Source organism: Nicotiana tabacum, chromosome 3 (assembly GCF_000715075.1).
Source record: "Nicotiana tabacum cultivar K326 chromosome 3, ASM71507v2, whole genome shotgun sequence".
Lineage (NCBI taxonomy): Eukaryota > Viridiplantae > Streptophyta > Magnoliopsida > Solanales > Solanaceae > Nicotiana > Nicotiana tabacum.
In genome coordinates this window covers 50678323-50750411 of record NC_134082.1, presented here as the reverse complement: position 1 = coordinate 50750411, position 72089 = coordinate 50678323, and the positions used below count along the sequence as shown (strand labels likewise).

General features: G+C 37.0%; 3 protein-coding genes across 3 annotated transcripts; 1 reads left to right on the top strand and 2 right to left on the bottom strand.

Moving 5' to 3' along the window:
- Positions 1-14965: 14965 nt before the first annotated feature.
- On the bottom strand, positions 14966-15746 carry LOC107810938 (uncharacterized). The gene has a single exon (XM_016635773.2). It carries the CDS (start codon positions 15595-15597, stop codon positions 15178-15180), a length of 420 nt encoding a protein of 139 aa, XP_016491259.1. The 5' UTR covers positions 15598-15746; the 3' UTR covers positions 14966-15177.
- Positions 15747-35349: 19603 nt separating this feature from the next.
- LOC142176283 (uncharacterized) lies at positions 35350-39089 on the top strand. Its single transcript, XM_075243416.1, has 7 exons — positions 35350-35716; positions 35812-36006; positions 36265-36424; positions 36971-37154; positions 37807-37930; positions 38299-38713; positions 38807-39089. Exons 1-7 carry the CDS (start codon positions 35350-35352, stop codon positions 39087-39089), a joined length of 1728 nt encoding a protein of 575 aa, XP_075099517.1.
- Positions 39090-46836: 7747 nt separating this feature from the next.
- Positions 46837-50578, bottom strand: LOC107767673 (uncharacterized). Its single transcript, XM_016586750.2, has 3 exons — positions 49580-50578; positions 47509-49497; positions 46837-47364 (listed from the first exon to the last, which is right to left on the bottom strand). The coding sequence occupies exons 1-3, from the start codon at positions 50547-50549 to the stop codon at positions 47015-47017; spliced, it is 3309 nt and encodes a 1102-aa protein (XP_016442236.2). The 5' UTR covers positions 50550-50578; the 3' UTR covers positions 46837-47014.
- Between the last annotated feature and the right edge of the window lie 21511 nt (positions 50579-72089).

Here is a 72089-nt window from a genome sequence, read left to right as displayed (position 1 = left end):
GTTGCCTACGTATCTCACATCCGGTGAGAATCAAACCCGCGTAGTTCGGGCAAATGAACTATTTTTGAGAAGACCCTTTTCCATTTTCTATTTTTTTTCCACAACAAACAAACAAACTATTATTTTTTATTCATAACAAACAAACAAACTAACGTAAAACATAAAACATTCCTTCTTTTCTTTTCTTTTTTTTTTCAAAATTTTCGGCAGAATTTCGACACTACTCGGACAGTGTTTTTTATTTTTTTTTATTTTTAACAATAAGTAGTTATATCTCTACACTGTTATTTTCTCATCTTTTTCACGATTTTCTAATTTGTGGAAAATGATGACAACATACAAAATCTTTTTGAATTTTCAAGGCTCCCTTTTTTATTTATTATTATTTTTCGTTATTATTTTTAAAAATGTGGCATGGGGGGACATAGGGAATTCCAAGACTTCTTGGATTCCACAAATGTTCCCCATGTGCTTTTCCCAAAATGAAGCGTAGGGGACATAGGGAATCCAAGACTTCTTGGGCTCCACAATTGTTCCCCATGCTTTTGATTAAAATAACACCATGCTTAAAAAAAATGTGCGGCCTTTTTATTTAACGTGATCAGCATGACCAGGTGTGTCATTTGTCTGCAACTATCATTGGTCCGCCAAATGACCCATTCACCCTTGAATAAATACAACATGTAGTACATAGGATGCCAAAAATGGTCTATTATTTTCAGGTTGCTTGTCCTAGACGGACCCAACCCCTGTGTTGAGTCCCCTAAGTCAAATGCACATGATGCAAATAAGCGTTCCTACTAGGGATCCGGCATGATGTCACGTTATTCTATGTTCATAACCTGGGTATTTGTTCTAGACCTGGTTTACCCGAGCGGACAACTCGAGCCGAGGATGGGAGCTGTGTACCGGTAACCAAAGGGCCATCCGGTTTTGCAACTCCTCCGAATCCTCGTTCTATTTTGGTAAATGACACTAACAGAAAGAAGTCACGACCAGCGTGCACTCCTCAAGAGAGAGAAGAGAGGGGTTTCAGCACAGTTTATATATACAGTCCAAGTAATATCAAAGCGGTAAGAGCAACATTTTGCACATTTAGGCTAAAACATATAATAAAATCAGATAATAAATAAAGCCAAATAATAACAATTATTCTAAGCTCGAATTCTTAACCCTGAACCAGTGGTTCTGGGAAGTTATCCCCAGCAGAGTCGCCAGAGCTGTCACACCTCCTTTTTCCGCCCCCGCGAGGGTACAAGGAGTTTTTTCCAATTAAAGGACAATCGAAAGGGGATTTATTTGTTTATTTCAGAGTCGCCACTTGGGAGATTTAGGGTGTCCCAAGTCACCAATTTATTTGGAAAGTTGATGGCCTATTTTGAAGTCATTTCTCACTTGTTTTGACCCAACAGACTCTACTGGGGAATTCTCTATGCAATGAGAAAGATAAAAATGAACAGAATAAAAGACAAAGGAAAAAGATGACTCTAACTATAAATAAAAACCTATCAAACGCAGATACCGACTCTAATAGTCATGACATGCACATGTGGCCTATCCTCTACCGTCAATCATCTTTCAAGATCTTCAATTGGCGATTCCCCATCTGATTCTCAATCTTATTCGACTTGTAGTGCCCAAAGGGTTTTCACTATCAAGTCTCTCTCATTTTGGTTTGTCTCTCAGCTTTCATCGCCTTATGGTGCTTGTGAAGGTTTTCACCGATAAGACTCTCTCATTTGTATCACTTTCCAGCTGGGGATTTGGAGTGTTGCCGGTATGACTCTTTCTGTTGGAGATTAGAGTCCTTTCTGCTGTGGAACAGAATGTTAGGTTCGCCGGTAAGACTCTTCATTTGTCTGACTTGGCATCTTTTGAAGACTGATCAGAAGGTCTTTCTTTGGACCGTAATGTGGGTTTTGGATAGGGCTAGAAAGAAAGGGTATTAAAGGCTCAAAAATGCATCGATTTTGGGTTATTAATTACAACCTTCGGAACTAGATTTATTTACAACAAACGCAACCTTTGCCCCAGTTTCTTGCTTGGGGATATTTTAATTGATTGATTTTTTTTCATTTTTCAAAACTATGACCGAGCTGTGAAGCACCTACGTATCCTCTTTGAGGAATCCGGTCAAACGTAGTTCCCAATTTCTCTATTTCTTCTGACTTTTTTTTGTTATCATTTTTCTTTTCTCTTTTTTTTTTCTCATTTCTCCTTTCATTTTGTCGTTTTTTTTCTTTTTTCTTCTTCTTTTTCTTTACCTGTCATGCTTGTGTTTTCTAGTCGTTGCTAATGATTCTGAATGAGGGGTATGAAAGAAAATAAATAAGGCTCAAAAGGGGTTAACGAAGGATAAAGTGTTTAGGTAGCAGAACAAAATGCCTTCGTCATTCCAGTTTTCAAAACATGTCAAATGCAAACAACACAACAAAGATTTGTAGCCTCTTCTGATGGTGCTGGACTTGACAATTATTTTCAACATCTGCTTGTTCATTTGTCACTTCTAAAGCATCGTTGGGCGACACTCTAACTCTCATTATCATGAAAGGTGAATCTTGCTTTTAACGGTTTTCTTTATGTTTTACTTGCCCCAGTTCCATATGACTCGAGCTCTGAATAATCTCAAACCGTCCATATTTTCTTTAAATGTTCTGATCACCTCTCCAAGGTTTTATGATTAACTTTTAAGATTAGGCCCAAACTGTGTGCGCATGTCATGTCACTAGAATCGGCATTGAACAAAAATGATAAAAGGACTAAACAAAAAGATGACTGGAAATAATAAAAGACCGGATTTTGCATTAGACTACCGGTGAAATGGTTTGAATAACAAAACAAACGAAACAAACTAGAATAAAATCCTAAAATAGCCTGGACAAAACTTAAACAAACTGCTATGACAAAAATGGAAAGATAAGAAGGTTTGACACAGGACAAAATCCGAATTACAATCCTAATAATCCGAACAACAGAAATGACAACAAAATAAGCCACCACAAGCTTCTCTCTTGCTAACCAAGGAACGGAGCGTCCTCCCACTTTATCAAAACTGGCATCTTAGCCACTGAGCTTCGCATCAATACTGCCAAGACCATTGCCAGCTTCAATATCATCAACCTCCGTCAACGAGTTCCCAATAAGATTCGAGTGCTTCTATTATCAGGCCTGATCCCCGCAGAGTGTGTATCATGAGATGCAAGTAAAGGATTTTGGGTGTCATTGTCCGGCTTACCACAAACCAACCACCTTAACTTTCTTTGCGAAACAAACAGGTTAGAATGGACTCAGTCGGTCCTCATTATTAACAACATCTTTTTTTCTTTTTCTTTCTTTTTCTTTCTTTTTTTTCCGATTTTTTTCGATTTATTTTCGATTTTTTTTTTTTCATTTTTCTTTTTCTTTTTCATTCTCTCTTTTTTTTTGCTTTTTTGTCGTGGTCGAATCTTATGGAGATTGCCTACGTATCATGACCCCGCATGAATCAGACCTTGCGTAGTTCGGGCCAATAGACTGGCTAAGAACAATGAAACATTTTTTTTCTTTGGAATTATCAATTTTCATAATAAAAACAACTGGATTTCAAAGGTTTAAAGATGACCTACAAACTTGAAAATCAAACGACCCACATATCCTTTCCCCGTTTTGACAAATGCAGCCAAACGACTATTTTTGCAAATGTGGTCCCTTCCAAATCTCACATGAGTTTTGAGGCCGGGGAGGATTATTTTATGACACTTTACAAACTTGCCCATTCTTTTACGAAAATAGCCTTTCGACAACTGAAAGATACTCTAAGGCTATTTCGGCAATAACGGTTTAAGACACGGCCGAAACTGGCTCGGCTTATTTTTGGACTAAAAATCCAAACGGTATTCACCTTACCGCTGACTCTTTGTTTTTTCCAAATTATAATAAAAACCTGGTGTTGCAAACACGGCCCTTCAACGTCTCGGGGACGAAGATTTTTAAGGCTGTGTGGGTCAATTGGACCAAATCTAAAACAATGACCCAAAGGTGGCTGTTTATACAAAGTCAGCCTTCCGGCGCCCATTTCGGGAACATTCAGCTATTTATGACAAAACAACATCATCTGACTTATTCATGACTCTTTTTATCGTTTTTCAAATTAGCAAACTCAATATTGCAAACACGGCCTTTCAACGTCTCGGGGACGAAGATTTTTAAGGATGTGTGGGTCAACTGGACCAAATCTTAAAAAATGACCCAAAGGTGGCTGTTTATGCAAAGTCAGCCTTCCGGCGTCCCTTTCGGGAACATTCGGCTATGTCTTGATAAAACAGCGTCACCCGATTTCTTTATGACAAAATTAAAATTGACATATTTTTTTTATTTTTTTTATTTGTTTTTGGCTATTTTAGCAAAAGGTGGGGTTGGACCCGATGAAGGTTGCCTACGTATCTCACATCCGGTGAGAATCAAACCCGCGTAGTTCGGGCAAATGAACTATTTTTGAGAAGACCCTTTTCCATTTTCTATTTTTTTTCCACAACAAACAAACAAACTATTATTTTTTATTCATAATAAACAAACAAACTAACGTAAACCATAAAACATTCCTTCTTTTCTTTTCTTTTTTTTTTCAAAATTTTCGGCAGAATTTCGACACTACTCGGACAGTGTTTTTTATTTTTTTTTATTTTTAACAATAAGTAGTTATATCTCTACACTGTTATTTTCTCATCTTTTTCACGATTTTCTAATTTGTGGAAAATGATGACAACATACAAAATCTTTTTGAATTTTCAAGGCTCCCTTTTTTATTTATTATTATTTTTCGTTATTATTTTCAAAAATGTGGCATGGGGGGTGGGGGACATAGGGAATTCCAAGACTTCTTGGATTCCACTAATGTTCCCCATGTGCTTTTCCCAAAATGAAGTGTAGGGGGCATAAGGAATTCAAGACTTCTTGGGCTCCACAATTGTTCCCCATGCTTTTGATTAAAATAACACCATGCTTAAAAAAAACGTGCGGCCTTTTTATTTAACGTGATCAGCATGACCAGGTGTGTCATTTGTCCGCAACTATCATTGGTCCGCCAAATGACCCATTCACCCTTGAATAAATACAATATGTAGTACATAAGATGCCAAAAATGGTCTATTATTTTCAGGTTGCTTGTCCTAGACGGACCCAACCCCTGTGTTGAGTCCCCTAAGTCAAATGCACATGATGCAAATAAGCGTTCCTACTAGGGATCCATCATGATGTCACGTTATTCTATGTTCATAACCTGGGTATTTGTTCTAGACCTGGTTTACCCGAGCGGACAACTCGAGCCGAGGATGGGAGCTGTGTACCGGTAACCAAAGGGCCATCCGGTTTTGCAACTCCTCCGAATCCTCGTTCTATTTTGGTAAATGACACTAACAGAAAGAAGTCACGACCAGCGTGCACTCCTCAAGAGAGAGAAGAGAGGGGTTTCGACACAGTTTATATATACAGTCCAAGTAATATCAAAGCGGTAAGAGCAACATTTTGCACATTTAGGCTAAAACATATAATAAAATCAGATAATAAATAAAGCCAAATAATAACAATTATTCTAAGCTCGAATTCTTAACCCTGAACCAGTGGTTCTGGGAAGTTATCCCCAGCAGAGTCGCCAGAGCTGTCACACCTCCTTTTTCCGCCCCCGCGAGGGTACAAGGAGTTTTTTCCAATTAAAGGACAATCGAAAGGGGATTTATTTGTTTATTTCAGAGTCGCCACTTGGGAGATTTAGGGTGTCCCAAGTCACCAATTTAATCCCGAATCGAGGAAAAGAATGACTCCATATTACAGTCTGCGCACCAGAAATCCGGATAAGGAATTCTGTTAACCCGGGAGAAGGTGTTAGGCATTCCCGAGTTCCGTGGTTCTAGCACGGTCGCTCAACTGTCATATTTGGCTTGATTATCTTATTTAATACATGTTGAACCTATGTGCAAAATTTAACTTTTAACCGCTTTTATCATTATGTTTTACGAGAATTGCAACGTCGTGGAAACATATCTCGAACCACGTTACATCAATGCGCCCGTGGTTTTTGACATATCTCGACTCGGTTGAGATTTGGATTTGGGTCACATAAATGTGCACCCGAGTTAAGGAAAATAAATTATTAAAGGCGCGCCTAAAGCAACTAGCGTATTGTTATTTTGGGGAAGGCCGTAAAATTCGCTAAACGGCACGTCCCGAATTCTAAGTATTTTAATATATACATTTAGAGGGCCCCGCAGCTTGTTCATTTTTTGTTTGTCGAGGCTCGTCTCATTCATTATTAAAAGGAATTTGCAACGTCATGGAAATGCATCTCAGACCACGCCACAATCAATGTACCCGTGATTAGAGACACATTTCGATTCCGTTGAGATTTGGATTCGGGTCACATAAATGTGCACCCGAGTTTAAGGAGATAACATTATTAAATACGCGCCTAAAGCGAATAGCGTATCATTATTTTGGGTAGGGCCGTGAAATTTGCTAAACGGCCCGTCCCGGAATCTAAGTATTTAATACATATATTTTGTGAGGGCTCCGCAATCTGTGTGTTTTATTTGGCGAGGCTCGTCTCATTTTATTTTATTTTTTTAAAAAAGGATAAGGCTAAAATAACTACATTTTTGCTACTTTGCGAGGTCATGGGTTGTAGATTGAACTTATTTGATGAAACGAGTATTTTTCCGCGGAATTAAAATTACTACTATAATTTTAACATTACTACTACATGTATAAACAACTATTAAGACAAACTAAAATAATTAACACCTTTCAGAATGTGTACAAACCCCTATTATGACAAATATTTGGATAACAACAATATAAACGTGAAGAAACAAAATGCCAAATAACTACTTAAAGTAACGAAACAAAGGAAAAGACGTTCACGGCCAAATTTCAATACCATACGGAGTTAATTAACAAACATAGCAATTCACAAACATCATGTATATATGTCTCGCTCAATTCGCGCACTATCCGCATGAACTAGGATTGTATTTCAAATATCACATATACATGTTACCAACAACAAATATGAAGGACATGGGCAGAGGTGACCTACTTGTGATTAACGTCTGATGCGTTGGAACCGCGACGAAACCTCGGACAACAACCTCGACGTACCGGACCTCGACAAACCAAAGACGACCTCGATGGAAATAGAAAGCTCGGACCAAACTGTCAACGCCCGAGATGTTGGCTGCTGCTGGATTTTTTCGACGCAGCAGGTTGGTTCGAGAAGATGCAGCAGAAGGGGTCATTTGGATGTGAGGAAGGAGCAGTTATGGAGGGTCGTTTGGGTAGTGGTCGATGGCTGGAGGCGTCGCTAGACTGGGGACGCAGCAGCAGTAGCTGCTGCTTGACGGGAATAAAGGGTTGTTGGCGACGAAGGAGAAGAAATGTAGCGACAGCTGCTCGACAACGCAGCAACACAACAACAGCTGCTGCCCGAACGACGAAGCAACAGTAGAGTCGACGGGGCTGAACGACGAAGAAGGTGATGTCGATGATTATGGCGTTTGGACGTGGGGTCGACGGGCAGTGACGACGAGCAGGAGCTGGACGAGATGGGACGATGAGGCTAGACGACGAAGAAGGTGATGGGGAGGCTGGTAGCTTGGCGTCGGTTATGGCGTTTGGACGTGAGAGAGTGGGTGGCGTTTGGACGTAGGGTCGTTAGGGTTTTCTTTGTTCTTATTTGAGGAAGAAGAAGATCCAGTCCAAAAAATCCAGTCCAACTGTCCCAAATTTTTCCAAGTCCGTTTCCTCTCCCCTTGTCCGTGTGTTTTGTAGCTTTTGCCAAGAAAATGGACCCCACGTGTGTAGGGGTCCAAGACTTGTGTCCCCCATCCGTGGTGGGGTTCCCCGCGTGTGGGGTTCCGTCCGTGTTCCCCACGCGTGTCCCCCATGTGTGGTGGGCTCGGATTATTATGGGCTAGGTCCGAAAATTAGGCCTAAAAACGGGTAGTTTGAATCCGAATATTATTCTTTTGCCCGGACCCGAGAATAAGAACACGACGTTGCTCAACTAATCCTATGTAAGCAAAATAACTACCAAACTAAGACTAATATTTAAAACAAAACTATATCTTTTTTAATATTTTTTAAGATTAAAATAGCTACAAAATATTAATAAAACTATTTTTTGTAATTTTCGTTTTTATATAAAGATAAAATATAAAGTAATATTTTTGTGTTTTTTCAAAATTAAAATGACTACAAAACATTAATAGAACTATAGTTTTTGGTAATTTTCGAAATTATATAAAGTACAAAAGTAAGGTACAATTTTTTGTATTTTTTTCAAGTTTATGAGAAATACATAAACTAAAATTTATATATATATTTTTGTATTTTTTTTCTTTTGCGACGAAATAAAGTAAAATAGTCAAAATAGCTATATTAGACCTAAATTAAATATTTACGCTAAAAATGTGGAAATTCTCGGGGAGGGTCAAAAATCACGCGTCTACACCGAGGACCTCAGGATGATTTCGGATGGCTAACGGGAACTTTTGAAGTTGGAAATTTCATAATAGACGAAAGTTGTAAATGAATTCGCACAAGGCCTCACTTTGAACGATAATATATCTTGTTATATAAGGAGTTGTGTGAGATAGAATCTATCAAATTAAAGCCCTTTGAGTCTAGTTTCCAACGCAACAAACCGTTCGTCATTTGGAAGTGTATACAGGAAGTTATGACCATTTCACTGGTCAGGTGTCAGAGCACGCGAAGTATCACGCGAAGTCGCGCGTTTCGCGCATCTGAGGCAGAATGCTCAGCAAAAACGCGCGAACAACGCGCGAACAGCACGCGAACTCGCGCGACTGGAGGGTTTTAAGTACTCTAAAGACCGGAAATGAGAGGAATTGAGTCATTTCGCAAGCTTAGGGCTTCCTCTACATCCCAATTCGACCAAGGCACCCAATTGCACTCCTAAGGTAAGATTTTTGGAGTATTTTTAGTTGATTACTACTCCCAAACACTTATATTAACATGGATTGATCTTAAAAATCCTTATATTTTCAAGAAATTCCTTCAAGAACTCAAAGAAGGGTTTTGCAAGATTTCTTCCAAAAGGTAAATCCTACACCTTAGACTCACATATATGGATATATTATGGAAATATGAGTATGAATCAAGTATTACAACTTATTGTATGGTGGTTGGAAGCCATAAATTCCCAATTTAAATACATGAACATGGTAGGGATTTAAAGGTGTTTATTTGATGGAATTTTTGTTGGTTTGGGTGTGAATGGTTGATCACACATGTGATGTTAGGAGTATAAATTGTTAAAGAATAATAGTGTGATGAATTGTTGGTTAATGGTGATAGTTGGAGGAACCAATGCTATAGTTAAGAGGTGTAAATATTTATGCCTACAAGATGTTTGATAATATGCCTAAATGGCATAATTTATGAGATCTAGTACTAATATTGGCCCTATTGAGTGTTGTATTGTAGATTGAAGTTACATAACTGTATGGGATCAATTATAGTATCATTAAGGGGCGAATTTCAGATATGTATGGTTAAAACCCCGTCTTTTAGAAATCGAACTTCATCGAGGTTTGTGTGATTTTTGGCAGATTCGTCACACGAGGAGGCCAATTAGAGAGGCAAGGGCATAGCGAGCTAGAGGTGAGTAATGATTTTAAATGATGCACTGAGGGTTTGAAACCCCGGATTGCACAACATACTGCTATGTTGAGATGAGACATGCGTTGTATGACGAGCGCGGGGTCATTTACTATTGGGGATTGTGACTTGGTCCATCCCAGTTGATATTTTTACCGCGTAATTGATAAAGATTTATTATTTTTCACTATGATTGGGGCTTATTGCCATATTTGGGCTTCGTGCCAATTATCTGAAATCTTTTGTGAATTTACATCACTATTTTCCTCACGAATTGAAATATTATTTGAACTCAGTCCAATGGAATTATATTATTTTGTGAACTCAGCTACATTTATACTCAACTCGATATTTAATATTATTTATAATGTTGTTGAGCTGAGCACTATTGTTTTACTGATGCCCAAGAGGCTTATGATTATTTTCTGGACTGATTGAGGCCGAGGGCCATACGTGAGGATATGTTGAGTGATGTGAGGAGGCTTTCAGGCCTCGAGTGTTATATGAGGAGGCTTTCAGGCCTCGAGTGTTATATGAGGAGGCTTTCAGGCTTCGAGTGTTATATGAGGAGGCTTTCAGGCCTCGAGTGTTATATGAGGAGGCTTTCAGGCCTCGAGTGTAATATGAGGAGGCTTTCAGGCCTCGTGTGTGATGTGTGAAGGCTTTTAGGCCTATTGATATTGCGCTTGGGCTGTAGGAGCCCCTCCAGAGTCTGTACACACCCCCAGTGAGCGCAGGGTACCCAGGTGAGTTGGGAGTGGGCTCGAGAGGCCGTTGCTTGTGTGTGGTGAGTTGGGAGTGAGCCCAAGAGGCTGATGTTGTGTGCTGGTGAGTTGGGAGTGAGCCCGAGGGGCTGATGTTATATGCTGGTGAGTTGGGAGTGAGCCCGAGGGGCTGATACTATACTGAGATTTACATATTGAGCCCGAGGGGCAAGCCTTTGATTTATCCTTACTGTGGAAATTAATTGGCTTCACTGTTTTAAAAGAAGAATTATCTGATACTCACCGTTTTACTGTATAACTGATTTTACTGCTTGGGATAACGCTATATTGTGCCGTTATGAGATTTCATGTTTTCAGTCGTTATTTATTTTTATTACTCACTGGGTCGGAGTACTCACATTACTCCCTGCACCATGTGTGCAGATACAGGCAGAGCTGAGTTCGCTCCTGAGCGCTGATTCTTTCCAGACCAGGCGGTGACTAGGAGTAACGAGGTAGCTGTTGACGTCCGCAACCCCGTTTTCTCCCTTATCTTTGTTATTTATGATAATTCCAGACTTTGTAAAATATTAGTAAACTCTGTAGTAGCTCATGACTCGTGACACCCCGATTTCGGGATGAGTTGGGATGGTTTTCCTTGTTCTATCACGTTTATTTCGCATTTAAGATTATATTGCCCATGATTTAGACTTATTCCTGCTAAGTAATTATAAAGAGATGTACTGTTTTGTTGATTGGCTGGCCTTGTCCTCACGAGAGGCGCCATCACGACCGGGTTGGGATTTTGGGTCGTGACACTTCAGCATGCGTGGGCAGCAAAATCTCTCTTCGGCTCGTAACACTTGTTAAGTTTGAACACGGCTAAAAGCCTTGTTGCTGGAACTATATTTCCAATCAACTTTGCTTTCTCCAAAACTCTCCATTGTATGATGTTGGCTAAACTTCCTGAATCAACCAACACACGTTCAATTTTGAAATCTAAGACATTAAGAGAAATTACCAGAGCATCGTTATGCAGTGGAAGAATTCCATCAGCATCCTCTTTTGTAAAGGTGATGTCATCTTCTAAAACTTCTCGAATCTTCTTGCCATGAGTTATGGATATCTTCGTCTTCTTTGCTACCAAAAATGTCACCCCATTTACTTTGTCTCCACCAAATATCATGTTTATCGTCATACGAGGTGATCGTACAGCTGGTTGATGGTTCTACAACATCTCAATTTTCCCATCGTTATTCTTGGACCAATCACTTAGAAATTTTCTAAGGTGACCATTCTTCAATGATGTTGCCACCTCTTCATGAAAGTGACGATAGTTCCCAGTTCTGTGACCATGTGTTCCATGGATCTCACATCATAAATTAGGATCCCTTTGGCTACGATCCGATCGAATTAGTTTCGGGAACCTAGCCTCCTTTATGTTCCTCATAACCGACACCGATTCTACCAGGCTGATGTTAAAGTTGTAGTCAGATAATCGGGGTGCTAAATATCAGGACCACAATGGCTCCTTTTCCTATAAAGACCTATTACTCCAACGACAATCCATTCTATCGGCAGCAAACCTGTTCGATGACTAAAACCAGCCCTTTCGTAAGGCTGAAAGCGGCCTCTGGAAGATCTCCGATCTGCATCAACATCAACTTTAAACCTTTCCTGATTCTGATCACGATTAAGTCCTTTGGAAGATACTGAGAAACTGAGTTGATCATCTTTAATTCTGATCTTTGATTCATATCGATTATGAACATCTGCCCGTGTAGTTACATGAAATTCCAACAGACTTTCTTTAAATTTTATTGAGGCATCAAAACTCAATGGATTAAGACCCTTCGTGAATGCTTCAGCTGCCCACTCATCTGGTACTGCCAGAAATAATATTCTTTCCTTCTTAAATGTGATCACGAACTCTCACAATAGTTCGGATTCTCCTTGGGTGATTCTTAATATATCTGCCTTTTTTGCTTGGACCGTTCTTAACCCAACACGAGCATTAATGAAAGAAACTTCAAACATTTCAAAAGTTTCAATGGAACATTCAGGTAAAAGAGAATACCATATTAAAGCACCCTTTATTATGGTTTCGCCAAATTTCTTGAGCAAGTAGATTAATCTCGTGCAGGGCCAAATCATTTTCCTTTACTGCCGTCGTATAAGTTGTGATATGCTCATGTGGATCTGAAGTCCCATCATACTTTGGAATATCTGTCATCTTGAATCTTTTGGGGATCAACTCCGGGGTGGCGCTTGATTTAAACAACAGCTATGTTCTTTGATTCTGATCCCTTCAACTCCGGTGGTGCTCCCGGGATCCAATCCATCAGAGCATGAAATTAGTTAGAATTTTGGTTCATTCGTTCATTCATCTCCCTCATAAATCTCATGAGCTCGTCTTGAAAGGATCGTCAGTATTGTTATCATTCCTAGATCCACTATCGACACCACCTGCTTCATTTTCATTAAAATCGAATCCCTCCATCGGAGCAACATTATCGGTTCTTTGTGTCGTTTGATTTTCGGGCACGCTGGGAGAAATTTGAACAGCTCTATTTGGGTTATTGGAAGCAACCGAAAACACCTGCATCAACTATATCATTACCCGGTCTTGCCTTGAGAGATGCTTCATAATAATCCTTTGTTGCTCTCTCAAGATTTTGGCCGTCTCAAAAACATGTTCATCATTTGCATCATCAGGAGTTGGACTTTTCACACGACAAGGATTTTGTCCTTCACGAACTGGAGTTGTCTCATATCCGTAGTTGCGAGTTTCACTAATTGAATCTTCCTGGTGGAACACATCCTCTTGCTCATTGTGTGTTCCAACGTTGTAAGCATTATTGGCATCGTTAGCTGTCATATTTGATTTTTCTTTTGCTAGAAAGGAATCAAAATTTGTAAGTAACATATGAATGGATCAAAGTAATTACACAATTGTTTATGCCCCACGGTTTGCGCCAAATTGTTTACCCGTAAAACTGTACAGTTGAATTTATAACGTGGTTTATAAAAGTGAGAATTAACTTGATCCAAAAATATAAAATAAATACAAATAAAATCAATATTATAAAAATAACTCAAAAAGAAATACAAGTCTAGCTGTATGATGAGCATCTCCAAAAGCAATAATATGAACAATGTTAAGAACAAAAGAAAACAAGTAGTTTTATATTATGAGAGCAAATTATAGCCTTTGTGTACATGATTTTTCGTGTCTATAATGAATACTAATTCTCATATTTATAGCTCTATTTAGGGAGACAAGATCCCCAAATCAAGCTCCTCTTGAATGAGAATAAAATCGTTATTGATAGCTGCATAACAATTTGCTATTAATATAGAGAATGTTTGTAACTGCTCATTGAACGTTGTCTTTTCCAATCGCTGTCTTTTTTTCAAATATTTGTTACTGATTCCCATGCCTACGGAATTTATACATCACCGAACTCATATTTTATATCCAATGTCAACTATTTGCTCACTCATATACTACTTATCTTCAAATACATGTGTCACCTCGTGATTTATCCACCGATCGCTAACCAATTTCATCCCATACAGTAATGAAGTTAGGTGACAATTAGGAAGTTATTAGTCCATGAACATTGCATATTTGCAGTATCATCTTGATCATCTTGTTGGCATGCAACGGAGTTAACAAATGAAAATGCAGTAGTGATGATGCTAGATTTATGACTTAATGTCCAGTATACCCACTGTACTAAAATAATAATTTTTTACATTAAAATAACTAATCAGAAAATATAAATGAGGTTTGACTTTTCGTTTATTTGTATTTTCTGAGCAATTCACACGTAGTACAATTACTTTAATATGAAAAAATATAATTTGTAAATTCATCAGTATAATGGGTAAAGTTAGTTAATTCAATGTGAAAAAAGAATAATTCGTTAACTTTACTAAGTATTATAGTGAGTATAATTCTGTAAAAAATTAACTTTCTAAAAGTGCATTGTATTGTTACTTTTAGAAGTAGAAATTAATTTTAGTTGCGTGATGTCTACTTAAAACGAAGCGTGTTGTCTGTTTGGCCAAGCTGCAAGTACTTTTGTTGAGAAGCAGTTTGTATTTGATTAATTAATTTGAAAAATATTTCTGAGCAACAATTAATGTTTAGCCAAACTTTTAAAATAAGTGTATTTTTCTCAAAAGAATATTTCAAAAAAATGCTTTAGGAGAGAAAACTACTTTTTTCTACTTCTCCAAAACTGCTTATGCTTATTCTCAAAAACACTTTTTTTTCTTCCCAAAAACTTAGCCAAATACCTTAACTTTGAAAAAGAAGAATTCTAGAATTGGAAAAGCTTGGGCAAAAAGGCTATTTGACTCTTGCCATAATCTGTGGACGTTTTGTTTTTACTTTAATGACAAACAAATCGAAGCAACTCTCGGTCAGTGACTTTCAAACAAATAAGTTTATTATAACTTGTATTTTACATAGGCTGAATATAATTTTATTATTAAAGAATAAACTAATATAATTGAGTCTCAGTAAATGAAGGAGAAACTTAGTAATTTAGTATCATACATGCCAATGTGTTTCAGACGAAAACAAACATGGCCCAGTGAAATAATAAAAGTCTCATTAATTTAACTTGCATATATTCGGACAAACTACAAACTTGACTCATGCTAAGAATTAGTACTAAAAAACATGCAAAACAATACGAATATATAGTTGAAAGAAGAGTAATTCTCCTACTTGGTACGTAACTAGTGCAACACGAAGTTACTATTATTTGTGGAATCTAACTAGTAACATGTATATCATGTGAAGATCAATTCAAGGTTTTTGATTCCCAATTGCTGCATCATCTCCTTCACCTTGGCCACCAGCAAATACACCATTACCATTAGAACTACTACCTCCATCGTCACCAAAACCAAAACCTACACCAGACCCGAAACCTCCGGCACCACCAATGCTGGACCCGAAACCCGTTCCAGCTCCAAAACCTAATCCACTTCCACTAGATATTCCTCCAAAAGGATTATTACCAAAACCACCTCCAACTCCGCTTCCAAAACCCGGCCCTACACCAAAACCGGGCCTACCAATCCCGTGACCAAGGTATGGCGGTAAAGGGCGGCGAAAAAGCGTCTTCTGTTCATCTTCGGCTTTTGTAGCTTTCATGGAAAGGCTCCTTGCATTTGTTGGTAAAACAAGTGCAGCAACAATTAGGAGAATATTGGTAATTGCCATTTTCAGAGTTAATTAGTAGTACTAGAGATGTAAAAGATGTAGTTTTGAGTGTGAGAAGTTTGATGATATATATAGTAGCCGAGAAATTGAAGTAATAAGGAAGAATGTGAGAGTTAGGATGATATATATTCATCATGCATTGTGCGTTAATTGTCAGAATTAAGAGACCGACCTTCTCAACCTCATGATCAACCTAACTCTTCAATACAGCAAAGCAAATCAAGTTATTTCTTCAAATTAAATGTACATCTGATTCTTCTTCCTTTTTTATTTTATATTACAACATTCACTTTTTTCGTTGGCTGCTTTATATAGTATAAGTACTTAACAAAAACTTAACAAGATATATGGTGTGTTCATTTGTGTTATCTCCCCTAAGATCTCCTAGACCACACATAATTTAGAATAAGACCGCAAATGCCACGGGCCACAGGCAGTATTCATGACTTATAACATATTTGGCCAAACTTCTCCAATCGGATAAACACTTTTTTTTTTCAAACTTCTTATTTGAAATTTTAATTTATCTTTTGGTTACTCTACTTTAATATACTTGGACAACGATATACCTTTTGTTGTTCAAAACTAAGTACTTGTCACACGTTTAACATGAAAACACTATTTAAACTAAGTTGCGTAGGATTTTCATCGTACAATGAGGTTAAGTGTATGATTTTGAAATATACAAAAAGTGTATCTACGACTTAATTAATCATATTATGTAGGAGATTAGGAGTGGGTTAGTTTACCGTTTCATAAACTATGCGATTCAAGATTTTCCACTCTCTTTTCTTCCCATGATTGAAACTTTTCTCGCTATTGATTTTGATGAAAAATGTATAGCCACGCAGGGGCAGCGCAATGGGATTGGTGGCCAGTACCCAAACCTTGAGGAAAAAGAATGTGCAATTCCAATATAATTGTATTTCAATGACCTTTGTTTTTTGGCAAGAATAACTAGACGATCTTGAGGAAGTGGAAAAAAGTAGAGGGCTCGATTTTATAAAGTACAAGTATTGAATAAATTGAACGCTGCAAACCTTGCTTGTAGCTCACTTGTGTGCTTAACTACCTTCCAATTGTAACGTGAAAGTCTACAAACATTGGTTAATTTATGGCATTTGCTTAGTTTTAATTAACAGAGTAGTAGTGAAGTTACTTTTCTTCTATCTAGACAGCGCAATTTTAATGAAGCAAAATAACAAATCCATTGATTATTTTGATCTATTTTTGAGAATGGTAAATAGATTTCAGTAAAATCTAGCACTAAGATGGTGCTAAACAAACTGTACGAGTGTAGCAAAAAGCAAAAGTTATATCCCTTTCTCGGATTCCATGAGTTCTACAATTGATTTTCAGTCTCATTTCCAATTTCTGGTCTACAACAAAGTAAAACTAAAGAGAATATAGTTAACTTCATTTTCTTGATAGAGTCAGCTCTATTTTTAAAACATTTGTTTTTCCTTTCTCTCCAAATAATCCACCAAATGCGTGTTGGGACAGATTTCCACCAAGCTGTCTTTTTTTACTCAAAACTTTTCTGATTGCAGCGACTTAGAAGGTCTACAGCAAATTCAGGCACCCATCAGAGACCTGAAATGTTCAAGAATAGCCGTCACAGTTGGTTTGTGACAGAACTACATAGGAATAGGTGATTTGCACATTCTGGTTGCTTCCCACATAAGTAGCATTTGCAGCATATATAAGGTTATGCCTCTTTTCTGGTTGTTTTTAAGGCAGACATCCTTAGCAACTATCCATATAAAAATAATCACCTTATAAGGGACTTGTTCTGTTGTTCTTTAATAGTTAAACATATGCAACATGATTGCATGGTGAAAAAACCTTTGTTATGCATTCTCTAGATCAAGCTTCTCATCATTACAATTTTGCCCTCACGGCTTAGTTCAAGTGGTAAAGGTTGAAGGACTTATCACTAGGAGCGTCACACCGCCTTGTCAAATTTTTTCGTAAAAAAGTATGTAAAGATCATAAGAAAAATAAAAATATTTGATATAAATATATAAAATGAAACCGCTTGTATCACGATCCGAAATTCTCACCATCGGAACTGTGATGGCGCCTAACATTTCACTTGCTAGGCAAGCCAACATTAGAAGATTATTAAGCCAAACCTTATTCAATTCAACAAGTAACAATAAATAAGTTAAAGTGAAATACAACGAGTGCGGAATATAACAACTTTATCATTTACTACTACCCGGATCTGGTGTCACAAATTCACGAACATTCTAGGATTTACTACAAGTAAAAGTCTGAAAGAAATACATCTATTTGAACGAAAGAAACAGTAAAACAGAAGCGATAGACGGGGATTTCAAGGTCTGTGAATGCCGACAGATCTACCTTGAGTCTCCGGTGGTTCGGTTCGAACTGATATGCCTCTCGATCAACTAGGACCAATACCAAAATCTGCATAGAAAGTTCAAAATGCAGTATCTGTACAATCGACCCCATGTCCTGGTAAGTGTCGAGCCTAACCTCGGCGAAGTATTGACGAGGCTAAGACAAGACACCCACAAATAAACCTATGCAATTTAATAGTATATTTACTAATAACAACAATGAAAGAATGAGAGAAGTAATATCGGGAGGGGACATGCTGAGGGGATCACAAGATAAAGAATCACAGCAGTAATAAGAACTTGATCAACCGATATACCTTGAACAAATAAACAAGTAAGCCCAGTAAACAAAATGAACGGCATTACCCTTCGCGCTTTTACTCTCAACCCCACCATATGAATCAATAGAAAACGACACGACATCACTCTTCGTCCATTAACTCTCTCATAACATGGCATGACATCACCCTTCGTGCATTAACACTCACAATATAGAACGACATCACCCTTCGTGCATTAACTCTCACAAAACATGGCACGACATCACCCTTCGTGCATTCACACTCTCCCTCACCAAAACAATGAACAATAACAACAGGGAGATAAAAATAACAAGAACAAGTCTTACTGCAACATTTGGTTCCACAATACCAACTTCAACCTTGAGTCAATTCACACTCTCCCTCACCAAAACAATGAACAATAACAACAAGGAGATAAAAATAACAAGAACAAGACTTACTGCAATATTTGATTCCACAATACCAACTTCAACCTTGAGTCAATACTCAATCAATACCAAAGTCCATAAACATGATAAGAATGATCAACATAATGATTAACTAGTCTAAGCATGGATAATATGATCAAGGAAAGCAACAATTACAAGAATAAGACCCACCCACATGTTATAACCCGACAACAACGTATAGGTACTCATCATCTCACTTATATGTTGTACCAAATATTCAAACACGTAGCAAAGAGGAAATTAAGTCTTAATTCCTTAAGCCAAGGTTAACCACGACACTTACCTCGCTCCAACGGCCACACTCAAAGTTCAACCATGACTTTTCCTTTCAAACAAGCCTCCAAACCAATAGAATCTAGCAAATTACCAACCAAACGATTAAAATTAAGGCTTAAGAACTACCCACGATTGCAAAGAATTCAATTTAGGCCATTTTTTAAAAAGTCAACACCCGGGCCCACTCTCCTTTGCTGTGGTATACGAGCATAGGCTATTCTCCCAAAGATTCTCAAATTCATGATACTTGGTTTTCTTCCATTCCATGCTTCTTGAGGAGTTTCATCTCCAACATTTTTTGTTAGAGACTTGTTGGTCAAATAAACTGCACAAGAAACAGCTTCGACCCAAAATTTATTTGTTATACTTTTAGCTTTCAACATACATCTAGCCATATTAAGAATCGTTCGATTCTTTATCTCTGCAACTCTATTTTGTTGAGTTGAGTAAGGTACCGTTAGAGGACGAAACATTTCATAAGACTGACAAAAGTTATTAAATTCTTTTAATGTGAATTCGCCTCCTCTATCGGAATTTAAAGCTTTTATTTCATAGCCACTTTCTTTTTTCACAAGTACTTTGAAATTTTTAAAAGCAACAAAAGCTTCAGATTTTTGGTTCAAGAAATAAATACAAGTCTTTCTACTAAAGTCATCAGGAAAGAGCAGAGTGTTTACTTTTGCTAAAGGAATGTGGATTAATTGGCACACACACATCAGTGTGAACAAGCTGGAGTGGCTTGGTTGATCTTGACATGGCCTCCTTTGGAAAACTCCTCGTATGTTTTCCAAGAAGACAAGCTTCACACATTTGATTGCATGGCTAATTGATGGTATCCATGCACCATGTTCTTTTCTCCCATTGATTTGAGCGCTTCAAAATTAAAGTGCCCAAAATGAATGTACCAACACCATGATTCATCTTACATATTAGCCTTCAAACACTTTGTATCAATTATCTTATGATTCAGAGAAAATAATCTATTCTTTGCCATATGAACTTTAGCAATTAGAATTTCACTTGAATCTCTAAGCTAAAGATGCATATTTTCCATGTGGATGCCATATTCCTTTTCAAGAAGTTGTCTCAAACTCAAAATATTACTTTTTAATTTTAGCAAATAATAAACATCTTGAATTAACTTGTAGCCACCATTTTTACAGGAGATTAGAATCACACTTATTCCTTTGATTTGAATATTTGAGGTATCTCTAAAAGACACATTACCTCTCACTGAATTATTGATCTCTACAAACTTGTCTTTGCATCCACATATATGATTGCTTGCTTCATTGTCCAAATACCATGAACTACAATCATCCTTGTCTTCTTCTTTGAGTGCCAACAACAATGTTGACTCATCTTCTTCTTTCTTGTCGTCAATAAGGTTAGCTTTTTCTTCAACATTGCTATGACATTCCCAAGAGTAATGGCCAAATTTATGACAATTATAATACTTAATTTTTGATTTGTCTTATCGTTGTTCATTATTTTCTTGATAGTAGTCATGTCCTCTTCCTCCTCTTTGTCCACGGCCACGACCTCTGAATATTTAGTGGATCTTAACTTCATTGTTAATGTTGTTACCATTACTTCTTCCCCTTCCATGATCGCCACAGCCTCGTCCTCGTCCGTTTCGTCGATAGCTTTTTTCACCTCCATATATAATCCTTAAAAGGATGCTTGAGTTTTAAGACTTTGCTCCACTAGCACTTCTTGTCTCCTCTTGATCTTTTCTTTATGGGCTTATAAAGAACCCTCTAGTTGCTCCACCGTTATAGTCTAAATCTTTAAACTCCTCAATAGCATATACCATAAAAAAAATTTAGGTGTTAAAATACAAAGGATATTTTCGACCACATGGACATCTTCTATGTCCTCCTGATAGGTTTTCAATGTCTCTGCCTTATGCTTCTTATGTTTTGATGATCTAACAAACTTGTTGTGAAGAACTAGATAGAGAACCTGACCTACATTTCAACTGTCCTGGTCCAAGTCTGAAAATCAGCAAATGAATGAACGACCACAAATAGGAACACAATAAGGACCTGATGACCTGATCCCTTAGGGTTCTCAGTCAGAAGTACAAGTCAATCATTATAAAGAGGAACACAACAGGGACATAGTCCCTTAATGTTCTCTAGCAGAAGTACAAGCCAACTATCCAGCTGGAACGCAACTGCAGAAAGTGACTATCTCGCAACTGTTATAGAAGAGGAACACAACTAAGACCTGGTTGTCACACCTCCTTTTTTCGTCCCCGCGAGGGGTGAAGGAGTTTTTTCCAATTAAAGGACAATCGAAATGGGATTTGTTTATTTATTTCAGAGTCGCCACTTGGGAGATTTAAGGTGTCCCAAGTCACCAATTTAATCCCGAATCGAGGAAAAGAATGACTCTGTATTACAGTCTGCGAACCAGAAATCCGGATAAGGAATTCTGTTAACTCGGGAGAAGGTGTTAGGCATTCCCGAGTTCCGTGGTTCTAGCACGGTCGCTCAACTGTCATATTTGGCTTAAATATCTTATTTTTATACAATTATGAGTTCATGTGCAAATTTTTAACTCTTTACCGCTTTTATTATTATATTTTTAAAAGAATGTGAACATCGTTTAAAAACATGTCTTTGGATTGCGTCACATAAAATGCACCCGCAATCCGGAACGTATTTTTATTCAATTTTTGGGATTTGGATTTGGGTCGCATAAATGCGCACCCGAGTTTAGGAATGTATTATTATTAAAATCGTGCCTAAAGCGATTAGTGTATTATTATTTCTAGGTAAGACCGTGAAATTCACTAAACAGTCCATCCCAAATTCTAAATATTCAATTAAACATTTATTGAGGGCCCCGCAATTGGTGCGTTTTATTGAGCGAGGCTCATCTCATTTATTTTTAAAGGATAGTCCTAAAATGCCTACATTTTTCTCTATTAAATTTGTCTCTACAAAATAAAAGAGAAAATGTCTTAATTTATTTACATGCTTGAGTTGTTATAGATGAGTTTCGAATATGATTCATAAAATCTGAAAATGATGCAAACAGGACAGTCCGTTGCCAATGCGGGCCCAGGCCCAACGTGTATGACATAAAACTAGACCTGGGCCGTCTTATTCACATGTTACTACCTAGTTACATTATACTAGACATGTTCTCAGTTTGTCAAATTAAAAAAAAAAACTTAGCAATCTAATTTTAATCCTAGACCATTTACATGCTGAAATTAACCAATATTATTTAACTAAACAATATTCCTACCAAGTTCCGAAATGGTCTTATTCGTTTGATTTTTAACTAGACGGAGTTACTACACTATTTATTTATTTTTAGGCAATATATAGATAGTTCATCCGTTAAGCTATCGTCAGATGTTCCACTATATATATTAAATAGCTACATGATTCTAATTTTTGTAAGCTAAATAATTTATATATACAAATAAAATTCAGAATATAATTAAAATAAATTTAGAACTTCAACTCTTCATTTTTCGTATTTATGCTTCATATTTCAGTTTACAGTAACCAACGTGTCAGTTGTGTACCTGATATTGGAAGCAAAAAAAAGGGAGATCAGCAGAAATTCAGTAGCATACAACAACAGCAACCCCAGCAACCAGTAACAACCAGCAACGAGAAACCAGTGACAGATTTTAAAATCAAGATAAAAATCCAGAAATACCGACAACAATCAACGGACAGAAGCCAAAGGAATCTTTTCAGATTTGAAAGACTAATTAATGTTCAACCCTTAACTTCTGAATCCGTATGTCAGAATATTTAAATTGTATATCGGGTGTATACTACTCTCTCTTTTGATTTCCAAAATGTTTTTCTTTTTATTCTCTGAAGTCTTAATATTTTCGGAATTTTCTCTCTCTTCCTCAATATTCAGCTTTCTCTTTTTTCTCTGTATATCTCCCCTCTTTTTTTTCCTGTTTTCCTGTCTTTCTTCTCTGTCCTCCCCCTCTTAAAAATCTGATCAAGTCTCCTTATTTATATCTCATCCCAAACCCTTTAATCAATTAATAAAACAAACACTTTCTCCTACCAAACCCACTATCTTCTCACTCATCCCCTTTAATCCCACTACCTAATGTTTTGTCCCCCATGACATTAAACAAATATATCAACCCCACCCCATTACATCTTGCCCCCATGCTTAACATAAAAAATTACATTATTCCCCCACTAATTTATGTCTTGTCCCCCATTATATTAAACAATTGTTCAAATGTTTAATTCTAAAAATACCCCTCCGACCTTACTGAAATTACCAATTTACCTCTGAACGTACTGCAAATTACCAAACTACCTCCATCAGCTATAACCAATTCACCTAATCAATTTCAACCAAAATACAGCAAATATGACCAATTTCTAAACAATTTTCAACAACAAATTCAAACTAAATGATGAACAACAAAGAACAACTAAAATTATTTTGATTGAACAATATTTTTTTAACAACAAACAAACCTACTTTCGGATTCAACAACAACAACAACAACAAACAAATATATTCAGATTTCTAAATTCAGTAATCATTTGAACTTAAAATTAAATCTAACAACATTACAACCAACAATTTCTATATTAAAATTAAACAAGATCATGAAATAACTGAAGAAATAATCAAAAATGATAATCAACAAACAAGAAGATCAAACTTATACTAATTTCGGATTCAAGAAGAATCAAACAAAGTATGGACATAAATGAAAAGATTCAATAACAATAACAAACAAGTTTTATTCAAATTCGAATTAAACTTGAATTAAGCTTAAACAAAACAAATAAACATATTCAAATCACTAAACTTCAAATAATCAATTGATTTTTTAAATTAAATCCAACAAAATACAACAAAGATACATGATTCAAACTAAATAAACAAAAATTAAAAACCAAAACATAAACTCACATTAAATCACTAAATTAAAAACGAACTTCAAACAAAATGAACATGAATTAAACAACAAACATGACGGATCCAAAATGATTTAAACTAAATCTAACAATACTAAAATTAAACTAACAATTCCTTTTTACAAAAATAAATAAAATTAACATGAAATAAACTGAAAAACAATTAATTAAATTTCCATTTGAATCTGAAAATTAAATCAAACAAAACACATGAACAAACTAAAAAATTAATTCAACGATAAACATGAATAAAACAAAAATCGAACATTTACCAATTTTAGATCTGAGAATATCAAAACAAAAATACGGGCAAAATGAAACTCAAACCTACTAACTAGGTCGAAGCCACGACGAAGAAGATATTTGTTTGGCGTCGTTTGAAGACGACGCAGTGGCAACGACGATGAAGTGAAGCAGCTGCGCAACATCAACAAGCTAGAGCTTGCGTCGCAGCAGCAGTACGAGCTGCCATGGACGACGTAGCAGCAGTAGAAGAAGCAGACAACGCAGCAGCAGTAGAAGAAGCAAACGACGCAGCAGCAGGGGAAGCCATGGACGACGCATCAACGAGGTGACGATGAAGCTCGTCCATGGCTGGACGTAGCAGAAGGAGCAGAAGAAGCAGACGATGCAGCAGTAGGGGAAGCCATGGACGACGGTGATGGCAGTAAGGTGGTCGCTGCCGGGGATCGTTCGGACGTGAAGGAGATGGTGCCGGGGTGGTAGAGCTCGAAGAAGATGAGAGGGATGAAGGGGGAAGGGCTGGAGGGTGGTCGGCATGGACGACGTGGGGGGCAGGGGTGTGAGGGGGAAGGGCTGCCATGGTTGCTTGGGGTGTTTGGGATTTTGGAGAAGAAGAAGAGGGAGGGGGGCGGGTAGTTTTAGTAGGGTTTGGGGATACAAAAAATGAAAATGAAGAAAAGGGGTTGGGCGGGTGGTTCAGTTATGGGGCGGACCGAGTCGATCCGGGTTGAAATGGACCGAGTCATGGGGAAGGTTGGGTATTTTTTGGGCCTGTGGCTTGAATTTGAATAAGAGGCCCAATTCCGATTTTCTTTATTTTTTTTTCTCTTTTCTTCTTTTATTTTTCTAAAACTAAATTCTAAAAATCCTTAAATTATCATATAGAACTAAATTAAGTTATGAAAGCGCAAATTAACTCCCAATAACAATTAACACACAATTAAGTAATAATTAAGCATGAAATTGTACAATTGGACATTAAATGCTAAAAATGCAAAAGATGCCTATTTTTGTGATTTTCATTTTTTGTAAAACAAACTTAATTACTAACAATTGTAGGATTAAAACCTAAATGCAAATGCGACATATTTTTATATTTTTTTATTAATTTAAAAATAAACATGCGCAGACAAAAATGCAAATAATTATCCAAATATACCACAAAAATTCAAAAATTGCACACCAAGGAAAATTGTTTTATTTTGAATTTTTTGGGAGTAATTCTCATATAGGGCAAAAATCATGTGCTTACACTGGTCCGTTAGTGTTCTCTGACAGACGTACAAGTCAACTATCTAGCTGGAACGTAACTGTACGGAAGTGACTATGCAGACAGTACAACGGTTACTTCTCATTGGGAAGAAGCGTATATCAAGAATTGACATCACTATCTAATATGATATCTTTTATGATATAACAACCTGGTGCAAGGCACAACATCTTTGTGCATTCAATGATATTTTCTCAAGCAAAACAATGTTTATCTAGCATTGAAGTCACTGGTGTGTCAAGAGCAAGAAGACAACTCCACTAAGGATCAGTTTCTTAATGAGTTTATGTACATCCGTAGTTGAGTTGTAATCTTGTTATTTGCTCTTCATTGTATTTCCTAGTTTGCTTTCTTAGAAGCTTTGTCTTAGGAAAAAACCAAAAATCCGTAAACTTCTGAGTTTATGTTGTGACTAGGAATAGTCATAAGTTTAAAGCCTTTGTAACTAAGAGAGTTATAAAGTGGCTTGCGGTGAGAGCATCACAAGTTAGTTGAAGTCTTTGTAATAGGGTTATTGCAAAGTGGCTTGTAATAGGGAGATTGCAAGTTAGTGAAGTTAAAAGCCTACAAGAGTAGGTCGTGTTTTTTTGATCCCCTTGTGTGAGATTTTTCCACGTAAAAATCCCTTGTCTTCTTTACTTTCAGTTTCTATTGCATTTTCAGCATTATCTCATACAGGACCAGGTACTCTACATTTTGGTGGACTCATACAAACTAACAATTGGTATCAGAGCAGGTTCTTTATAAAAGGTTAACACCTAGAAAGGATCTCAATGGCTGCTCCACCCAACTTTGAGGAAGGACAATCAATCTACAGACCTCCCAGATTCAATGGTCAGTACTATGGCTAGTGGAAGATCCGTATGCATGATTTTATGATGGTAGAAGATTCAGAACTGTAAGACATTATTTGTGATGGTCCCCATGTCCCCATGAAGAAGCTTGAAGAAACAAGACCAATAGTGCCAAAAGGCAGAAAAGAGTACAACGACATTGACAGAAAAGCTATAGAAAAGAACTATAGTGCCAAGAAAATCTTGATGTGTGGCATAAGACCTGATGCGTACAACAGAGTCTTAGCTTGTGATACTGCCAAAGAAATATGGGAAGCATTGCAAACCACACATGAAGGAACTACTCAGGTAAAACAGTCCAAGATCGACATGCTCACCACGGAGTTTGAGCTCTTTAGGATGACGGATGATGAGTCTATACAAGATATGCACACCAGATTCACCTCTATCATAAATGAGCTTCACTCACTTGGAGATGTCATTCCCAGAAACAAGCTTGTAAGAAAAATCCTCAGTGTTCTACCTAGTTATTGGGAAAGTAAGGTAAATGCCATCACTGAAGCTAATGATCTACAAACTCTGACCATGGATGAGTTGATTGGTAATCTGAAGACATACGAGATGAAAAAAAAGAAAGACAGTGAAAGAAGATAGCCTAAGAAGGAAAAGAACCTAGTACTCAAAGCTGAAAGCAGTGACTCAAGTGATGAAGATAGTGACATGGCCTATCTTACTAAGAGATTCAAAAGATGGTTCGAAGAAATGGTGGTATATCAAAGTGGGCAGTTCAAGTAAAGCAAGGAACAACGATCTCTGTCACAGATGTGGAAAGCCAGGGCATTTCATCAAAGACTACGCACTCGCGAAACATGAGCAATACAAACAAAATCCTAACAAAGCAGCAAAAAGGAACTTGGTTCCAAACAAACAATTCAATCAAAAAAGTGTGGCTGACAATATTGTTAAGTTGGCTCTTGTTGCTTGGGGAGATTCCTCTAGTGAATCCGAAAGGGAACCAGATGCAGAAAATAGTTCCATGATGGCAGTGGAAACTGAAGCAACGAAGTATGATTCACTGTTCGCGCTGATAGCTCAGTCTGATGATGATGAAGAAGATGAAGACGATGAGGTAAACTTCAAGGATGTTCAGAGAAATCTGAAATCCTACTCTTCTAAGAAGCTAAAGTCGTTAGAAAATGTCCTAATTGATGCCTATTATAGCCTTGTTAATGATAAGGAGATACTGACCATTGAACTAGGAGAAGCCGAACAATCTAGAGATAATCTAGTGGTCTGTGTAGTGGACCTAAATGAGACCATAGCTAATCTTGAAAAAGAAAAGGAAGCCTTGAATGAAAGAATAACTAGTGTGGAAAATGATAGAGACGACCTGATGGTAGTAGTTGTTGATCTAAAAGAAACAATAGAAGGTCTTAGCAATGAGAAACACACCTTAGAAGGAAAAATTGCAACTACTGAGGAAAAGAGGGATGACCTTTTAGTGATATACACCGATCTAGAGGAAACCATTGAGGGAATCAATAGAGAACATATGAATGCGAGTCTTGGAAAAGGGAAGGAAGTAGCTAGCGAGACACACATCAAGCTTGAAAAGGAATTAACTACTATGAAAACCAGTCTATGTAGTGAACTCGAGAAGAATCAACAACTCCAAGCTGAATTGGAGAAAGTAAGAATTGATCTTGAGAAATCTCTGAAAGGGACCTGGTCCTCAGATGCTATCACTGCCATGTATCTTAACAATAATGGAAATAGGTAGGGCATCAGGTTCCAAAGGGAGAAAACTCCTTACAACCCTCACAACAAGTATGTCACTATCCCTGATAACTGGCTATGTACCCACTGTGGGAACAACATGCACTTTAAAGAAAATTGCCAGGCCAGGGTTCAGTCTGTTCAGAAAAATAAAGTGTTTACTGATAAAGTGACTACTAAAAAGGGACCAGGTACCACTCGCAAGAAACGAATGTTGCCTGCATGGACTAGGAAAGCCCTTATTCATCCTTTCTATCATAACAAGGGACCCAAACTAGTTTGGGTTCCTAAATCTAACCTTTGATTTGCATGTGCAGGGAACAGTGAGAGTAAGCAGACTACGATGGACTATGGACTGTGGATGCTCAAAGCACGTGACTGAAAACATCATGAATTTCTTCTCACTGAAAGCCCTGCAAGAAGGGGATGTATCCTTAAAGAGGGGGGGGGGGGAGGGTACATTCTCAGTAAATGTAAAGTTGGAAAGGGTCTTTGGCACTCAATTGGGAACGTGTACTATGTGAATGGCCTAAAGTACAGGTACCAATCTGATAACTGGCCAAGTGGTCTCAGTGGACAAAGGAAACAAGAACATCCACTCTGTCGACTATGAATCTCCAAAAGTTGGTGGTATGAGATGGGTGAAGTCGGAACTTTGGCATGAAAGATTGGTGTATGCAAGCTTCTCACCTCCGAATAAATTAACTCAGAAAGACCTGGTCCGTGGTCTGCCTAACTCAAGAGTCACCTGGACACGGGTTCACAAAATAAAGGAGGAGACTCTCGAGGTTTTAGTGGTTCTTGTCAAGAGGATTCAAGTGAAAACAAAAAAAGGGAAGGAATCCTTCTGGGTTACTCTCCACAAAGCAAGGCCACAAAATTTACAATAAAGGGCACACTAAATGGAAGGAAGTGCTCATGGGGTATTCAGCAAGACATCTTCCTCTAGCCAAGGAAGAAACAGTGATGATCAATATGATGAACCAACTTTGGTCCCTGGGAAATATCTGAGACTTCAAATATGGAGGCTGATAAAATGAGTGAGATGAAAGAGTCTGGTGAAAGACAATGCAACATCATCTTCCACTTATCACAAGGAACCTGGTACTTCACTTACTACCACTGAAGCTGAATAAAGAGTGGAGATGCAACTCATGACATTCCACAAGCAACAGAACATAGAGTGTGGGGAAATCAAAGTAACCTCCAAATCTCCCCTACCAATCAAACTTCAGTCCCAAACTGAAAACACAAAAGCTACCATTTATGTGACAAGTTAATCACTTTCTTTTATTCTAGAGTTAAATAAGTATTTAAAAACATAAAAAAAGAAGAAGAGAAAAACATCTTCCTTAGTCCCTTCTGTATCTTCACTCTAGAATAGAATCCAAAGTGAAAGTCCGTAGGAATCCTACTTGAAGGGTGACCACAAAAGTTTGAGATACCTTAAGGGAACTCAGGACTTAGTTCTGTGTTATCCCTCAGGTGACAGTGTTTTTAATCCTGTTGGGATGATGATGTTAACTGTGCAGGTTTTTCTGTGGAAAGGAAAAGCACTTCTAGAACGGTTCACTTTCCATGTTCATGCCTCATCCCTTAGGGAGCAAGTAAGCAAAACTCAATGGCCTCAACAACAACTAAAGAAGAATCTCAAAACAGGAGGACCAAGCTCATTGAGGGGTCAATATGAAGAAAGGGTTGATCTGTGGAAAGTCTTGCAGAATAGAAGACCAAATTCCAGATATCTTTATCAAAGCCTTGAGTGGAGAATATTCTGGATCACACAAGGTGAAGATGGGGTCATGAGAGTCTAATGAAGAACCTGATCCCCCATCAGCTGGCTATGCAAGACACTGTCAGGTAAAGTTAGCTAAAGTGCTTTCTGACCAAGCCTAACTCACATCAATACCGTTGTAGGTAAACACGCATGACGATCATAGAAGCTAAAGGTACATTATGAACTGCGAAAGAGGAGCTGCTAAAACCTTTTTCAAAAAATTGTTCTAGCATCAGGTTCTTGTACCCCAGGTTAGTAGTAATGTGCTTATTCTGCATGCCTTCTAAAAAAACGTGTTTAACAAAATTAACTCAACTACCACATCATCCGACTTTTCAAAGTCTGCATGTCATGTCTTGTCTTTCAAATCCCTTCATCGCCTCTACATGGTAACGCTTTCCCACAAACCTACCGTCGTTTTTAAAACTATTCGGAACTTGTTTCTCTTTCCTCTCATCATTAGCCCTTTTTCCAATAAAACTTTCTTTCTCTCTCACAGCAAGTCATGGACCTTCATCTCTTTTGTGTAGATGTGATCCTCTCCTCATCTCTCTCTCCTAATCTACTCGCTCTCCAAATACTCTTATAATGGCAATCGAACAATTTCCCCCTTCTCCCACCATTAACACCACTCCCACTTCCCTATCATCCTTGAAATCATCCCCTGAGCTTCACTATTTCACTCCTTCTACTACGTTACCTACTCCTGGATCCTCCTCTTTTCCTATATTTTTCCCTTTTCAGATAAACCCCGATTTCCCTCCATATTTGGAAAACCCTATGTCTAGCCATTCCTCTGATCTCATCAAAGAACACTCAGGAGGTTTTACCTCTCAAGTGTCAAAAGTTCTCGAGGATGATCCTGACCAATATCTAAACTCCTCTATCCTGGACTTAGTGACTCTCTTAGAGTCACCAGAAAAGGAAGCAACGCATAACATCATAGCTATTATTGCTGAGAGTCTAATGAATGAAGGAGCATATCTCTCATCTGTGTATTAAGGGGAAGAAACTCCATTCCTAGGAGATGTAAGAACCATAGTACTCCTTAAGTTTTTGGCTCATGAGACGTTCTCAGAAAAACCTTCTAAAGAACCTGATTCTCTTCCATACAAACCGACTCTTACACCGCCTGATCATTCTATGCTCGTAGAGTCCTCCTCCAAGTCACCCACTATTAGGTCACAGCAACAAGAGAGTTTTGAGTCCACATTGCAGAAAAGTAAGAGGAGTGTCAAGACAAGGAAAAAGAGGATAATGAATCAAAGGGAATTTGTCACTAACAAGAGTGTTCCAGTAAGTGGGATTGACAAAAATGCTCCAAGGGAACATGGTTCCCTAGTACAACAATCTATGAAAGCTCAAAGGTCTGTGGATAAAGCTTTCGAAGAAACTATTGAGCAACAAAAAGGGTCATCCGTGAAGGGCAGCAGCAAGTCTAAAAGGGGTCAAACTGAGCAAGCCATGTCTAAAGATGATACTGTGGGGATAGTAAGCTGGAAAGGAAATTCTTTTGAACGGTATAGCAAAAGAAAATGGGAAACTGATAAAGAACCTGGTTCACTAAAGACCATGCCCTGTGATAGTGGTCTTTGCCAGCAGAGATTAAGAACTCAGAAAGTCTTATGGGGTCGTACATTTGATCCATCAATCTCAGAGATGGACAGTATGAGACAAATTCTGGAGATTGTGGAATTTCAATAATAGGAACACCTATTTGAAGGGAGCATGCCTCTGGTGTGCGAAGATGCAGTACAAAGTTTTTACACATCTCTCTTCACTGTTGAGGGGGATCACATTTGTGCGCTATTAAATGGAGTAGACATTATACTCAACGCTTCAACATTGGGAAAGGTTCTCAGAATTCCATATGAAGGGATGTCTTTAGTTAAGGGTGTCTGTGGTGTAAAATTTAGGAGAGCCATCATGAAGAAGCAAGCTATTCAGCAGGGGGAACAGGTGCATAAGAAGGTATTGCTTCCTGAGTATCAGCTTCACTTTGAACTAGTCAATAAGGTGCTCTTACCTTGTTCTGAAAGGCGATCTATTGCTACAAAATCAGATATGGTCTTAATGGAAGCGCTTGATGAATTTTTCCCAATCTATTTGCCAGCAATCATGATAGATCATATGCAAAAAGTGGAAAACTTTAAGGGTGGGAATCATGGGCTACCATATGGCTTTCTCCTCACTCAGGTGTTCAGATTCTACATGGTCCCCTTGGGAAATCCCAGAGTGGGCACATGCAAGCAAATATTCTCTAAGACTACTTTAGAAGAATGTAAATGTGTAGAAAGAGTTGGTGGAAGCATCTTGACCATTTCTCAACTGATCAACGCTCAAATGTAGCTTCTGAAGAGATCATAAGGTTGAGGGCTCGAAATGCCATACTAGAAACTCAGCTCAGTCAAGCAGTTAAAGGTCCTGATTTTGTTCATGAAGAAGCTGCTCGATTGACAAAGGAAAAAGATAAACTTTGGGCACAATTACTTGGAGAACAATTGTCTGCAAATGCTCGACTAGACCTGGTTCTCAAAACCATTGTTGTCTCCTCTTCCAAGCCCCCTTCTTCTAGTGTCCCCTAGGATCCTTAGTGTCCAACTATTTTTGATATAATATTTTGTGGCTACTGTTTTATTTTTGTTTGATTTTTTTTGTGATGGCATGCTAAAATTCACCATTACTGCTCCTGTCTTGCTCAGTCCATTGTAAACATTAATAAAACAGCTCCACTTTTTTGCTTGTACAATGCTGTGTTCCTCTGGCTTCTCTTTTCTGTCATGTTGTGTGCACATATGTGGCATGAGCTAGCTGTATTACACTTTTTATACTAATTACCTGCTTGTGCTCTTTTTAATGATGCCAAAGGGGGAAGAACTATAAGATTTCAGGAGAGCTCTGAGATTAAGGGGGAACTTTGCGTAGTTTCTAGAATATCAAATTTCAGGAGAGATCTGAGATTAAGGGGGAACTTTGTCTGAGATTAAGGGGGAACTTTGTGTAGTTTCTGGTATCTTATCTGGTTATTTCTGCTCTAAACAAATACCATCCATGCCTAAATTTGTCATCATCAAAAAGGGGGAAATTGATGGGTTTTCAATATCTTTGCCTTATCCTTCTTATGTTTTGATGATCTAACAAACTTGTTGTAAAGAATCAGATAGAGAACCTGACCCACATTTCAACTGTCCTAGTCCAAGTCTGAAAATCAGCAAATGAATGAACGACCACATGGAGGAATACAACAAGGACCTGATGACCCGATCCCTTAGGGTTCTCCGACAGAAGTACAAGTCAATCATCATAAAGAGGAACACAACAAAGACCTGGTCTCTTAGTGTTCTCTGGCAGAAGTACAAGCCAACTATCCAGCTGGAACGCAAATGCAGAAAGTGACTATCTCGCAACTGTTACAAAAGAGAAACACAAGTGGGACCTGGTCTGTTAGTGTTCTCTAACAGAAGTACAAGTCAACTATCCAACTGGAACGCAACTGCATAGAAGTGACTGTGCAGATAGTACAACGGTCACTTCTCATTGTGAAGAAGCGTATATCAAGAATTGACATCACTATCTATTGTGATATCTTTTGTGATATAACAACCTGGTGCAAGGCACAACATCTTTGTGCATTTAGTGATATTCTCTCAAGCATAACAGTGTTTATCCGGCATTGAAGTCACTGGTGTGTCAAGAACAAGAAGACAACCTCACTAAGGATCAGTTTCTTAATGAGTTTATGTACATCCATAGTTGAGTTGTAATCTTGTTATTTGATCTTCATTGTATGTCCTAGTTTGCTTTCTTAGAAGCTTTGTCTTAGGAAAAAACCAAAAATCCGTAAACTTTCGAGTTTATGTTGTGACTAGGAATAGTCATAAGTTTAAAGCCTTTGTAACTTGGAGAGTTATAAAGTGGCTTGTGGTAAGAGCATCACAAGTTAGTTGAAGTCTTTATAATAGGATTATTGTAAAGTGGCTTGTAATAGGGAGATTGCAAGTTAGTGAAGTTAAAAGCCTACAAGAGTAGGTCGTGGTTTTTTGATCCCCTTATGTGGGATTTTTCTACGTAAAAATCCCTTGTCTTCTTTACTTTCAGTTTCTATAGCATTCTCAGCATTATCTCATATAGGACCAGGTACTCTACATTTTGGTGGACTCATTCAAACTAACACCTCCCCATATTCTCTTAATTGATTTACAACAACCTTCACTTTTGAACAATAATCCGATTGCATCCGGATTCTTTTATTTTTAAAACTTCAATATCAGCCCTTAGAATTTGAAGTTTTACTTTCCTCACTTTATCAATTCCTTGGAGAGAATTTTGTAAAATCTCCCAAGCTTCCTTTGAGGTAGTAGCATCGACTACCTTCTCAAACATGGTATCATCCAAACATTGGTAGATAAGCATGAGGGCTTGTTGATCCTTTTTCCTTGTCTTTGCCAAGACATCTTTTTCATTTTGAGGTTGATCTTCCTCATTATCAGGTTTTGCATAACCTTTATCTATGAATTTTCACACATATTGAGAGTCAAGAATGGCTTTCATACGTAGATAGAATTCGCCATAATTATCTCTTTATGAGATGGGGTACTGAAAAGACAGCGGACCATTATTTTCCATGACTCTCTAATACCACGTTGTTGGTAAAATAATATCTACAGTAAATAATAATAACACAAAAGAGTAATAACGACATCAAATTTTTTAACGGGGTAAAATACAATACACCAGGTGAGTAATATAATATCACTATAATATTACAACTTGGTAGTGCCAAAAGACTACTATACCTTCAAAAGAAATAGCATTCTTTATTTTAAATATCTCACTATAATATTACTTGATCATCTATTTATCTCACACATTACAATATGTGAATTTCTCTCTACACTTTATTGAGCTTTCTCATTTTGGTGTACTTTCAATTAGGAACGAATAGTTCCTTTTATAGGTACAATTGTCATCCAAGTGAACCAATTAGAATTGGTTCTTGCAAGTTGCAAGATTGCTAACAACCAAAAACCCAAAACCAATTTGTTATGGTTTTTCATTTGGTTTCTGCAGCGCCTACCATAGCCTTTCATTCCTCCAATCACATTTTTTCTTTTATTCAATATGGACCCCATAACTATATATTTTATTTTAGCTGTTAATCCTCCCGTTGGTGTCATCGGACAGTTGCATAGGATGTTTGCAAAGTTTTTTTGGAGTAATTCAGTTAATAATCGAGACGACATTTGTTGAGAATAACAAGAATGAAGTAGGGTAGTAGTGTGTAGTTAACTTAAAAGTGATGGGTGTATATGTAATATGTAGAAGTTAGTAATTAACTCAGTAGTTAGTCGGTTGATTAGCTTTATAACAATAGTTTAGGTAGTTGACTATACTTTGTAATTCATTTCTCTTTTAGCAAGAAGAAGAAGCTCTTAGCTCAATCCTCCATGATCGATCCCTTTCACTAAATTTGACATGGTATCAGACCCATCGGCCATAAGTGTGGTCGTTTAGAGCAATCTTTCCCCTAGCTGACTCTTCATCGGAGAATTGTGATAGAGCTCAGTCATGGAGGCTGTTGATAATGAACTGCCGGAGAAATTGAGCTACAATCACCCACTTTTTCTCAATTTAATTGATAATTCGGGAGCTGTGTTGATCTCTCTTCAATTACGAGGATCGGAAAACTATTCCGTATGGAGTCGAGCAACGAGAATTGCAATCCTAGGACGGAATAAGCTAGGGTTTATCGACGACACCTGTAAAAAGGAAAGTTTTGGTACAAATCTCGTAGATCTTTGGGAGCGATGCAATGCAATCATTTTGCCATGGATCATGAATTGTGTTTCACCGGAATTGCTCAGTGGCATAGTTTACTCTTCAAATTCCAGTGAAGTTTGGAATGACTTAGAAGAGCGATTTGATAAGATAGATTGTTCGAGAATCTTCCAAATTCATAGAGAAATTGCAATAATCAATCAAGTTACTAACTCAATCTCTTCATATTTCTCAAAGATGCAAGTACTCTAGGCAGAGTTGATAGTTTAGCCCTAGATCTGGGCTGTGATTGTGCAAAATCTGGTGGATATGTTGCTTTTATGGAAAATTTGAAGTTGCTACAATTTTTGATGGGACTCAATGAGTCATATGAACAAGCTCGTAGCCAGATACTTATGATCATCCTAGTACCTACAGTGAATAAGGCATACTCAATGCTAATGGAACGTGAGAGTCAAAGAGCTATGTTAATCCTCATGATTTAGCTGAAGGAAGTAAAGTTACTACACTAATGTCTACTAGGACTGCTGGTGGTCAGTTTCGACCTAAGAAGAATTACAACCTCCAATGTGATTTTTGCAAAATGAAAGGGCACACTACGGAGAATTATTATAAGATAATAGGATATCCAACTTATTTCAAATCCAAAAGGAGATGAGGATATGGTTAAGCTAATTCTGAGTGTTTGGAGAAAATGACTCATAGATGCAGGGGAACAGGAATGCACCAAACACAATCAACCATGCAGAGAAGGGCAGCTCCTCAGGATATGGAATGGGGCCTATGTTCACAGAGGAGCAATTCAATCAGATCCTGAATCTGCTCAACAAAGAAGAGGTGCAGTAGACTACAATCAATATGGCAGGTATATCTCATTCTACTGTCTGCTTAGTAGGCAAGGCAGGTTTCAATCATGAATGGATCATAAATACAAGTGCGACCAATCACATGACCTCAAACCTTAGTTCACTTTCTGAATTATACAATGTAGCATCTCAAAATGGAAAGACAGTGCAATTACATAATGGAACTAAGGCAACAGTTTTACATATTGGTAAATGCAAGATAGGAGAAGGGCAAGAGATTAAGAATGTTATGTACATTCCAGATTTCAAGTATAGTCTATTGTTTGTGTCCAAACTAACTAGAGAACTGAGATGTATGGCTACATTCTTTCCTGGTTTTGTGTACTACAAGACCTCTTCACTAGGAAGCTGAAGGGGATTGGTAGAGAAACTAATGGACTCTATCTACTGACCTCTGCAATTCCAAATAAAGGATAAGAGTTAACTCCAAAGTCCATGAATGTGCAGTTGGACCAAAATACCTTGCAGCTTTGGCACAGAAGAATGGGTCACCCATCATCAAAGGTTATGAAGCATATGTTGAATGTTAGTGAAAAACTATGTAGAAATGTAATAAGCAGTTGTGGTGTTTGCCCCTTGGCTAAGCAGGCAAAACTACCTTTTCCTACTAGTAGAGATAGAGTAAAGAATGTGTTTGAATTATTACATATGGATGTATGGGGACCATTTCGAATTGCAACACATGATGGAAATAAATACTTCTTGACAATAGTGGATGATTATTCTAGAGTAACATGGATTTATCTGTTAAAGTTGAATTTTGATGCAATTGTTGTTATTAGAAATTTTCTTTTGATGGTTCAAACATAATTTAACACTAAGGTTAATGTGATTAGAACAGATAATGGAACAGAATTGATTAACTCTGAATGTGTAAACATGCTCAATAACTTTGGCATAGTCCATCAGAGGTCTTGCCCCTACACACCCCAACAGAATAGGGTGGTAGAAAGAAAACACAGACACATATTGGAGGTAGCTAGGGCAATCAAATTTCAAGGGTACATCCCATTAAAATTTTGGGATAAATGTGTATTGTTGGCAGTCTACTTGATAAATAGAATGCCTACACCAGTACTTGCAGGGAAGTCTTCTTATGAATTGTTTCATAAGAAAAGCCCATCTATGAAACATATAAGAGTTCCAAGATGTCTTTGCTATGCTACACCATCAGTCATTAGAGATAAATTCCAACCAAGAGCTGTGGGCAGTGTCCTGATGAGATATTCAGCTGTGCAAAAGGGATATTTGTTGTTTGATTTAACTCGCAAAAAAAATTTTGTTAGCAGGAATGTGACTTTCAGGGAGACAGTTTTTCCTTTCAAGGATTTGCAGACCAAAGGATCTGCAATGTCAACCTGATCCTTACTTGATCACTCAGGATGTGCCTACTGCAAACATCACTGATCTTACTTCTCTAACTACAAGTGATCTTCAGCTTGACGATCACAGTGAAAAACAAGGGGCTAGTATAGAAGATCTTCACTTCGGAGAAGTAGCTACAAGTGAGCTGAAGATATGGATCCTCCAATAGAAAATAATGATGTTGGCATACGTGAGGATGCAAGTGTGGACCAAGTAACCTCTGAATACAATCATGAAGCAGTTCCTCTGAGAAAGCCAACTAGAGATAAAGGGCCTCCATTATGGATGTATGACTATGTGACTAGTTAAGCCAGTAGCTCCTGCCCTTACCCCTTGAGCAACTACCTGGATTATGGCAGTCTATCACATAGCTATTAGGTCCATCTAGCAGCATTTTCTACAACAGTTGAACCTACATCTTTTGATGAAGCTTGCAAAGATCCCAAATGGGTAGATGCCATGAAGGCTGAACCCACTTCTTTTGTAGACAACAAAACCTGAGAGATAGTGTCATTACCACCAAATAAGAGAGCCATTGGTTGCAAATGGATATATAAGATCAAGTACAAGGCAAATGGTGAAGTTGAGAGGTACAAAGCAAGGCTAGTGGCAAAGGGGTACGACCAGAGGGAAGGTCTTGATTATCAAGACACTTTTTCACCAGTTGTAAAGATGGTGACAGTGAGGGTAGTGTTATCCATTGCTGCAGCTCAAGACTGGCATATCCATCAAATGGATTTCTATAATGCCTTCTTACAAGGAGACCTCTATGATAAAGTCTACATGCAACTTCCTCAAGGATTTCATAGCAAGGGGGAACCAGGCCTAGTATGTAAGCTTGTCAAGTCCTTATATGGTCTTAAGCAAGCATCTCGACAATGGAATGTGAAGCTGGTAGATGCATTGGTGAAGTTTGGTTTTCTGTAAAACCAACTGGATCATTCCTTATTAATCAAGAGGGTAGGGTCCAAGATTGCAGTTGTCTTAGTATATGTTGATGATTTACTTATCACTAGCAATGATAATGAACTGGTATGTGACACTAAGAATACACTACAACAAGCCTTCAAAATAAAGAATCTAGGGGAGTTAAAGTTTTTCCTGGGAATAGAATTTGCAAGGTCTAGACATGGCATACTTATAAACCAGAGGAAGTATGCTCTGCAGCTGATTTCAGATTCAGGCTTAGGGGGAGCAAAACGTACCTGGACTCCTTTTGAAAGCAATCAAAAATTGACCATTGCAGAATATGATGATCATGTTGGACACAAAGGTGATACACCAGTGGATGATATATGAGCTTATCAAAGATTAATAGGAAAGTTGTTGTATCTTACAATGACTAGGCCAGATATAAGCTTTGTTGTTCAAACCTTAAGCCAATTTCTGCAGCATTCAAAGAGGTCTCATATGGAAGCAACCGTGAGGATTGTTAGATACATCAAAAGAGAACCTGGATTAGGAGTGCTACTATCAAGCAAACCAGCAGAAGAAGTCAAGGCATACTGCAATGCAGATTGGGCTTCTTGTCCAAACACCAGGAGATCAGTGATAGGATACTTAGTGAAGTATGGGGAATCTTTGGTATCCTGGAAGTCAGAAGTAAACTACAGTGTCTAAGAGCTCAGCTGAAGCTGAGTACAAGAGCATGGCTTCAGTTATGTCAGAGATAATATGGCTGATCAGATTATATGAAGAACTGGGGATAAAGTTGAAGCTCCTAGTTAAGTTGTTATGTGATAACAAAGCAGCAATCCAAATTGCTGAGAACCTAGTTTATCATGAACGAACCAAACATATTGAGATAGACTGCCATTTTATAAGGGAGAAAGTGCAGAAAGGAGATGTCATGCCACATTATATACAATCTGAAGAACAACAAGTAGACATTTTGACTAAAGGGCTTAGAAGGCAGCAACATGAATATCTAGTGTCCAAGCTGGGACTGCTGAATGTGTTCACACCCTCCAGCTTGAGGGGAGTGTTGAGAGTAACAAGAATGAAGTAGGGTAGTAATGTGTAGTTAACTTAAAAGTGATAGGTGTATTATATGTAGAAGTTAGTAACTAACTCAGTAGTTAGTAGGTTGATTAGCTTTATAATAGTAGTTTAGGTAGTTGACTATACTTTGTGATTCATTTCTCTTTTAGCAAGAAGAAGAAGATCTTAGCTCAATCCTCCATGATCGATCCCTTTCACTAGATTTGACAGCATTGGGCTAATTGGGATTCTTTGTGTTTACCTAAAGAAGGGGGCGGATTGGGTTTTAGATCTTTGTTTGATGTTTCTAATGCTTTATTGTATAAGTTGTGGTGGAATTTTAGAACTAATCCATCCCTTTGGAGTTCTTATATGGGAAACAAGTATTGCAAGAAATCTCATCCTTTGATAGTTCAAGACAAAGGAGGATCCGCTATATGGAAGAAGATGGTAGCAGTTAGAGAACTGGTGGAACATCAGATTTAGAGGCAAGTGCATGGAGGAGATTCTGTTTTTGGTTTGACAATTGGAGTTCTCTAGGAGCTTTGTACTATTAGACACAACGAGGAAAGGGAGGATATATACAAGTACATGTGGATAAAAGGGTTCCCTTTCAGGATATCTTTTTTCATTTGGAGGGCATGAAAGTTTAAGGTTCCAATTGATGATGTGGTGAGGAGGATCGAATTTAGTGTGGCTTCAAGATGTATTTTGCTTTACCTGCTATAATTTTGTGGGAGTTATGGAAGAGGAGGATATGATCAAACATGGTGGAAGAATGACTTTCAATAGGTTATTTTATCAATTTTTGTTTTACTCTATTGAACCTGTTGCAGGTCAGAGTTTCAGGATATTCGAGTGCCAACAAGTTGGATAAAATTGATTAATGACATACAAGCTTATAGACAAATTTTGTATATTACACAAAGGTGACATGGACATTACCTCCAATGGGATATCTAAAGTGTAATGCTAGTTGATGTTTGACCAAAAAAGTATAAGTCCTTTTTGTTAAACTAATTAAATAAGAAGATTGAGGGTAAATCCTAGTTAAGGATAATTAATTATAGATCTGAGATCAATAACATGAATATAAAAAATATAGTTGAGTATAAATGCTGACAGTGATTATGGCTAGATTTAATAGTATGAAAAAAGATACATTAAATAACATTAAATGGCAATAAAATGTAAACAAAGGAAAAGATTCACCTAATCTTGAGAGAGGCAGATCCTCTTTAATTTGATAAAGATGAATGATAGACAAATACAAGAATATTAGGACCCTGTCAGATCTGACGGAGGGTATGGATAATAGGTAATCTAATCTCTTTAGAGAGATGTGTTTGTATATTTTATAGAGAGAGAGTCTGCTTGTTCAGAAGTCCTCCTTTAAAAAAGTCCACCATTCCTATTTATAAAAGATATTCCTAGAAAACCCTAAAAAGTACAATTAGAGGGAATATCCAGTAGAATATTCCCTTTGAAGATTCCAAAGAAAAACCAGTTGTTATATCTATCTATACTGCTCGACCTCGGCCTTGTTGATGATCACTGCTTGACCTCGGCCTTATTAATCACTGCTCAACCTCGGCCTTATTGATCGTTGTTCGACCTCGGCCTTATTGATCACTGCTCGACCTCGGCCAGACAACCCAATTCGATTCACATGTTACTCATGATAATTGTCTCCGCATGTCGAATTTTTCTAATTTGATTTTAACCCATACAGTAAAGGCATCCAGGGAGGAGTTCATATGGCTTTTGTATTAGGGGTGACAGAGGTGACTTAGTGTATGCACAAGCAATGGAAATTCACCGGACGACAAATATTTGATATTTGCCAAAAAAGATGGACAAGTGTTCAACCATGTGGCAACCTGCATGGGAAGTTCAAAACATGTGGCAACTTGCATGGGAAGTTATAAACAAGTGTCATACACTTGGCATGACCTAAGCCCCTCAATTAGCATATAAATAGGCTTTCAAGTAGACATCATGGATCAACACATTTTCACTTTATCTCTTTCGTTCCCTTTCTTCCTCCTTAAAACATTTATAGTCTACTTTATTTTGTTCCCTCTTTTAAAATATCTGGGTTTGTAATTTACTATTTTTCTGATTCCTGTATCCTCCTTAATAGAGGTAGGCTTGTTTAATCTTAGAGAGACATTTCACACTGCTGAAATAGTTTCTTAGGACAGTGCCCAGCACGACTCAAGCCAATTCGTGTATTTCCGTTCACAAATAATATAATAGCAGTATTATTATTGTTATTGAAATTCTTGCTCTCAAGTACTACAATCTAAGAAACTATGGCAAGTAATACTACTACAGAAATTTTTGATGGAGCTACCAATTTTGGTGTTGTCTCCGCTGCTACTGTTCCAGCTGTCCTGCCAAATATCTATGGTGTTGCAAATACGTTATTGCATCCACAACCTTGGCAGACACTAATGTCAAAACACAGGTATATGAACAAACATGGTTATATATCCAATGCTAATATTAAAACCATCAAGAAAAATGCACCTCAATGCAATAGTAGAGTTGGGATAAATGACAATTTCGCTAAGTTAAAATTAAATTTGACTAAAGCGGATAATATAATTATCGCAGTCATTTCCCAAATAAATAATGTGGTTAGTGTGAGAGATTGGGTGATAGACTCTGGTGCTACTAGGCACATTTGTGCAAACAAAAATGAATTTTTGTCTTACATCCAAGTTGAGGAAGGAGAAGAAACTATTTATCTTGGTGACTCAAGAACAACTCGTGTTCTTGAGAAAGGAAAAATTCTTCTCAAACTCACATCTGGTAAAACTCTAGCATTGAGTTATGTATTGCATGTTCCTAATATCCAAACCAATTTGGTTTCTGTGGGGTTATTAGGAAAAGTTAGAGTGAAGGTTTCATTTGAAAATAATATGGTCGTATTGACCAAAAATGATATTTTTGTGGGTAATGGATATTGTAACTATGGTTTATTTGTGCTTAATATTTCTGATACTAAGCAATGAAAATGCATCTTCTTCTGCTTATATGGTTGAGTCAATTTCTTTGTGGCATGCTAGACTAAGACATGTTAATGTCGCGTATATAAAGAAAATGCAGTCTCTAGGATTAATATTTGGTTTAGACTCAAGTAATATTAATAAGTGTGAAATATGTGTTGAAGCTAAAAGTACAAGAAAAACTTATTTTTCTGTAAATAGAGAAACTGAATTATTATCTTTAATTCACACTGATTTAGGCGATTTAAAGCAGACTATGACTATAGGTGGTAAAAGATATTATGTGACTTTTATTGATGATTTTTCTAGATATACTAAGTTGTATTTGCTTAGAAATAAAGTTGATTGCATTTAATGCTTTTATTTCTTATAAAATTGAGGTGAAAAATCAACTTAGTAGAAAAGCAAGAGAATTAGATCAGATAGAGGTGGATAATATTTATCTTTAAATAATTATTTTGAAAATAATGGAATAATTCATGAAGTAAATCCGCCCTATTCACCTGAGACAAATGGATTAGCTGAAAGGAAAAATAGAACATTGAAAGAGATGACGAACTCTATGTTAGTTAGTTTTAATGCTCCTGATAATTTGTGGGGTGAAGCTATTTTATCTGCGTGTCACTTAAAAAATAGAATACCACATAGAAGAACATGCAAAACTCCTTATGAATTGTGGAAGGGTTATAAACCTAATTTAAAATATTTAAAAGTGTGGGGGTGCCTGGCTAAAGTTCTTTTACCTGAACCTAAAAAGAGAAAAATAGGTTCTAAAACTGCTGATTGCATGCTAATTGGATATGCAAAACATAGTGTTGCATATAGATTTCTTGTTTTAAAAGGTGATGTGCTTGATTGCAATACTATAATTGAGACAAAGAATGCTGAGTTTTTTGAATATATTTATCCATTATCTGATAAAATTTCTCATAAACCTATTGAAACAAATAATGAAATTACCTCTAATGAGGAACTGAGAAGGAGTAAAAGGCCTAGGAAAGAATATTTTTCTTACAGAAATGATTTTCAAACTTTTCTTGTCGATAATGAACCATCAAATTATTTTGGAGCTATATCTAATACATGGATTTTAACTGATTTACCTCCTAATGAAAAACCTATTGATTGTAAATGGATTTTCAAAAAGAATTTTAATCATGATGGGTCTTTAGATAAATATAAAGCTCGGTTAGTAGCAAAAGATTTTTCTCAAAAACAAAATATAGATTATTTTGTTACATTTGCACCAGTGACTAGAATTTCTTCTATTCGAGTTTTAATTGCCTTAGCTTCAATCCGTAAGATTTTTATCCACCAAATGGATGTCAAAACTGCTTTTTTGAATGGTGATTTAGAAGAAGAAATTCATATGGTTCAACCTGAAGGCTGTGTCATTCCTGGACAAGAAAATAAAGTTTGTAAATTAATTAAATCTCTTTATGGCCTTAAACAAGATCCTAAGCAGTGGTATGAAAAATTTGAACAAGTCTTACTGAGAGACAGTTTTTCTTCAGTGGAGGTGGATAAATGTGTTTATATTAAAGTGGTAGACAATGATTATGTGATAATATGTCTGTATGTTGATGACATGCTTATATTTGGTACAAGTTTAAATATTTTGCAAAGTACTAATTATTTCTGTCTGCTAATTTTGATATGAAAGATCTAGGTGAAGTAAATACAATATTGGGAGTTAAAGTTATAAGGAGTGAAGATGGAATAATGTTGTCACAAGAACATTATATTGAGAGACTTCTTAAGAAGTTTGAATATTTTAATGTCACATATGTGAGCACTCCTTTTGATGCTAACTCTGAGTTGAAAAAGAATAATGGTAACCCAATTGCTCAGTCTAAATATGCTCAGATTATTGGGAGTCTGATGCATTTAATGAATTTTACAAGGCCTGATATAGCCTATGCAGTGTGTAGACTGAGTAGATATACTCATAATCCCAACAGAGAGCATTGGTCTGCATTAGCTAGACTAATGAAATATTTGAGAGGAACCATGAATCATGGTATCCTATATAGTGGATTTCCTTCTAGTTTAGAAGGGTACAGTGATGCAAACTGGATCTCTGATTCAGATGAGACAAAATCCACTAGTGGTTATGTATTCACCCTTGGTAGTGGTGCAATATCTTGGAAATCAGCTAAACAGACGATCATTGCTAGATCGACTATGGAATAAGAGTTTGTAGCTCTAGAGTTAGCTGGTTCTGAGGCTGAGTGGCTAAGAAACTTCTTAGCTAATATCCCTTTAATAAATGACGTATTACCTCCTGTGTCTATACACTGTAATTGCCAAGCGGTAATAGCTATGGCAAAGAATAAATCTTATAATTGTAAAAGTAGACACATGAAATTGAGACATGATGTCATAAAACAACAGTTGAGAGATGGAATAATTTTCATTGACTATGTGAAGTCAGAGATAAATTTGGCCAATCCTCTGACTAAACTTATGGAAGAAAATTAATTCTTCAAACCTCAAAAGAGATGGGGTTAAGGCCGACATGTTGTCAATAAAGATGGTAACCCAACCTATGTGATTGGAGATCCCATGAAGTAGGTTCATATGGGTAATAACAAGCTGATATTGGCACTGAAGTACTAAAAGAGAGTGCTTAACTGCTACTAATTGAGAGACTGAGTTATAACTCTTAATGAAATTCATAGTCCTTATGAATGATGTATTTAAAAGTAGTATACACTTGATGAATTCACCTATATGAGAGTGGAGTGAGTCACTCCTATGAGATTTTGGCCTAGTCTCAGAGCTCTCGTGAATAACCAGGCACGCGCATGGCCTATTGGGCGCAAAACCGAGTTGAACAGCAAAATTACCGGGAGTCAAAATGTGATTGATAAAATCTCTGACTTACAATAAGAACTATTGGTTCATAGAAATATTATATTTCACCAGTAATTCTGTGAGTTAAACTTTATTGATCTAAGTTTGGTTCATAGTCCAAAAGACACCAAACCTATTGCATTTGGACCATACAAATCCAACAAACCTTACTCTTCTTTGTATGAATTTTTTGAAAATATGAGGGGGAACTATTGTGATATTTTCCAAAAGAAATAGACAAGTGTTCAACCATGTGGCAACCTGCATGGGAAGTTCAAAACATGTGGCAACTTGTATGGGAAGTTGTAAACAAGTGTCATACACTTGGCATGACCTAAGCCCCTCAATTAGCCTATAAATTGGCCTTCAAGTAGACATCATGGATCAACACATTTTCACTTTGTCTCTTTCGTTCCTTTTCTTCCTCCTTAAAACGTTATAGATGAGTTTGTAATTTACTATTTTGTTGATTCTTGTATCCTCCTTAATAGAGGTAAGCTTGTTTAATCCTGAAGAGACATTTCACACTGCTGAAATAGTTTCTTAGAACAGTGCCCATCACGACGCAAGTCAATTCGTGTATTTCCGTTCGCAAATAATACAATAGCAGTATTATTATTGTTATTGAAATTCTTGCTCTCAATTACTACACGTGTTTCTAATGGAGATTCCATGGAGTATTATTCTCACTGCGGAATTTATTTTCCAACTTTTAAGAGTCATGCCAGGTTCATATTTCACACATATATAGGGAAGGGAATGCATTAGCTGACCATTTTGCAAATCAGGCATTTGATATGCCGGGTAAGCTGGTATATAGCTCATTTGGAGACCTCACATTACATGGGAAAAGACTTCTTAATTTTGACAAGCAACAATGTTCTACACTCAGGATCAAGACAAGAAGAATAAACAGATGCGACTGAAGAATTTGGAAGTGCAGATGAGCAGTAGAGTGACACTTCTATTCAATTTTAACATATTGGTATGGTGCTATATTGTCAGAACGGTATCTATGTCCAGACATGGATATAGACGTACAGTTGACATGCTCAACCAGTTAGTTCATAGATTCACACTGAGTAATGTCAGATTAGATCCTAAGCTGGTTCAAGGTTATTTGAATTTTGCAAGTTCCTATTTTATTCATGATGTAAAAGACATTGTTTGGGATTGTTATTAATAAAATTAGCCACTACATACCTGCCTAGTGGCATATTCGATTAAAAAAATGCTGGAAAAACACTGTTAGATCTCATAGACTTAGAAAAGGAGACACTGTTCGATTAAGTACTTGTGCAAAATTGAAAGCTTAATGCATCTGAAATATGTAATCAAGCAACAATCGTACATGAGTGGATGGTTTGTTTCCACCTAGTGACGATTACTGACAAATTGAAGCCTTATTTTTCTAAGTGTTGAAAGAGCATCTTCCATGCTAATTCTTGCATCATGTTTCACTAAGGTGCAAGTCAAGGCTAATTCCATGATAGATACCATACACTGCATCTTTGTGTCGGTTTTTTCATTCCCTGCCTGTACCAAATTAGCATCTACCACCTTATGAATTTCACTTGGAAAAGAATCACTAACCCAACGTCGTATGCTCAAGTCTCCGGTAAATGCTTCATCACTTGGTCTCATTCTTGTAAGCGTCTCCATCATCATAATGCCAAAACTATAAACATCGCAGCTCGTGGATACTATTCCATCTTGTCCATACTCTGCAATCATGGTCGAATATGATAAGAAAAGCTTCCTAGTTATGGAGGAATATGCTAAAACTTTGAGTATCAAAATATTTCCCGGGGGAAAGAACTATTTTGGGTATTCCAAGGATATGAAGAAACTTTAAAAAGTTGTATTACCCGGAGCAATGTATCCAATGGTTGCAATAGTCCTTGTTTGGACAAAAGTCTCCTCTGCACCTAGCAATTTGGCAATGCCAAAATCACTGACATGGCCAATCATGTCTTGATCTAGCAAGACATTGCTTGGCTTCAAGTCACAATGCACCACAGGTGTTGAATAGCCATTGTGGAGATAGTCTAATGCTGCAGCCACGTCTATCATTACATTCAATCTCTGTAATAAGTCCAAGAATAAGTTGTGAGAGTATAACCATTTATCAAGTGTCCCATTGGGCATGTATTCCAAAATTAGGGCTTTGTAATCAAGGTTGGAGCAGCTGGTGATGACTTTGGCCAGATTTCTGTGGCGAAGGTTCCGAAGCATCTCACATTCTGTGTCAAAACTTTTGAATGCACCCTCCAATTGCACTTTGAATACCTTTGCTGCCAAAAGAGTACCATCCTTTAGTGTCCCTTTGTAGACCATGCTGAAACTCCCATTACCAAGCAAGTTGCTTTCATCGAATCCTTCGGTTGCTTGTTCAAGTTCATAATAGGAAATTCTTTCATGTCCTTTAAAATTCACCAGAGGCGAATCTGCTAGACTTGCATTCTTCTTCATCTTTCGCAACCTCAAAAATACATAAAAGAGGGCTAATGCAATAGATACTAGACCCACTCCCAAAACAACAGACAAAACCAAAATTTTCTTTTTCCTCTTGGGAGATTTGGTGACACATGGTGGCACGTGAAATTTAGAGTCACCGCAAAGTGCATCATTGGCCAAGAAAGATTGACTTGTGGCATTTGCGAAAGGACCACCACTGGGTATTTCTCCACTAAGTTTATTGAACGAGAAGTTCAGGTACTTGAGATACACAAGAGCTTCTAATAACTTTGGAATTTCACCACTAAGATTGTTATAGCACAAGTCCAAGAATTCCAAGGCCAACATTCTTCCAAATGAATTTGGAATAGGCCCATCTAATCTGTTATGTGCTAGAGAAAGTTTGATCAATCTATCCAGACCCACTAGAGTGTTAGGGATCTCACCAGAAAAATTATTTTTTGATAGATCAATGAGTGTTGCTGCCTTTATATTTCCAAACTCCAGAGGAATTTTCCCACTTAATAAATTGGATGTAACGTTGAATTCTACGAGATCTTGAAGGCTTCCTAAACTTGCAGGTAATGTTGAATTCAGCCTGTTATAAGCTAGATAAAGATTCCTCAAACTGGTGATGTTCCCTAAGCATGGAGGCACTGAACCAGAAAGCTGATTTTCCGTCAAGTCTAATGCACCGAGATTCTTTAAAGTGCAAATAACATCTGGTATGGTTCCTTCTATCTTGTTTCTTTGTAGGTAAAGTTGTTGTAGATTCAACATGCGTTGGATAGTTTTTGGAATATGTCCAGTCAACTCATTGTTAAGCATATTCATCCTTGTGACTCCAGTAAGATTACCAATTTCTTCAGGAATACTTCCCTTTAGTTTACAAGCATAGCTTTCAAAAATGTGCAGAGAGTCGGAGAAATTTCCAACAGATGTAGGAAAAAACCCATGCAGGGGATTCTCAGATAAACCTATTACTCTTAGTTTCCTACAGTTTGTCAACGATGCCAAGAAGCTCAATGTTGAATCGCTATAAAAATTATTATACTGCAAGTTCAAAAACTCAAGATGTTCTAAGTTACCAAGTGATTTAAGAATTGGACCTGTGAAACTGTTGGCACTGAGATCAAGTTTTCTGAGTCTTGAAGAATTTGAGATAGAAGCAGGAATAAAACCACTCAGATTATTCGTCGCACAATTGAATTCTACAAGGCTGGGCATTCTATGGCCTAAATCTGAAGGTAGAGTACCTAAAAGCCCGTTTCCATCAAATGATAGGTACTGCATTGCTGACATGTTGAAAATGCTTGTAGGGATGGAACCAATAAATTCATTCCCGAATAATCCCAGCAACTGTAGTTTCTTAAGATTTCCTAGCTCCACTGGTATCTCTCCTATCAAGTGATCAAGGGAAATATATGAGTACCAATCTTAGAGGAAATGAGAATATTATATAAGGAAATATCATATTATTACCTTCCAAATGCATGTCTCCAAGATATAATTCTGTAAGAACTGTTAAGTTGCCTATCTCTTTTGGCACAGTTCCAGTGAAATCATTGCCAGACAATGACAACATTTGAAGCTTTCTGCATTTTTCTAAGTTTGGTGGAATAATGCCATCTAGATAGTTGTACGAGATGGCAAACTTTTCCAAGTTTGGAAGGTGGTCACATATCGTTGTTGGAAACTTGCCAGTAAGATTGTTGTAGGTGAGACCAATCTTTTGCATTGATGTAATGTTATAGATTGATGGCGGTATAGAGCCAGTGAGCCGGTTGAATTGCAGGTCTATGAAAGTCATATGACGAAGATCACCGAGTTCTCGAGGGATCACTCCTTCGAGAAAGTTTTCCTTTAGAGTCAACACCTCCAGCTTTGTTACATTGGAAAGGGAAGATGGAATTTTCCCCGAAAACTGGTTGCTCGATAGGTACATGTATCGGACATTAGATAACAAACTTAAAAATGGTGGGATGGCACCAGTGAAGTTATTGATTGTGACATCAATCAGTTTCAACCTCTGCAAATGAGCCAATTCTTCTGGCAACTCCCCATGGAAAGTGTTGTTACTGATGTCGAGAGAAACAAGAAATGAGAGGTTTCCTAGATGCGGAGGAATGGTACCATGAAGTTGCATGCTAGAAATGTCTAAAGCTGTGACTCGATGGTGGCGAGAGCTGCAAGTGATGCCAATCCAGCTACAAACTGGGCTGGAAGAAGACCAGTTGCTTTGTAACAAGTTATTAGGATGAGAAGAAATGTGAGATTTCAAGGCAAGAAGAGCTGCTTCATCAGTGTTAATGTTGGGAACTGTAGCCAGTGAAGTATGGTGATGAAACAAAATGAAAACTACAAGAGCAAACAGGAGATGGCAACTTCTGCCCATAACTATAACATGCATTTTTCTGTTTTTCCTAAAACAAGAATGGATATGGCAAAGCATTAATCTTGGATTGTCTATTTATGGAAGTGGTCCGGCCCTTACCCGCTTAGTGCACCGCCCGGGCTGCCCTTTTTGTCTATTTATGGAAGTGGGCATTTGCCTATAGCTTTTGCCTTAATGAGATGTGCCAAAACGTCAACCCGGATGCCCTTTCTTTCTCTGTGGCATTAAATTTATAAGTTGACTATTTAATGATTTCAAACTCATGATTAAGACTTAGAGTGTCAATTGTGAGTATTACAAGTCGTATTAGTGAAAGTCAGTCAATTTGTACTGTGTGGGCGTGCTGAGTGCTGATAGTTGAGGACTAGAAAACTGGAATATGGCATTGACCGACCCTTATCATTTGCGCAACAACCCATTAGTCATTACACCGTATAGCAAACTAATACGTGTACAACTTATTTGTGCAAAAGAAGATAAAAGAGGAAAAAGATGGGATGATTTTGACAAATAGCCACTTTTAAGGCTGCTAATGTAGAATTATTTGTTTGGTTTACATCAAGCTTGCAAACCATCTTTCCAATTGTTGAATAGCTTGGTTATTTATACATTAGTCTTCAAAATATATGAGCATCTGGAACAAACTACACATAGACAATTCTCTTTCATAGGGATGGCAATGGAGCATTGTAGATGACGGGCGAGGCGGATTTAGACACATGCAGGGCGGTGTGAGTTTAAACATATGCGGGTGCGGGGTAGGTCAAAATAAAAAAGTTTAAATCTATGTGGGTGCGGTGCGGATGCAGGTTTAAAAATTTCATCAAAGACGGAAATTCAAATTTCTGACTTTCTGAAAATGACCATGTAAATATAGTACTGAGTCTTTCAATAGTACTGCCTGATTATATTGAACATTAAACTGTAATTACAAAGCATTTAACAATTGTGAGGAAATTGCAACAGAAACTAAGAAAAAATAGAATGAGTAATCAGGAAGAGATGAGAACGAGACAAAATAGGGGATGAGACACATATCGAGAAGATAGGTGAGAAGTAGAGACTTGAGCCGAATGTGCAACATAATTCGCATCCTTCCTTCTTTCTAAACCGTAGTCCTTTTTCATGACTTACTAATTGGGTATGGATCCCAAATAAAACTCTCCAACCATAATTGATACAGCCTCATTCATCTCTTCTAGCCCATAGGCTCTTACGGAATCAGCTTGGTTCACACATCATATGAGACGAAAATGCTGTACTAGTCAGCTAGATATATGTCTTGAAGTTCTTTCAAGTTCTTTCATGTAAGAATCTGGACATCGTCTTAGAGTTTACTTGTATAAGTTTTGAATTCTATGACACTGTATTGGACAGATGGTTTTGCCTTCTCCTAAAACAAGAATGGATATGGCACAACATCGTCATGTAATTCATCTAGATTAATTACTGTCTGTTGTTTTTCTCTCTGTTAAAGTTCTAATAACTCAAAAGTATATTCGTCAGCAAGACATATAATTGATGCAACCGAAATGCCTCTAGTCTTAGGTTAAATTCCCAGATTTGAAATCCCAAAAGAAACATTCCGTTTAATGATATTAATAATAACTAGCTTAAACAGTTTGTGCAGAAAATTTAAAGTAATAAAAAAAACAACTTTTGTGGGGCGGGTGGACGCAGGTACATGTGCGGGGCAGGTGGACATGGGTGAACATAAAATTTTGCGAGTTATAACAGAACCGGCACCGCAAAGCACCGCCTCAATGCTATCCTAGATTGTCTATTTAAAAATATCAAATTCATTAGATAATAATAATGTTGTGAGTAAAACCAAGTCAAAATTGTGTACAAGGGCATTTATGACCCTATAGGAAACATGTTTCTTTTGCCTTTATGAAAACGTCAGGTTGTCCTTTTGCATCAAGACTTTTTCTTTTCTTCTTCTTTTTTTTTTTTTTTTTTTTGGTTCTGTGCATAAATAACAGTCTCAACAATTTTATCTTGTTTGAAAGTGCGTCTATGTCAGCTTTCATTTGAGCAATAATAGAATTTGCAAGGAATGGTTGTAAGGATCTTTCTTTCATTATAACATCCCATAAACAATAGGTTTCAAGATAACATCATTTTCACGTATCAAATTTGTTAATTTTTATCGGTGAAGGTTTATGGGGTATTCAAAGATAGACTACCATGTCTCATGATTGCAAAATAAGATTAAAATTTGATAAGGGTTAATATGGATATGACTTAGAAATCAACATGAGTCTAATGGTTTAAAGTGGTTGAAATAGTTCTTTTTCAGTGAACTTACAAATCCATCAAGATTAATAGAGGCTCTGATACTATAATTAGGATTTTTCGAAAAAATGTAAGTAACAAAGTTACATTTACTCATCCTTAGAAATTAGAGTAAAGAATATGTTCACTTAATGACTAGCAACATCAATATGAAAAATCAAAAGCGAAAGGGACTTGTGTGCTATAGCTTTCATTTAAAATTTCCATGGCAAGACTCGTGCAAAACTGGTAAACAAAAATATTACCACACATCTCTTAATAAGCTTTTCATGTAGTGTTTGTTATATATTCCAGATTTGGATTAAATTGTTTAAGTAAATTCTAGGTTGAGGAAGTGGTGAAATTCCTTGAGCTAATGGATTTTCAAAATGGAAAAGTGATCCTTACAATTAAGAATACTAAGACGATTAATTCAACATAGCCTTTTTGGATTATGAAGTAACTAGTAAATTTAATACGGTTGACGAGATCAAAAGTTAGGAGAGAAGTTCTTACTTAAGAGGTTCGAAACAGTCATGTCCGCCTCGATAAAAAAAATTATATTTATCATATTTATTCAAGTTTCAGAAAATCTCAACATCTCATAACTTAATACAAAAAAAAATCACCACATTCTATCATACGAGTGTTGTCTAATCTGAAGATTACCACCCCTTGTCATAATGTCCCTCTGCTTGGGACTTATGAATTTAGGCAAGATATAGAACAATCTAGTAGAGAGTATTTTCAAGATAATTATTATGTTAAATGAAACATAGCAAAGTCTGTTGATATAACTTAAACACATTAAAAGATATACTTTGGTCGACTAAATTGGTGTTACTACTAAGATCTTCATCTACACCGTCAACTAGTGAAAACTTAACCTTTCTACTTTTCGTTTTAGTTTCTTTGGGAACCAATTTTTATTTTTATTTTTTTTTTGTTCAAGAAGTAGAGAAAAGACTTGAGTAATATATTCACAAATAGCCCCAAAATGCACAACATTTTAGGGTGTAGAATACGTTCACTAAAACAATAGCATTCTTTTGAAAGGATATGTGTGTTGTAGCTAGGGACAGATTCAGACCAACCAGTAACATGACGTAGAAAAATTATTTTCTTTCGTTTCAACAAAACGAGTATTTTTTTTCATGATATAGAAAAATTATTTTCTTTTATTTGAACAAACTAAGTATTTTCTTTTCCTGGCATAAAAAAAAATTCAATAAAATGAATACTTTCTTTTTATGATGTAGAAAAGTATTTTATTTTTATGATGTACAAAAAGTACTTTCTTTCATTCAACAAAATAAATAGTTTCTTTTCATGTTGTAGAAATGATACTTTCTTTTTCAACAAAAAAAAAGGTATTAGTATTTGTTTTTAGTTATCGAGCTCAAATTTCAATGTTATTCTTGTTTGAAAAAGTAAAGTAGCACATTAGTTCCTTTGGGTTTGAGTGAATTTTGAAACGAATAATTAAATTCTTGAAGAAAATAGAGCCCTGGAGGGGGGGGAGGGGGGAGGAGTACAGGGAACATGAAGATTTTGGGGAACGTGAGTTGAGAAGAGTAGCATAAAAAATTATTTTCCTAAAAATATTTTATACTCTCTAACCAAACAGTAGAAAATATTTTTCGAAATTTTTTTTTATTCACCAACCAAATAAGGAAAAATAAGTGATAAAACCACTTATTTTCCATGAAAATATTTTCCAAGAAGATATTTTCCTTCATACCAAACACACCCTTAGAAGATCATGAAAATTTAGCATATAACTGGCTGTCTCTCAGAATCTGAAGAACGATCCGAAGGTGCTGCTCATGCTCCTCTCGGCTGCGGGAGTAGATCAAAATATCATCAATAAAAACAATCACGAAAGAATCCAGAAAGGGCTTAAACACACGGTTCATCAAATCCATAAATGCTACTGGAGCATTTGTCAACCCAAATGACATCTCTAGGAACTCATAATGCCCATACCGAGTGTGAAAAGTTGTCTTAGGGACATCGAATACCTTAATCCTCAACTGATGGTAGTCAGACCTCAAATCGATCTATGAAAACACCTTGGCACCCTGAAGCTGATCAAATAAGTCATCAATCATCGGCAATGGATGCTTGTTCTTGATGGTGACTTTGTTCAACTGCCGATAGTCTATGCACATCCTCATCGATCCATCCTTTTTCTTAATAAACAACATCGGCGCACCCCAAGGCGAGACACTGGCCCTAATGAAGCCCTTATCAAGCAAATCTTGCAATTGCTCCTTCAATTCCTTCAACTCTGGTGGGACCATATGATATGGCGGAATAGAAATGAGTTGAATGCCCGGAGCCAAATCAATACAAAAGTCAATATCTTTGCCGCGTGGCATCCCCGACAGGTCTGCAGGAAATACCTCCGGAAACTCACGAACAACTGGTATGGAATCCATGAAAAGAACCTCCGCACTGGAATAGTGAACATAAGCCAAATAAAACAGAACCGGCACCGCACTGCTCCATTGCCATCCTAGATTCTCTATTTAAAAATATCAAATTCATTAGATAATAATAATGTTGTGAGCAAAACCAAGTCAAAATTGTGTACGAGGGCATTTGTGACCCTACAGGAAACATGTCTCTTTTGCCTTTTATGAAAACGTCAAGTCTGCGGCGGAGGCGGAATCTTCACGAAGAGGGTTCAAAAATAAAAATTGTAATTAGTGGGAATTGAACTTATGATCTTAGGAAGGTTTTGAACCCCCTTAACCAATAAGCTACACTTTTAGGTTGTGTTAAGGGGGTTCAAAACTTAATATATCGAGATAAAAAATAGATTTTGCCTTATATATACAGTGTAACTTTTCGGCGAAGGGGGTTCGAGTAAACCCCTTCCGCCCCTAAATCCGCCCTGCAGGTTGTCCTGTTCTTTCTCTCAGTTCTGGTATTGCATTTAAAAATTGACCATTTAATGATATCAAAACTCATGGTTAAGACTTAAAAGAGTGTCAATTTTGGTATTAATGTAAGTCGGTCAATTCTGTCTCTCTTTATTTATCGAGGGACTTGGGAGGAGGAAAGTGAACAGAAAAACATGGCTGCTACATTATTTTTTTCTGGAAAACTGCAACATGGCATGGACGACCCTTATCATGTGTGTGATAACCCAGAGTCATTGCAACATAAAATGAAAAACTAATTACGTGTCCACCTAAATTTGGAAAAGAAAAAAGAGGAAAAAGATGGGATGATTTTGACAACTAGCCACTTTTAAAATTTTATCAACATTTCTACAGTAATTGAAAGATAGCCATAACTAGGGCTGGAGCTAGAGTTTAGATTATGGGTTTAGCCGAGCTTATTAACTTTCATCCAAATTTGTATTTGTCTAAAGAAATCCATTTACTATATATGAAATATTAATTTAGAGCCTAAAATCTCGAACTCATAAGCTTTAAGTACTAACTCCGCCTCATGTCACAACTTACAGCATGTTTGGATGGTTCTTACCCGTCGTATCGTAATATATTATTATCACAAAACAATGTTTGTTTTGATTGTTTATTTAAAATTGATTGTATCATATTGTTAAATTCATTGTTCCGGAACAACCAAAACCCCCATTTTATGAAAAAACCAATTCGATGTGGTGGAATCGTTTCCTATTTTCTTTTCCAATTATGCCCATACTTATTACTCTATAATTCTATTTTATCATTTAATTATTTTTTATTTTAACTCTAAATCTCCAATTTATTGACATACTTTGTCTTCTTCCATTTTTTCTAGAGTTGGTTTGCCCCGTTCTTTTTATCCAAATTTCCGTTCGATTCTTTGTCTCTTTCCGTCGTTTTAATATATATATATATTTGCTAATACTAGTTAATCTTTTTTTTCCAGGTTTTTTCTCTTGTTTCCAAGCTACGTAATTAGTGATGAATTAGTAGAAATATTTTCTTAAATTATTTTTATATGTAATTTTTAATAAATTTTCTTTAAAACAATTGGGGGTATTTTGTTGAATTCATCAATTACAGTACAGTACGAAACAATCAAATCAAACAACAAATATTATTTAACAACAACAAACAATACAATCAATTTAAATATTGTATCCATAAAATAATAAAATACAATACAATATAGTACAATACAAAACATTATAAAACGATGGGTAACAATGATCCAAACATAGTGTTAATAAAGCAACAGTCACCTGCTTTTATGTAATTTTGACAATCTTTTAGAATCTAATCGGCATCGTTGTTTTAACTTGTAAGTCTTTCATTAATAGTATTCCAACAACATTAGTAAATGAGAAAATGGGAAAATATATCCCTTTACATTCGAATATTGTTTATATCTAATCTTCGTTATATTATCCGGTCAAATTTGTCCCTATTATTATACTATCCGACTAAATATACTTTTATCATCTGCAAACTTTTAAAAATTTCCCCTTAATTTGTTAAATAATTCAAAATCTCCCAATTTCTTTTTATTTAAATCACATGTTATTCTTCTTGCTTCACTATTTTCAAAAATTACTATTAATGTGAATGCTAAAGGTACTAGACTATATAAATTATTTATGGATATTGTTAATTACCAATGTACCCACTTCTCTTCTTGTGATAATGAGTTTGGAATTACTTTAAAATTTTATTTATTTTTCAACCATATACAAACCGTAGAATTCAGCGATTTATTTATTGTGTGTTATATGCAGCTGATCATCATGCATGTACATGTATATTCAAATATTTTTTGTCATTGTCTGCTTAATATAGAGTTCGATCGACTAATTTAAGACTGCACATTGCTTATGCATTTGATTAAATCAAAATTAAATTCGATAATGTAAAGTCTCCAAGGAACTTCAGCTTCTACCACTAATACTTGCAAAGTCTCCATACCTTTGGTGCAACGAATTAATTAAAGTTGGGATGTTGTAAATACTTTTGGAATTTAAACAAGCTGACTAATTTAGATTCCTCAATTTACTATATTTTATTTACTAACCGTTGTATTATTTTAATATTTCTTTATCTTATTTTTTTAAGAAAGCATGTCAATGCTAATTATTTCGAAAATAGTGAATCAAGAAGAAGAATAAGTGACTTAATTGAAATAATTTGGGAGATTTTGGGTCACCTGACGGACATCAGGGTAGTTTTTAAAAATCTGTTGATTATAGGGGTAAGTTTGGCCGGATAGTATAACGGTAGGAGTAAATTTGGCCGAATAGTATAATGGAGGTTAAATGTAGACAATATTCGAAAGTAGAGTGATATATTTGACCCTTTCCCCATAGTAAATTGAGTCTGCCTCTATAAAATTTGCATACATATTACCCTCTTCAGACCTCACTTACTCAATATACTGTTATTGTTAGTAAATTGAGCCCAAAGCCATAAAAGAAAGCATGGAAAACACTTATAACACTTTTGCTAATTATAGAAAAGTTGAATGGATGACTAGCCCACGATATATCCTCTAAGGATTTTGTTGAAAATAAGCAAGTAGTAAGAATATTGGAATTTATATAATATTATTAATCATAAGGATTTAAATAGGCATATAAATAAAGCAGACTCCTCTAAATAGGCATATAAATAAAGCAACAGACTCCTACTACTACTACTAAAGTATTGCTCTTACTAGAACTAATAGATCAAATATTAGACTCCTACAAATAAACAACTAATTATCCTAGAAAAAACTGTAGCAGTAATAGATGCAACATCCAACATTCCTCCTTTCTTATGTTGGTGCAAATTGCTCCTCCTCAAATCCATCAAGATTAATAAAGGCTCTGATACCACAACTAGGATTTTTAGAAAGAATGTAAGTAGCAAAATTATGTTTACTCATCCTTAAAAATTAGAGTAAAGAATATGTTCACTTAATAACTAGTAAAATCAATATGAAAAATCAAAGGTGAAAAGGACTTGTGTGCATTAACTTTTATTTGAAATTTCCATGGCAAGACTTGTGCATGACTGATAAACAAAAATATTACCGCTCACTCTTTATGAGCATTTCATGTGGTGTTTGTTATATATTCCAGATTTGGATTAAATTGTTTAAGTAAACTCTAGGTTTAGGAAGTGGTGAAATTCCTTGAGCTAATGGATTTTCAAAATCGAGAAGTGATCCTTACAATTAAGAATACTAAGACGATTAATTCAACATAACCTTTTTGGATTATGAAGTAACTAGTAAATTTAATATGGTTGACGAGATCAAAAGTTAGGAGAGAAGTTCTTACTTAAAAGGTTCGAAATAGTCATGCCCGCCTAGATAGAAAAAATTATATTTATCATGTTTATTCAAGTTTCACAAAAGCTCAATATCCCATAACTTAATATATAAAAAAAATCATTACACTCTATCATATGAGTGTTGTCTAATGTGAAGATTACCACCCCTTTTCATAATGTCACTCTGCTTGGGACTTATGAATTTAGGCAAGATATAGAACAATCTAGTAGAGAGTATTTTTAAGATAATTATTATGTTAAATGAAACATAAAAAATTTGTAGATATAACTTAAATACATTAAAAGATATATTTTGGTCGACTAAATTTGTGTTACAATATAATATACTACGATCTTCATCTACACCGTCAACTAGTGAAAACTTAACCTTTCTACTTTTCGTTTTAGTTCCTGTGGGAACCAATTTTTATTTTGTTTTTTTTAGTTCAAGAAGTAGAGAAAAGACTTGAGTAATATATTCACATATAGCCCCAAAATGCACAACATTTTAGGGTGTAGAATACGTTTACTAAAACAGTAACATTCTTTTGAAAGGATTTGTGTGTTGTAGCCAGAGACAGAGCTATGATATTAATTATTAGTTTCAGATCAACCAGTAGCTTTTACTTAGACATGTATTTTATATTGGAAAAATCCATTAATATATATGTACTTAATTAGGAACTCGATAACAAAAATAAGTTATGGTTTCGATTACAATTCCAGCACTATAAGGGGTTGTTAGGTTGGTGGGATAAAGAATAATATTCCCGAATTAGATATGAGGTTAATTTATTTTGCATTTGTTTGAATTTTCTAGTTCGGAATTAGCAATCTCGGAATTAATTTATCTCATAACTATGGTACAATACTATCCCACATTGAGGGTGGGAAAAATCATGGGATTATATTGTGTGCTAAATCAATCGAGCACACTACTATAGCTCTAAGGAACTAATTTGAGGAGAATAGTCCCTAAACGATGCTACAACTATTGAAAATAGAGAAGGGTTTATTATCAGTAAAATTGTTTCCCACTCTGTACGCTTGATTCACTTTATATCTTCCCCTAACCTCAGCTACTTGCTATCCTTTACCCTTATTAACCGAGTAACAGCTTTTCTAACGACTCTTAACCGTATAACTAACTTCTATATGTAGTGACTGAACTGCCCTTACTATTCCTATACATTTGACTATTATACCCTCGTCATCACGTTGGTACAGGACAAAATCCCCCTACTTAGAGTTTACTTGTATATGTTTTGAATTCCATGACAACACTGTATTGAATGGGGCAGTGAGTTTGGGCATATGCGAATGCGGGTTTGGAGTGGGTTCAAATCCCAACACAAAATTAAGAAAGAGATAATTTTATTCAACACAAATCTTTTTGCTGGCCATTTTAAAATCAACGCCCTCCCCTCGAACACACCCCTACCCCCGGTGAAAATAAAAGCAGTTAATTAAGAAGATGAAATGATAAGTATGCTTTGATAGTTGAACAAGGAAATGCCAACAATTTCTTCTAAAAAGAAATTCTTTTTATTTGTTTCGTCTATGTAATTCATCTAGATTAATTATTGTCTATTTTTTTCTCTATGTTAAAGTCTTAATAGCTCTATATACGGTCGAAACTAGGTTCGTCCATTGCTTGACCAATCAAGGCTGAAACATGACAGGTCAAAGCTCGAGCTCGGGTTATATCGAACCAAGGCGCGAAAATAGACCGTCGAGCTCGTGACCCAGAGACCGAGCAAGATCGAGGCCGAACAAGATCGAGACCGAATAAGATCGAGGCCAAACAAGATCGAGACCAAGCAAGATCGAGGAAAATTTACCGAGCCAAGTAACGGAAAGCGCCGAAATATCCGTAATCGGCCGAGGATCACAGCAGTAATCTCGGCATGTATCAAAAAGTGGCCGATTAATTAGCGAATCATGAGATTTTTTACCTTGTATAGAATTGTACCAAAAGTAGAACACTCACACTATATAAAGGGGGGTTCTGATCATTTGTAGGACGTATTGTAACACGCAAAGAAAGCAATACACTAATCATTTCTAGTTTCATCATCTTGTTGTTCAGTTCTAATACTAGTTGAGACTTTTCTTGCCTCTAGGGTGATCGAACTCAGAGACTAAGGCTGTTCAATTTTGTGGTTTGCATTTATTTCATTATCGTTAATTTCAATATTAATCTGTCTTCTTAATTTGTATCAAATTATATAACGTATCCTTAAAACCGCGTATAAATTCAATTGTTATCCAATTTTAAGGGTAAACAGTTTGGCACCCACCGTGGGGCTAAGGATAATAGTGATTACTTGGTACAAACTTTCATAACATACACTATTTTACACTTATTCTTTGAAGTATCTTTGATTCCAGGATTTAAATGTCAAGCTCTCAGTCAGCACCTCTACACGTTGACAATGATTTTGGCCACCACGGTGAAAATGATAACATAGCAAGGAACGATGTACCCCCGGTTGGACTCGATGGAGTTTCGGCTGTAGATCCAATCGACGTCAACTCATATATAGACATCAATGGAAATTTGGCCGTTGATCCCGAAGGCAGCGTCTGTAGGGATGTTCGATCAGCCGCTCAAAGCGCATGTGGCGGTGAAGATGGCGGGATTAGCCTGCGGGTGATTTTCGAAATGTTGCAAGCTCAGCAAGTAGCGATAGCCTAGCTCAAAAACTAGAATCACCCACCGAGTAGGGTCGAGGTCGAGCTGTCCTAGGAAGTTGTACACACGGTCAAATCGATTTCAAGAAAATCGAACGAGAAAGAATCGGAGACCAATCCTGCAATCATGAAGATACTCGAAGAACTGACAAAACAAATTGAGTCGCGGAAAAAGAAGATCGAGGCAAACAACAAAAAGGTGAAAACTTACAACTCCAGGGTCGATCAAATCCCGGGGGCACCACCAATATTGTAGGGTCTGGATTCCAAAAAGTTCATGCAAAAACCTTTCCCCCCGAGCGTGGCTCCGAAGCCAATCCCCAAGAAGTTCCACATGCCCGAGATTCCTAAGTATAATGGAACGAACGATCCGAACGAGCACATCACATCTTACACGTGTGCTATCAAAGGGAATGATCTAGAGGATGACGAGATCGAATTTGTCTTGCTAAAGAAATTCGGGGAGACCCTGTCAAATGGAGCTATGATATGGTACCATAATTTACCACATAATTCTATTGACTCATTTGCTATGCTTGCATATTCTTTCGTAAAAGCACACATCGGGGCCATCAAGGTCGAAACCAGGAAATCAGACCCTTTCAAGGTAAGGTAGAAGGATAACGAAATGCTTAGAGAATTCATGTCTCGATTCCAAATGGAACAGATTGACTTGCCACTGGTCGCTGATGATTGGGCTGTTCAAGCTTTCACTCAAGGACTTAATGTTCGAAGCTCAGTGGCTTCACAGTAGTTGAAGTAGAATTTGATAGAATACCCGGCTGTTACTTGGGCCGATATGCATAATCGGTATCAATCAAAGATCAGGGTCGGGGACGATCAACTTGGGGCTCTTTCTGGGTCCATTTATCCTATCAGACCCATCGATAGAATCAAGAGAGATATTGAGCGAGAACCGAGGTTGAACAGAGATCAATATTAGCCGTATAATGAAGATCGTACAAGCAACGGATCTGGGCAAAATTCTGTACAAAATGAAAGGAGAAGTGATCGGGGCCAAAGCTCTCGAGGGCTCATGAGCAAGAACAATTCGATAGACCTATCGGACCCAAAGAGGCACCACGATTATCAGAGTACAACTTTAATGTTGATGCGGCTGTCATAGTATCGGCTATCGGACGCATCAAAGATACCAAGTGGCCTCGGCCTTTACAAACCGATCCAACACAATATGATCCCAACCAAATATGCAAATATCATGGCACAAATGGCCACAGAACAGAGGATTGTCGAGAATTGAGAGATGAAGTAGCTCAGTTATTTAACAACGGGTGCCTTCGAGAATTTCTGAGCGACCGAGCTAAGAATTATTTCAGAAACAGGGATTCCAATAAACAAAATTAACAAGACGAGCCCTCAATACGTCATTCATATGATCATCAGAGGGGTCGATGTTCCTCAAGGTCCGATGATAAAGAGCACCAAAGTATCAATCACAAGGGAAAAACGAACTCGAGATTACATACCAGAACGAATTTTATCTTTCAACGACGAGGATGCAGAATGGATCATGCAGCCCCATAATGATGCATTAGTAATTTCTGTACTCATGAATAAAACTCTAGTTAAACGTGTGCTAATTGATCCAAGTAGCTTGGCCAACATCATTCGATCAAGGGTCATAGAGCAACTCGGCCTACAGGACCAAATCGTACCTGCGGCTCGAGTGCTAAACGGATTCAACATGGCTTGTGAAACTACTAAGGGAGAAATAACGTTGCCGATAAATGTAGCTGGTACCACCAACGAGACCAAGTTTTATGTAATCGAAAGGGACATTAGGTACAATGCCCTATTCGGGAGGCCATGGATTTACAACATGAGGGTTGTGCCCTCGACCCTTCACCAAGTATTAAAATTTCTAACACATCAAGGGATCAAGACGGTCTACGAGGAACAACCCATCACAAAAGGTGATGTTTGTCGTCGATGAAGTAATTCTGATATCAACACTCTCATTCGCAAAAGAGTCAGGTTCGAAATCAAAGCATGAAGCCAAATAGCAATCACCGGTGCCAGCCTAGACCCAACTTGACTTGTAGGGGACTGACTAAGATGACGATTACAGGGTACCTCGATCTTTTATGGTCCCCAATAATTCCGACGCTACCAAATCAACGGTCAAAGAGCTGGAGTAAGTCGTATTGATCGAGCGTCTGCCCGATCGAAAGGTATACCTGGGCACGGTATTAACTCCCGAGCTCAAGAAAAAACTCATTCAATTTCTTATCGCTAACATGGATTATTTTGCTTGGTCCCATCTCGATATGATAGGGATCCTATCGGAGATCACTACTCACAAGTTGAGCCTGGGCACGAAATTCCATTCGGTAAACAGAAAAGGAGACCTTAGTCCGAGATCAAACATGTTTTCATCAAGGACGGGGTAACTAAACTCCTTAAAATAGGATCCATCTGGGAGGTCGAATACTCGGAATGGTTAGCCAACATAGTAGTAGTCACTAAAAAGGGGAACAAACTAAGAATATGTGTGGATTATAAAGATTTAAATAAGGCATGCCCCAGAGACTCTTTCCCTTTGCCTAACATCGATCGCATGATCGATGCCATGGCCGACCATGAGATCCTCAGTTTTATCATTGCCTACTCTGGGTACAATCAAATACGGACGAACCCGGATGATCAAGAAAAGACCTCTTTCATCACTAAGTATGGCACATACTGTTATAACGTAATGCCATTTGGATTAAAAAAATACCTGTGCCACTTACCAACGTCTAGTAAACCGAATGTTCGAAGAACAAATTGGAAAATCCATGGAAGTTTATATTGACGATATGTTAGTTAAGTCCCTGGGAGCAGAGGATCATTTAAAGCATTTGCAGGAAACCTTAAGAATATTGAAGAAGTACAACATGAAGCTGAATCTAGAAAAGCGCGGTTCGGAGTCGGATCCGATAAATTTCTCGGGTTCATGGTATCTAACCGAGGGATCGAGATGTTACATCCCGTAGCTTACCGTTAGGATGTGCCGTAGTAAATCCATATGAGTTCGAAGGGATTATGTCTATTAGGAGTTTATGAGACCCTGTAAATTTACAACCTTGATACCGTTAGATATTATGTTAGTATGATATTTTCTTTTAAATGAAGTATTTTAGTAAAAGTTTTATAAGTATAATTTTGGATAATTACCATTATTACTATTTTCATATATGATAAATTTTACACCTAATATAAGAAAGTTTATGAGATTTTCTTTATTGTAAAGATAGAAATTATTTTCTCACAATAAAAGAAGGTTATCTTTTACCATTTTAAGAATTAAGCATATGAAATTTTTTACTCTTTATATGAGATTAGGAAAATTAGAAGTTGAGAAAATATATGTATTTTTACATGAATATTTTAAAGAAATAATAATGTATGTGTTAATTTTATATGGCACCACATGACCATGATAGTAAAGTATATTATAGTAAGGTGTATACAAAAATAAGTGAAATTTTAAGTAATTTAAGACAATTTTAATTATGCGGGTAATTAGTTAATTACCGAGTAATTAGACACTACCTTATTACCTTATAAATAAATAAAGATTAACAAATCCCCACCCCGCCCCCACGTGGCAGCAAGCCACTAACCAAACATATGACTCTTAAGTCATATTAAATTAGGTGGCATATGATTAGGGAACATTTGCTTACTTTGAGAGTTTATGTACAAAGAAGTACAACAAAAGCAAAACTGACGGGAACCAACAAAATATCCTTCAAGCAACAGTGGCATTTTTCCGTCGCATTTTCAGTGGATCATCATCTTCAATTCTTCAATCACAGTTTCCTTCAATCCGCTTTAATTCAACCCTTACAAGTCCAAAGCTAGTTGTCAGCGGTATGTGTATTAATTTGTGGTTTTGAGTGTAATTATGATATACATTCATCGCTAGACAATTTGAAATTGAAGGGATTTAGTACAATTTTCATTGGTTTCTAGACATCACTATTTTTGTGCTTATTCTATTAATAATCTGTTCTCCTGAAATTTATTGAATGAATCGTATAAATTATCTCCGTAATTTGCACAGTACAAAATTTAGAATTTAAGGCCAACACGTTAAAAGTAAAACCTTTCAGTTCGTTCACATGAATAAATATAACTACATAAGGAGATAAAAGTTGACTTTTTGGAGGTTTCTCTTTGTTGCTTTTTTGAGCCGAGGGTCTCCTGGAAACAGCATCTCTACCCTTCGGGGTAGGGGTAAGGTCTGCATACATATTACCCTCCCCAGACCCCACTTGTGAGATTATACTGGGTCGTTATTGTTGTTGTTGTATGTAACAACTTCTTTTGGAGTCTGCTATTTATTTATAATATTTTTGGTATTATTCTTTCTTTTCTCCTATTAAATTGTTTCATGACCTTTTATGGAGTGGGGTTGGAGGCGTTTAAGTTCCTGTGATTACTACTAATTTCTAGTTGGGTTGAAAGGATTGGTGCAGTAAGTTGGTCCAAGTCAAGGTCATTAGTTCCAAATTTCAATGGTTTTGCTTTTCAAGTTTGATGCAGAAATGAAAACACTCGACTCTCTAACCACAAATGACTCTATTCTTCAAAGTATTAGAGGTGTCTATGTTCTTGATTCCCCATGTGTCATATTGTTCTATCATCTGTTCATGGGTCTCGAAAATACGTAAGTTGATAAAGTTTATTTCATGATATTAATCAAAGGCATAATGGTCTTATGACATTCCAAAAGATTTTATTGGCGTACTTCTCATGCATTGCATTCATTTATACATTTATACATGTACATTGACTCATGACCAGATGACATTATATATGCGTATATATGTATATGGGATATGGGAAAAGGTTACGGCATTATATACGCACCACCACCTGATCAGCTGGTATACGTTGATAATTTTGCCCACAGTGGCACCAGATGGTGTTATATACGCGTATATATGTAAATATATGTATATGGGATATGGGAAAAAGGTTACGGCGTTATATACGCACCACCACCTGATCAGCTGGTATACATTGATGATTTTGTCCACAGTGGCCGAGATGATATGATGGGATGCCCTCAGAGGCTTGATGATGTTATGTACGTACAAACCTATGTATCCTATGACATTCATATGCATATACATGACATTATAAATATTTCATAATTTACATAGCTATCCAGACTTTTAGGTTGAGTCTTTTACTCCATGTTTCTTCCATGTCCATAATTAAATGTTAACTTACCGTTATATTTCAATTTCGCCTTACATACTCGGTACGTTATTCGTACTGACGTTCTTTTGTTGAGGACGCTGCATTCATGCCTGCAGGAATAGACAATCAGTTTGATCAGCCCTTATAGTAGACGAGGTTAGCATTCAGCGAAGGATCGGCAATACTCCACCTCATTCGGAGTGTAACTGTATCTATAAGTCATTGTGTCAATGTTTTGCTACAGACTTATGAGTAGGCCGGTACCCTATTCCATTTTATGTCAAATAATCTTAGAGGCTTTGTAGACACAGGTTTATTATGTACAGTATGTCAGAGGCCTTGACGGCCCATATGTATTCATGTTTACGAACGATAGTTCATTAATATAACATTTGGCCACCTATAATCGTACATTACGAGTCGTGGCCATGTTGGCCCGTGAAAGTTACAAAAGGAATGAATGAGTTACAGAGTGGTTCGCTCGGGCCAGTTTGACACCGGGTGCCAGCCATGCCTCCCCAAGTTTGGGGCGTGACACGAGATCAACCCCGACAAGATCAAAGCTATCAAGAATGTCACGGTAGTGGATAATGTGAAGGCTGTACAAAGGCTAATCAGGTGCATTGTCTCCCTAGGGCGATTCATCTCGAGGTCCTCCAACAATAGCCATCGATTTTTCTCATTACTGAAGAAGAAAAACAACTTCACATGGACCTCGGAATGCCAAAAGGCCTTAGAAGAATTTAAGCGATATCTCTCGAGCCCGCCATTGCTTCACACACCAAGGGTAGACGAACAACTATACTTGTATTTAGCAGTATCAAAAATAGCGATAAGTGGAGTCCTAGTCCGGGAAGAACAAGGTACATAATTTCCAATTTATTATGTTAGCAGGACCTTAGGTGAGGCTGAAACCAGATATCCTCACCTAGAAAAATTGGCACTCGCTTTGCTAAGTGCCTCTAGAAAACTGAAACCATATTTTCAATGTCATCATATATGCATTGTGACAACATAACCATTAAAAATATAATTCATAAACCCGAACTCTCGGGACGATTCGCCAAATGGGCCATTGAAATCAGCGGGAACGATATTGAATATCAATCCCGAACAGCCATTAAATCTCATATTTTGACAAATTTCGTGGTCGACTTTACACCGGCCCTAATACCAAAAGTCGAAAGAGAGTTGTTGGTAAACTCGAGGATGTCTTTGGGAATCGAGACCCTCTTTACGGACGGTGCATCAAACGTAAAGTGGTCCAGACTTGGCATCGTACTGAAGCCACCCACAGGCAACGCAGTTAGACAATCCATTAGAACTGTGAAGTTGACTAACAATGAGGACGAATATGAGGCCATGATTGCAGGTCTCAAACTGGCTAAAAACTTGGGGGGTAGAGGTGATCGAAGCTAAGTGTGACTCCCTCCTTGTAGTGAACCAATTTAACGGAGCGTTTGAAGTTTGAGAAGAACGAATGTAAAGGTACCTAGATAAGTTATAGGTAACATTAAATCGGTTCAAAGAATAGACTTTGCGGCACATACCTCGAGATCAAAATAGTGAGGCCGATGCCCTTGAAAACTTAGGGTCGTCGGTCGATGACGACGAGCTCAACTCGGGGGAAATCGTACAACTCACGAGATCAGTAGTAGAAGAAGGTCACGCACGAGATAAACTCCACAAGCATAACCTGGGATTAGAGAAATAAATACATAAGAGTATTTGAATACTGGAAAACTTCCCTCAAATCCAAAAGAATCGAGGGCCCTGCGCACAAAGGCAGCCCGATTCACCTTGTCGAAGGATGGAACCTTATTCAGAAGAATGTTTGATGGGCCGCTAGCAATATGTCTGGGATCGGGAGATACCAAGTACACTCTAAGGGAAGTTCACAAGGGCACCTGTGGAAATTATTCGGGCGTCGAATCATTGGTTCGAAAAATGATCAGAGTATACTATTACTGGATCGACATGGAAAAGGATGAGAAAGAGTTACTACGAAAATGTGACTAGTGCCAAAGATATGCTCCGATGATTTATCAACCCGGGGAACTGTTGCATTCGGTCTTGTCGTTATGGCCATTCATGAAGTGAGGAGTGGACATCGTCGGCCCTCTTCCATGGGCACCGGGTAAGGCTCAATTTATTTTATTTATGACTGACTATTTTTCTACGTGGGATGAAGCACAAGCATACGAGAAGGTCAGGGAGAAGGAAGTCATCGACTTCATTTGGAACCACATCATATGTCAGTTTGGGATGTCGTCCAAAATTGTATGTGACAACAGGATACAGTTTATCGGCAGCAGAGTGACCAAGTTTCTCGAAGATCATAAGATCAAAAGGATATTATCGAAACCTTATCACCCTAATGGGAACAGACAAGTCGAATCGACCAACGAAACCATAATCCAAAACCTTAACAAAAGATTGACCGACGCCAAGGGGAAATGGAAAGAGATCCTGCCTGAAGTTCTTTGGGAATAGCACACAACTTCGAAGTCCAATACTGTGACTACCCCGTTCTCATTGGTTTTTGGCGCCAAAGCTCTAGTACCAGTCGAAGTCGGGGAGCCAAGTATCAGATTCTGATATGCAACGAAGGAATCAAATGACGAAGCCATGAATACGAGGTGGGAGTTATTGGATAAAAGGCGTGGAGCCGCCCTTGTTCGATTGGCTGCCCAAAAGCAACGGATAAAAAGGTATTACAACAGAAGGGCCAATCTTCGATACTTCAATGTCGGAGACGTAGTACTAAGGAAGGTCACACTAAACACCCAAAATGTCATGACCCAAACCAATGGGCCACGGCGGGTGCCCCAGTCCTACCTGTCAGACACCCCTAAGCATGCGTTTAAGATATAAACCTTAATAACATCTGCTGAATTACAAGAATAGTATGCATGAAGGAAACCTACCCAAAAAGCATATGTACATATACGTGCAACATATGTAGGGCGAGCCGACAAGGCTGCTATAGACAACTATATACCTCAAAACTGGAAGTCGTCAAGGCCACATACTATTCAACTAGACATACTGTCTACATACCTCTAATAGAAATATAATTGTACAAAGACGGGACTGAGCTCTATATCCTACCCATATATATATATATATATATATATATATATATATATATATATATATATATATATATATATATATATATATATATATATATATATAAACATATCGTACCAAAATCAAAAACAGCTCCGGATCAAGTGGAGCACGCCAACTCTCGTTGATCAGGGATCCTAAGAAGGGGGATCAACTTGCCTACCTGCACATGCGGGCATGAAACGCATGCCCCGTAAAATAGTGCATCCGTACGAAAAATGTACTAAGTATGTAAGGCATGAAAATTAGTACGTAAAAGACATAGATGAAACATGGAATAAAGAAACACGTCTTTAAATTTGAATAACGTTGTAAATTCTGAAATATTTATAATGTCATGCACGTGCGTATAAATATCGTGCCATGCATAGGTATGGGTGTACATAATATCACTAAGCCACTAAGGGCATCCCATCATATCGTCTCGGTCACTATGGGCAACATCATCAACATATACTAACTAATCAGGTGATGGTGCGTATATAACGTCGTAACCTTTTTCCACACACACACACACACACACACACACACACACACACACACACACACACACACACACACACACATATATATATATATATATATATATATATATATATATATATATATATATATATATATATATATATATATACACACACACACACACACACATCATAGGTCAATGTACATGTATAAATGAATGAAATGCATGAAATATATGTAATAATATCAATATTCCTTCCGGATAAACTTTTTCAACTGCGTATTATTCTGAGACGCATGAACAGAAGATAATAATAATTCTCATGAGGAATCAAGAATATAGACACCCCTAATATTTCTATGAATCGAGTAATTTATGAAAACTGTGCGTTTGCTCATTTCTTCTGTATAATTTGTACCATGCCAAAAGAAAGAAGGGATGGCCTTAACATACCTGGAATAGGGAAAAGTCCATATAATATTTTTGGCGAAGATTGCACCGTACTCTGTTAGAACCGCAAAAATTTGGATGGAATTAAGCTTCTGCTCGTTGAAGTGTTTGAACGATTGAGCTTCTGCTCGTTGAACTGTTTGAACGATTGAGCTTCTGTTCTTGGCGTTGAAATGTTTAAATGATTAAGATTATGTTCTTGGCATTGAAGTGTTTGAACCAAGAAAGAAAGGTTCTTGCTTTAGGATTTTCTTGGTCATTTTTTTGGTTCTGTTTTTGTCCAAATGAATGGAAACAAAGGCACTTAATAAGACTTGCCTTGTTAATACTTCAATTATCCTTAGGTAGACACCTACTCATAATTGTCTATGAGACATTTTCTTAATTGGTGACCTTGTGCCACGTTTTTGGAAGGGAAGAAAGGGTTAATCTTATCCACTTATTTTATTAATTAACTAGGTAATGTCCCGTTACCCGGTAATTAACCAATTACCCGTATAATTAAGAATTATCTCAAATTACTTAAAATTCTATTTATTTTTAATATACCTTATACATCGTACTATCGTGGTCATATGGAACCTTGCATGGTACTAGTCCATAATTATTGGGTATTATCGTTCGACCCGTACTTTATCCCAAATCGGCCACTTTCAACGAAACTCGTCTTCTTTAATCCGTGTACCCTTTATCCTTCATGACACTTATTTATTGCTTGTTATAAATAGCGTAAATACGTTAACATCAAGATGATCTCTTCCCTGAGTATACGTCAATTAACTAAAGATGAAACTTTTAACATATGAAAACGTAAGATGTAACATCCTTCCCCCCTTAAAAACATTCGTCCTCGAATGTTTAACTCTCCGGGATCTACATAACCTTGGCAGAGTCACCTTTGTAACAATACTACTACCAACATTTCCTGTAGAAACTTAATAATTCAATGGCACATAGGACCACAATCCTTAATAACGACAATGGCCTCACATGGACAACGACAATAACTGACACTAGAGTCTATACACGTACCTTAAGGTTATGAGTTCTCAGTCAGACCCTTTTCTGGAGGAGGAAATAAATAGGGATATCTAGACTTCATGTCTTCCTTGG

Coding starts and splice junctions, on each gene's coding strand:
- LOC107810938 (XM_016635773.2), bottom strand. CDS start 15,597: ATGGCAATTACCAATATTCTCCTAATTGTTGCTGCACTTGTTTTACCA.
- LOC142176283 (XM_075243416.1), top strand. CDS start 35,350: ATGGAGGCTGTTGATAATGAACTGCCGGAGAAATTGAGCTACAATCAC. Junction 37,931..38,298: donor CTTCGGAGAAGTAGCTACAA/GTGAGCTGAAGA, acceptor CCTGAGAGATAG/TGTCATTACCACCAAATAAG. Junction 38,714..38,806: donor TTGGTGAAGTTTGGTTTTCT/GTAAAACCAACT, acceptor ACTTATCACTAG/CAATGATAATGAACTGGTAT.
- LOC107767673 (XM_016586750.2), bottom strand. CDS start 50,549: ATGCTTTGCCATATCCATTCTTGTTTTAGGAAAAACAGAAAAATGCAT. Junction 49,498..49,579: donor TGGAGACATGCATTTGGAAG/GTAATAATATGA, acceptor ATCACTTGATAG/GAGAGATACCAGTGGAGCTA. Junction 47,365..47,508: donor CATTGGATACATTGCTCCGG/GTAATACAACTT, acceptor CCATGATTGCAG/AGTATGGACAAGATGGAATA.